The sequence below is a fragment of the Balaenoptera borealis genome (assembly GCF_965194805.1).
Source record: "Balaenoptera borealis genome assembly, chromosome: 16".
Taxonomy (NCBI): Eukaryota; Metazoa; Chordata; class Mammalia; order Artiodactyla; family Balaenopteridae; genus Balaenoptera; species Balaenoptera borealis.
Window position 1 is genome coordinate 38,392,224 of NC_138872.1, and position 72,089 is coordinate 38,464,312.

The 72,089-nt window shown below is 39.8% G+C and overlaps 1 long non-coding RNA gene across 1 annotated transcript; it reads right to left on the minus strand.

Annotated features, from left to right (window-relative positions):
• Positions 1-18,253: 18,253 nt before the first annotated feature.
• On the minus strand, positions 18,254-35,311 carry LOC309612906. Its single transcript, XR_014235396.1, has 3 exons — positions 23,681-35,311; positions 19,384-19,541; positions 18,254-18,632 (listed from the first exon to the last, which is right to left on the minus strand). It is a non-coding gene; the product is annotated as an uncharacterized lncRNA (long non-coding RNA).
• Between the last annotated feature and the right edge of the window lie 36,778 nt (positions 35,312-72,089).

Here is a 72,089-nt window from a genome sequence, read left to right on the forward strand (position 1 = left end):
TTTCTACTTTCAAACACTTACCCACTCTAATCTAAACTTTGACAGATTTATCACCAATTAAAAAAAAAAACTCTTTCACTGATTCCTTATTTTTCTGTGGATAAAGAAACCTAAAAGCCAGGACTCTTGGTAAGTTCACCTAAATGACTTTGGCAATGTTGTTTTCCAGGAGGTAAGTTCAGTGTTATTTCCGACATTTCCAGACTTATCATGGACCCAGTAAACCTGCTCCCTTCTTTGTCTGGAGAACTCCCATGGGCATTCTCACCACTTCCCTTCTCCCAAGGTGCTGTTCCTGCCTAGAACTCCATGTCCTACTTCTGTTCTTGGTCACAGTTCTTCCTTCTCCAATGTGCAGGCGTGGTCCTTCTTTCTCCATGGAGCTTCCTTTGACAATTTGCTACCACTCCATATCCTCCCGATTACTTGACTATAGCAGTATTTATCAGCGTACCCTCAAGAAGTTATAAAACCAGCCTCTGTTAACATTGAATCCTTAATATATATATATATTTTAATGAAAGCTTATTTATTTATTTATTTATTTATTTTTGGCCGTGTTGGGTCTTCGTTTCTGTGTGAGGGCTTTCTCTAGTTGCGGTGAGCAGGGGCCACTCTTCATCGCGGTGCGCGGGCCTCTCACTGTTGCAGCCTCTCTTGTTGCGGAGCACAAGCTCCAGACAGGCAGGCTCAGTAGTTGTGGCTCACGGGCCTAGTTACTCCGCAGCATTTGGGATCTTCCCAGACCAGGGCTTGAACCCGTGTCCCCTGCATTGGCAGGCAGATTCTCAACCACTGCACCACCAGGGAAGCCCTATCCTTATTTTTTTAACCTCTCAACTACACATTAGGCTCTTGAGGGAAAGCAATATGCCTTGCAAAATTTGTTTCTTTCTTACTGTTAAAACTTTTATGTTTAAATAATTTGACATTTGTAGAAAATTTGCAAAAACATTACAAAAAAATTCCCATAAGCCCTTCAGCCAAATGTATGCATATGTACATAGGTGTGTGTGTCTCCTTCTTTGCATGTGCATGTGTGACTGTATGTGGATAATGTTTTCTGAACTGTTTGAGAGTAAGTTGCACACACGATGTCTCTTTTTCTCCTAAACAGTTCACTGGGTAGCTCCTTGTTTTTACAAGGACTTTCTCTTACATAACCACAGAACAATGATCAAATCAGAATATTGAGAGTGATAAAGATCTGTTATCTAATCTGCAAACTTTATTCCAATTTCACCAATTAGCCCACTTATTTTTCTTCACAGCAAAAGAAAGAGAAATCTGGCCCAGGATCCAATCCAGGGTCACTGGATGTGTCTAGCTGCAATACCTCTCTGGTCTCCTTTAACCTGAAACAGTGCTTCACTCCTTCTTGTCTTTTACACCTTGACATTTTTAGAGAGTATAAGCCAGTCATTTTGTAGAATGCGAATCAACTTGAATTTTTCTGAGGTTTCATCGTGTTTAAATTCAAGTTATACCTTTTTTTTTTTTTGCAAGAATATCGCAGAAGTGATGATAAATCCTTCATATCAGAAGACATTTGATTTCCATTTGTCTGTTAGTGGTGGTCACTTGCCTAAGGTGGTATCTGCCAGATGTAGTAAAGATGCTACTTTTCCCTTTGTAGTTAAATATCTTATAGGGAGATACTTAGAGACTATGTAAGTATCTTTTTTTTCCCTTTGAAATAATTTCAGACTTATAGAAAAGTTGCAAAAGTCACACAGATTTCAGTATGCCCTGTACCCAGCTTCACCTTATGTTGACAACTTAACAGAAATATAGTGCAATTATCAAAATCAAGAAATTAACATTAATACGACACTCTTAACTGAACTTAGAAATTCACCATTTCCCCCCACTACTACTCTTTTCTGTTCAGGATCCAATCCAGGACCTCACATTGTTTTTATTTGTTCTGTTTTTTTAATCTCCTCCGATCTATGATTGGTCCTCAGTATTTCCTTGTCTTTCATGACCTTGACACTTTTAATAAGTGTTGATTATCTGTTTTTTAGACTCATTCTCAGGTAGAGTTTGTCTGTTATATTCTCCTGACTAGATTGGGTTATTCATTTGTGGCAAGAATGCTGCAGAACTGATGTTGTGTCCTTCTCAGTACATGATATCAGGGGAACATGGTGTTGATATGTCCTATTGAAGGTGATTTAACCTTGATCACTCAGTCAAGGTGGTGTCTTATGGATCTCTCTCTGTAAAATTACTATCTTTTCCCATTGTAACTGATCAATATCTTAAGGGAGATACTTGAAGACAATGCAAATATACTGTTCCTTCTTGAAATTCCCCATTGATTTTAGCAAGCATTGGTGGATTTTGCCTGCAACAGTTATTACTGTGGTCTTTGCCTAGAGGTGATTTTGTCTCACATATTGTTTCTCAATAAACTAGTTTTAACATCCATTGGTGATTCTTGACTGGAACAATGATTACTGTGGTGATAGTCAAATGGTGATATACAAAATCCCCAATCTTGTTTCTTAATGATGAACATGACTTTCTCAGGAACATAAACTAAAACTGGGAAATTCCTATTGCCAGCTGTGAACCTACTGATTCTACTTTGTGCTGTCCTAACACTAGACTCTAATTTCTAGATGGTCATTGAAACCAGGGCAGCTTTTGGAAGAACTGTAACCTCGGAGGAATTATTAAGAGAATTCTATGGGGCTATACCACATCTTTGTAATTTAGGAAGTGGTTTTCACCTTAATTGGGTACTTGGCATAATAGCAGTAATCAGTGACATTTGTCTAGCACCTTATAATTTTGAAAGCAGTACTTAAAACACTTTGAAATAAATTATTTGGTATGTCCACAGGCCAGATTTCACCTACTGGCACTGGCAAATATCTTTTAATAGGCATTTTTTTCTATTTTCTAGATCTTCTTCTCTTTGGGGGAGGGGTGGTCTGAGTAAGGAACACTAGCTCGCTATAACAAACATTGCCAACACCCTAATCTCCGCAGCTTAACACAATAAAAATTTAGTTTTTGTTTATAGAAAGTACAATGTAGATTTTCCTGGCCAGTATAAGGCTCATTCAGGGACACAGGCTTCCTCTCTCCTAGGGCCTCTTAGAGTCTCTGCATTTTTTTTTTTTTTTTTTTGGCTGCGTGCACATAGCACATGGGATCTTATTTCCCTGACCAGGGATCAAACCCATGTCCCCTGCAATGGAAGCACAGAGTCTTAACCACTGGACCACCAGGGAAGTCCCCATTTCTTTTGTTTAAGATTCTCTGCATTTGGATGGCAGAAGTGAGAAGAGGAAATTTGGAGAATTCCTTGGGTGGTTCTCGCGGCCAGGCTGGGAATGACATATCACACCTCTGCTTGCTTTCCACTGGCTAGAACTTGGTCATATGGTCATTTATACAGCAGGGGAGGTGGGGAAGTGTAGATTGTCTGTATGCCCGTGGAGGTACAGGAAATGATTTTGTTGAAACTAGCAGTTTCTGTCACAGTGTTGATTCTTGGAGGTTATCACATGGCATTATGAAGCCCACAGCTCAGCTCAGAGGTGATTCATCAAAATGTGTTGTGTTGAATGCATCAGTTATATGGGGACCTCTGCCTAAATGATAGAAAGAAGGCTTCCTGACTTTTTAATTCCAGTTGTCTTTGCAGCAACATTTTTATTTTCCCTAATAGCTCTGCTCCCCTTGGATACCCTGTCTCTACTAAATTTTCACTCCAATAAGCTACGGAATCAACTGTCCCTCCACGTAAGCAGTGTATACCCACACATTCAGCAAAGAGTCATTGATTACTATGGAGAACCAAGCCAGCAGAGAATAATCCAGAAGAGCTGAAGGAATCAGACACATCCCTAAGGTAGAACTGTAGAGCCAACAGAAGGAGTAGGGTGAGGGTCTTTGGGGGAGAAGCCTCTCTTTGCCCAATTTCCACCAGGAAAAAATGCCAAAGTCAAAACACTCTGAATCCCACTATCTGATAGAGACAAAGTGAATTTTTAAATGATTATTTTTAAAAGCTCATTAGCAACAGCATGAAAAATTTATCCCTTGTTAGCCAGAACAGAATGGCAATCTCTTTGAATTTGCATTTTCTTCAAGTTAAATATCCCCACCACCACCCACATAGTCCAGAAATACTGATCACCTCTATCACATATTGAAAGTGGCCAAAACTTCTCACTACTCATTAGAGAAACCGATTGAAGGGAGGCGTGACACATTTTGTATAACTCTTGATGGTTCATCATAAAGGAGTGGGGTTCTCCCTGGGAATTGCAAAAGACTTCACTCTGAGAACAGCTTAAGAAAATGAATAAATCTAGCTTTGTAAGGAGTGTTCTTTATCAGAAAAAAGTCATTCCAAATCCCGTATCCTTGGTAGAATTAGCTGTTTGTGAGTCAGAAGGATGTTAAGGTGATGTGACAGAGAAAGTGTTTTCAGCTGAACATAATTCCTTATGATTGATCCTGGCTGCAAAGTTTTCTGACAGCAGAAAGTTATGGCAAAGTTGGTACTGCCATCCCCGCTGTCTGGACAGGCAGAAACACACTGAAACACCATGCTTTTCTCTTGTGAGGCACACAGCGTCATCGTATTATTAAGAAGAAGAAAGCGGGGCCTCCCTTTTTGTCTAATCTACATCCAGTTCTGTAATTGATGTGAAGCATGAGGTTTACACTGGGGTCAACTGCCACATGACCTCCCAGCTTCTCATGCCATCAAACTGCCCTTTCTCATTATTATTATTTATTGTTCCTTGAACTCAGCAAGCAAAAGTGGCTCATACAATAACTCTGGCAGTGCCAAAGCAAATAGACGCACTCCTTCCCCGAGCTGCTTAGGGTTTGGTGACACAAATAATACTGTGCAAATGAAAAATGCAGAACAAATGGAGAATGGAAAGTATATGTTTCCCCTTTGTCCCATTTCTTATGCCATTATCTCCACTTTCTTGGACTCAATGAAGGAAAGCATACTGGAAATTTATATCTCTGTTTCTGAATAATTGTTTGAAAAACAGTGAGAAGATTTAGATAGTTCAATAAGTCTTGTGAAAAAGCATTTGAAAAAATCCACAGATTTAGAAATTTTAGTCCTTGGCAGGAAAATAATTCAACATAATTAGGGGGATAGTTCTTGAAACGAGAATATTACTGTCTACTATTGTTAAATCTACTCGTAAGTATAATCTCTTTTCCTGCCTTCCTTTTTTTTAAAAAAATTACTTGCTATGCTAGCCTCCGCTCCCATCTACTTTTAAAATATTTTATGTCCATCCCTTTGCCCATTTGGTGGGCATTTGCTATTGTTTTTCTGTCCAGTATCTCTTCTCCCTTCTGGTAACAGTATTGGTATGTTTCTTGAAGACCTTTCTTCTCCACAACCAGATCCTGTGGCTTAAGCAGAGCTGACTCCATCCCAGTATCCCAGGGTGTTCACATGACCCAGGCTCAAGGGGGGAGGGTGATGATGTGACCCACATCTATCCAATCCTAGTACATCCCAGCACTTTTGGGGGTGTGGAGAGAGGAATAGGAGCGAGGTGGTAGAGAAAGGTCTTATCTGCTGGCATTACTGAGAGGGTGAGAAAATGTTCTGGAACCATCAAGCACCATTTTGCCATCTTGGGTTGTGGTGGCAGAGTCGGTTTGGAAGGGAGTCCACCAAGAAGGGCTATGATTTCAGAATGTTCTGTGGCCATCACTTGAGTTCCTAGATGTTCTAGCTTCTGAAACCAGTCATTGCTATTGAAATTTTTATTTCTTTTAAATGCCAGTTGAGTTGGGTTTGCTGTCAGCTTTCCAGAAGGGTTTGGAAGAACTCATCACCCTCAGAAACACTCCAGCATCTTCATTTGAGAGAAGATCATAAACCAGAATCACAGTAGTGCTTCCTATATAACTTTATTTCTCCTATCATTACTAAGTTTTTAGGTATCTTTCTTGGTATTTTCATGCAAAGTAAATGCTGCATGAATGTCTCAATGCATTACTGTCCACATTCTGAGCATAGAAGAGCTTGTCAGCTATACTTTAGATTATTAACTCACCATTGTTAGGGCTACGGGTTAAACTGTGTGTGTCGGCGAAGTCTTTCCCTCATGACCGTGCTTTGGCTGAATCCCATCTCCAGAGAGAGGAAATGTTTCTGTCACTCTCCCTCTTCCTGAGGAAGCATGTCTCCAGCCTTGCAAAGTCATCACGCCTGAAAAAACCACCACCAGGCTGTGATAACACACAGATCCCTCCCATGTTGCTAATTACGTTGCCCCCCCCACCCCTTAAAACCACTCACCTCTGCAGTGTCCCCACCACTGAGTAATTGGCTTTTCCTAGAACAAACACACACAGTATGTGCTCTAAGGGCAAAACCAGGCAAACTTCAGGAAAAAAAAGAGAGGTACTGATTTATGTTCTATTATTTATAACATGAAAGCTTTTATTACTTCTTGCTTTGTTTCTCCTTGGTTTGACTCACTTTCCGAGGTGATGGGGCATGGGGGTCCTGTAGTCTTATCCTGAACCCCGGCTCCTCTGTTCATCAAGTATATAATCTTGGGCAAATAACTTAAACTTTATGCTGCCTGTTCTCCTATTTGTTAGAAGAAAAAAAAAGAGGATTAACAATATGTTCTTTGTGATAATGTTGTCAGAATTAAATGAGATAATACACACATAATATTTAGGACAGTGCCTTGTATGCAGTAGGCACTAAAATTAAGGTGAGCTTCTTTTAGTGGCTGGATAGTTTCTCTCTATCCTCCTGCCCCCAGAACTTGCTCACTGTCTCAGGCTAGACTTGTCACTTTCTTTGCTCACTAAAATAGGCAACTCCTTATAGAGTATGATTTGAGGTACCTCAGAAAGGTTTTCCTTGCATTAAAATATTTATCTTTTTGCCTCTGTTGAAATTCCCCTTATAAGCTCATTCTGTGTTGAATGTTGAAAGCCCCTATTAAAATAAAATGGATAAAGAAGATGTGGTACATATATACAATGGAACATTACTCAGCCATAAAAAGGAACGAAACTGAGGTATTAGTAGTGAGGTGGATGGACCTAGAGACTGTCATACAAAGTGAAGTAAGTCAGAAAGAGAAAAACAAATACCGTATGCTAACACATATATACGGAATCTAAAAAAAAAGGTCATGAAGAACTTAGGGGCAAGATGGGAATACAGAGGCAGACTTACTAGAGAATGGACTTGAGGATACGGGGAGGGGAAAGGGTAAGCTGGGACAAAGTGAGAGAGTGGAATGGACATATATACACTACCAAACGTAAAATAGATAGCTAGTGGGAAGCAGCCATATAGCATGGGGAGATCAGCTCGGTGCTTTGTGACCACCTAGAGGGGTGGGATAGGGAGGGTGGGAGGGAGGGAGATGCAAGAGGGAAGAGATATGGGGACATATGTATATGTATAACTGATTCACTTTGTTATAAAGCAGAAACTAACACACCATTGTAAAGCAATTATACTCCAATAAATATGTTAAAAACAAACAAACAAACAAAAAGGAACGAAATTGGGTCATTTGTAGGGATGTGGATGGACCTAGAGTCTGTCATACAGAGTGAAGTAAGTCAGAAAGAGAAGAACAAATATCCTATGTTAATGCATATATGTGGAATCTACAAAAATGGTACAGATGAATCTATTTCCAGGGCAGGAATAGAGATGCAGATGTAGAGGATGGACATGTGGACACAGAGGGGGAAGGGGAGGGTGAGACGAATTGGGAGATTAGGTTTGACATATATACACTACCATGTGTAAAATAGATAGCTAGTGGGAATCTAGTGTATAGCACAGGGAGCTCAGCTCAGTGCTCTGTGATGACCTAGATGGGTGGGATGGGGGTGGTGAGAGGAAGGGAGATCCAAGAGGGAGGGGATATATGTATACATATAGCTGATTCACTTTGTTATACAGCAGAAACTAACACAACATTGTAAAGCAATTTACTCCAATTAAAAATATATATATAACAGCTCCAGTCCTTACACACGTTTAATTTATCTACTGATTCCTAGCAGAGATCAGATTCTGGGGGCATGAGAAGCAGGATGAATTGGTGGAAGAAAGGCCAAGACAGTGCTGTGTTTTGCCTCTGATTTCAGAGCTTTGGGAGAGATAAGAACAGGGTGATAAAAGAAGGAGAGGATCCTGCCTGGCCAACCAGACTGCCAGAGTCAAGTGGTGAACAGCGGGTACAGGATGTCAAGGTGAGGGCTCCACCACCTCTTCGTGGGATGCTGTGGTGAGAATCTCACGGCTGACACCTAAGCTGGATGGCATAAAGCTACTCCAGGCAGCAGTCAGAGGTCGGTCACAACAGAAACTGGTCCACTTTGAAATCAGAGGGATTTAAAACAGGGAACTGGACACACAGTTGATGGAAGATCTGAGATGCCAAATAGAGGCTGCTGAAGAAATGGGGAGATTAGGAAAACCAGTAAGTCATTAAAACCCCTGGGGCTAGAAGTACAGGGGAGGGGGGTAATGGCCCTAAAACTGGGGGCTGAGGCCACGAGCAAAAGCTGGAACCTCTCTGGCAGGATCCAAAGCCACGGAGAAGGCCCAGAGACACTGCCTACAGAAGAGAAGGAAGGGAAATACCCTGGCCTCTCCCTTCCTTCTGCCCTCTGACCTCCTGCAGGGTCTCCCTGTGGGTGAACCTGGCTGGAAGCAAGCTGGTTACAAGAGCCTGAAAAACAAAGCCTGCAGGACTCTTTCCCATGGTATATAGGGCAGCCCGGGTGATGGGGCTAAGGATCATCTAAAAACAATCAAATAATGGGCATGGTACCGAGAGGAAGAAGGAAAACTACTTTCCTATGGTCAGACAAGAAGATGACTGAGGAATTTGAGCTGTCAAATGTCTTCTTTATGTTTGCCATGCGTGCCAGTGATTTTGGCTTGGTTTTTAGGTCTGGGCTTAGATGTAGAATATTCTACACTTTAATTTTTCTCAAAGGGGAGTCTGTGGAGTTTGCATTAGAAACAGCTGTACTTTTAATTCAACATGCTAATTCCTAGGCCTCACACCAGCTTTTTAAAATGCATTTCCCTTATTGTGAGGCCCACTGTTTTACCCACTTCTCTCTATGTTGTTTCTGAGGTTTGTGTTTGTTAAAGCTTTTGAATTTAAAATTAGGACAGCCACTCCCTGGATGAGCGTTGCTTTGCTTCTTTTTCCTCCTGGGTGATGGGCGATGCTGTCCTTAGGAAGTTCTAGTCTACAGGCCTGTTCAATATCCACCCGAAAGTTCTGCCCAGGACTTAGATCTCAGATGAGAAATGTCTCTTGTCCAAAGATTGATGGTTTAACTTGAGAGAAGGGCAAAAAATTCTCAAGCATGTTAACAAATCTCCCATCCCAGGCACAGCATTGCATAATTGAAGAAGTTAGAAATAGAAACCAGAGGAATTCCTTGGTACAAGAGGTCAGGGAGATAGACTGCCCAGAAGGACTGCAGAGCGAGCTGCTCACTGGCCCCGGGAAACCATTTCGGGCATTGGAAGCCAATTGCTTTGCATTTCCTGCAGCGTTGCTCTAAATGGTTGGTTTCCATTGCTGTAACTGGTGTTGTGTTGGTGCATGTTAATGAACATAGGCTTGAACATAGATGCTCGTGTTAAGTATTTTTTGGTACACAAGCTAAGACTTTCATCCTTTTTGACCCTGCTTTCCACCTTCAAAATGAGGATAGTTACTGTGCTTCCTTTAAGGTGTAGTTGGGAGATCACCTATAATAATTGAAGAAGGATTTATTTATTGGGTGCCTCCATGTACTAGGTCTCATGTTAGAAGTATAAAGACAGGATTCTTGCCTTTGAGGCCATCACAGCCTCTAAAAAGAGAATCTGTGTGTGAAAGCAGTCTACTTTCTGATGCTCTATTGAGTTGGAAACTATTATTTAAAGTGCTACAATAAAATCACTTGCTACAGCTGTAGTTAAGATAGGTAAGTATTAGTTTTATACTTATGGGATCTGAAGGACAGATTTGGAAAGTCACCTTCTTAAACCTCAGGACCTCCAGAGAAGAATCATCAATGCCTGGGGTGCTATTGGAAGGTCTAAGTCCTCACTAAGGGGAAGAAAAAGAAAGAGTAAGTAAGAGAAGGATGATTAAAAGACAGGAAAATCAAAAAGACTGGAATGAGATGGCAAGAGGAACAATGCATAGCTGCTAATGTCTGCCTGCAGCTACTCCTTAAGGTACCACCCTGCCAAACGATTCTGTCCTGGTTTTCTCTTTATAAAGCATTTACAACCAGGGATAATGTAAATGTGAGCAAAAAATCTGTTTTCAAGAGAAAACAGCAACTTGCCTTTCATGTTTTAAGATTCATTTCTTCTTCCTTATAAATTATCGCACACATTTTGTTTGCTTTGTTTCGTTGTATTCTACTTCTGAGGGTAATGGGAACCTTTCTTTTATCCTTTCAATTGGGGTTGATGTGCACTGTTCTTTGCTTTGAATATTTACCTCATGCTTTCTTTATTTTAACGCAGTTATTTACAAACTTTAGCTGTATCAGAATCACCTGGAGGGCTTCTTAAAACATATAATAGACGTCCGTCTGAACTGCACATCTAGAGTTTCTGATTTTGTTTCTGGTCTGTGGGGTGGAGCCCAAGAACTGCAGTTTAACATATTCCCAGGTGATGGTGATGCTGCTGGTTGGGGTGGGAGGCACCCCTTTAACATTTCAATAACGTTATTGAATATTGCCTCTCTTCTCCTGAGTTTGGTGGTCTCTCTTCTTCCTATAGAATGTGTTCATTGTAGAATATTGTAATAGAACCTGAGATGTTAAATCTATGGGCTTTTGTGCCATTCCTGTGCTGAAAGTTTATATCGCAAATATTTGGAGATCCCTCTGAATGAATGATTCTGTATGCATGTGGGCAAGGCTTTGCTTTGGTAACAAGAGAAGATACGCTTCCACGTATCCAACTTCTCAGTTCTAAAATGGAACGTGACAGCATGGCAAAGACAGGTGGACTCAATCCAGTCCCAGAAATATTGTGAAGAATCATCTCCGGTGTTCAAGAGTGACCCCAACAGTGTTGATATTATTCCCACTTTGGTTCATATGAGAAGGTCTGGCAAGAGAAGGATAATTCAATGGTTAGGTCATTGGTTGTGGGCTTTGGACCAAGTTAAGTCACTCTTGAGCTGTGCCACTGGCCAAGTCCATGGCCCTGCTTCCCCAGTGGTAAAATGGGAAAAACAACCATTTCTAGACTCATAGAGTTGCTGGGAGGCTCAAGGGCTGCCAAGTGTGGAAAGTGCTCATGGATCCATCGGCTGCTTCTCATTAGGACCCGGTTTGCTTTCTTTTCCCGCTGTGCAACTCTGGCTGAGGATGTTGCTTTCTGGTCTAAGCTTTGGAGGTGGTGACAGATTGCTGTGCCACACTGAATGGAAAATGTCCTGCCCAGGGGATCTTTGCAAGATAAGGAATCATCACATTATAAGGAAAATTTCCCCACAACCCTTGAAATAGTGTCAAAGCTGCTATTTTCATGAGTCTGGCTGACAAGCATGTTGGGTGAGCTGTCAAAATCCCCAACCTCAAGGGCAGAAATTTCTTGATTTTGATGGAGAAGCAGATTTGAGGAAAAGAAAGAAATAGAATCAGGTTTTCTCTACTGCTCTGTAGGGTCTTCAGCAGTCGTTTGCTCATCAGTGTTAGATTAGATGGACTCAGAGTTACCAAAGGGGAATTATAGTAGATTATGCTGAATTAGATGCGTCCTGGTATCGGAAAGCAATTTTTAAAAGTATAATCTTTTTATTAAAGCATAACACACATACAGAAAAATATACACAGCATGAATATACAGTTTGATGAATTTTTTAAATGAAACACACTCATGCAACCAACACTCACTTCAGGAAGCAACATCACCAGGACCCCAGACCTTCTTTATGTTCCCCTCCAGTCACAACTATCCCTCCCCTCAAAGCTAAGCACTATCCTGCCTTCTAGCACGCAGACTAATTGTGCCTGTGTTTTTTATTTGACATAAATGGAATCATAGAGGATATAGTCTTTTGTGTCTGGTTTCACTCACTTAACATGTTTGTGATGTTGTGTGTGTGGTTTGAAATTCATCCATTCTAAGTGCTCTATAGTATTCTATTGTGTAAACTAGCCACAGTTTATTGATTCAAATGTCATGGAGATTTTGTTTATTCTTAGTTTTGGTTATTATGAATAGTGATGCTATGAACATCGCCACACAAGCATGTGGTGAATATATGCAAGAGTGTTGTTGGAGTATAACTGTTGTGCTTTCAGGTGAACATGGATTCGCCTTTAGCAAACACTGACAAACAGTTTTCCAAAGTGGTTGTACCATTGACATGCTAACCAGCAGTACATGAGAGTTCCATTTCCTCCACATCCTTGCCAAAACTTAATTTAGACTGTGGTTTTATTTCAGCCATTGATGTGCATGCCAAAAAAACCAAACCAACCAAACAAAACAGAAAAACAGCAACATGAAAATCAGTACAGAACTCCTCCTGCTCCAATACTGGTATTCAGTGTTTATTAAGGAAAATATTCTTTTATGGGGGTAATCTCTACATGATGGCTAGTTTAACCTCTCAAAGGATTTGAGTCAATTTATATTAACTCCAAGGGCAGCTGCATCTGGGTGAAGATTGACTATTTCAGTACAGGAAATGTTCTAGCTTTGTCATTGCTACACATCATAAAATTCTTTTTCAGGGCAGATCAACCTGGAAATTCTTCTTTACCTACTCAGATCAGAGAGTATAAATCTCTTCAATTCCCAGAATAGAGAATGTGTGCATGAATTTTAGAGAGAGAAAGAGCCCGAGACCCACAGAGACCATAGAACAGAGTCTATAACATTGCAGTGTCAGAGGTGACATTCTCTGATATGTAGTGTTAGTGGATGGAAATTTATAATGAATATTGGAAGAATTAAAACCTTAAATTATAGCATTGACTGCATATACAAAGAGCAGTAGCAAGAACTCTGGGTATTCAATTAATGGTTGTGTGTATGTGTATGTATGTGTGTGTGTACATAAAGCATGAACTTTGAGAATTGCAGACAGCTATTTCTCTGCAATCAGTATTAAACACAAATACAAAGAACTGATCATTCTAGTGAAACAGATGTGGGAGAAACAGAATAAACAAAAAAGATGATAAAGAAAACAGTATTCAAACTGTCCCAAGACAGAGAGTTTTGTCTTAGATAGGGCTGACTAAAGATTTCAGGAATTCCCCATTGAGGTATTGGATAGTAATATCCAGGTTGTAGTTAATTTTATTTTTATCACATTATATTACAATTAATTTTCAATTTCCTTAAGCCTCATTTGCCTGTGGGAACTAAGGAAATAACAACTCAATCTCACTGTCACTGTATCAGTTATCTATTGCCACAGTAACGCTGTGTAACAATCACAAAGCCCAGTCACATGCAGCAATAAACATTTAGTTAGCTTACAAGTTTGTGGGGTTCAGATGATCTGCACTAGACTTGGCAGATTATGGCTGGACTTGTTTGTGTGTCTGTGGTCCTATTTGGCTTAGCTTAGTGACTCTGGAGATCTTGGCTGGACTTGGGCACATGTACGAGGGTTGGCACTTCTAGCTGAGATGACTGAGAGCAACTTGGCTCCACCCAAAACTCAGTGGAATACAACAAAAAGCATTTATTTAGTTCACAAAGCTGTGGGTCACCAGGGTGGTTCTTCCGCCACAAACTTAGTGGCTTAAAACAATACACACTTATTATCTCACAGCTTCTGTGGGTTATGAATCTGAGTATGGCTTAGCCAGGTTCTTTGCTTTAGGGTCTCACCAGCTGCAGTCACAGTGCTGGCTAGGCTGTGCTTTCATCTGGAGGTTTGATTGGGGAAGAGTATACTTCAAACTCATTCAGTTCATTGGCAGAATTCAGTTCCTTACAGCTGTAGCAGTGAGGCCCTCAGTTCCTCCCCCTTTTTTTTGCCTGCCACATGAACCTCTCCACATTGCACACATTTCTGCTTCCTTCTTAAAGGCCAGCAGGAGGGCAAGAGTGACTCTACTGAGATGGAGTCTTGTATGACTAATACAGTCATGTGAGTGACATTCCACCATCTCTACCATACTCTGTTGGTTAGAAACGAGTCACAAGTCCACTCACACTTAAGGGAAGGGGATTCATAAAGCTATGAACTCCAGGAATTGGGAATCACCGGTTGTCACCCTAGAGTCCATCTACCTCAGCTGGCTTTGCTCATGTGTCTTGGGATCAGTTGACTGTCAGCAGATCTAGGGTGGCACATTCACCTGGCAAAGGTAGAGATGCAAGAGTGAGAGTGGAAATGCATAAGTAATTTTTTCAGCCCTCTGCTTGCATACTGTCTGCTAACAACAAATTGCAACTAACTTGTGTCTCATTTGCCCAAGTCACAAGGCTCAGAGGGAGAGTGAGAAGACAGTACACGGTTATCTGGTAAAGGATGTGGATACAGGAAGGGTAGAGAACTGGAGTCATAGACACTGCTCTCACCTTCATCTGCATAATCCAAGAATTCAGCCCTATGGAAATCTCATCCCTCTCTTCCACAGGCCTGCATTTCAGGAAAATCCTAGTGTCTGTTCGGTGTCTCACAAAACACTCACAATCCTGGTAGTTTCTCCTGCTCTGGCAAACCCTCTAGACTCTCTGCTGCCTGCAGACTCCCACATAGACTGGAACTTACAAGACCCCCCTACTATCACCCTTCGTGAGAACACTTAACATCTCAGCAGATGTGCTTTCTCCTAAACTTCTTAAACTAAATAACCTTTCTGTTTCCTACCAGAGGAAAGGAGACTATGGTTATTACCCACTCTGTAATTCTGTTCCTTGTCTCAGAGGATCATTCATGAAATCAGTTTCTATCCACTGTCCCTGTCTTTACAGGGATGAAGCCAAACTCATGGTATCCTCCGCATGCACCCCCCACATGTTCAGATAGCTGTAGAACTAACCATCTCTGTGCTCGTCTCTGATTTAAAGGATGCTCCAGGGCTTGTTATAGGCAGGTGCTTCTCAACACTGGTTGCATATTAGAGTCACCCAAGGAGCTTTTAAAAATTCCAGTGCTTGAGACACACCCAAGAACAATCTCTGGGAGTTGGTTCCAGACATTGACATTTTTAAAGTGCCCCCAGATGATTCTGGAATGTAGCCAAGATTGAGAACTCCTATTATAGACAGATATGTAGACCAGGGTGTCTCAAGTAATAATTGCACTTAAGATTCTAGAGCTTAGAGTAGGTAGAAAAGTTTATTCCTATTTGACTGTAGTAAAATACATTATCTCTTTCAAAGAATTTTTTTCATGAGAAGTTTCTCTCTGCCTCTATATATAGATGGAATCACATTTGCTTTGAAATATCCTCTCATCTAGTGCCCTGGCACCATAGATGAGAAAAACAAAAGCCCAGAGAGATGTATTCACTTACCCAAGATCATATGACTAATTAAAGCACAGCTAGGACTGGGTCATGAATTTTCAGTCTTTTCCTCTCTTCAACATCAATCTATTTCTAAAACATGGACTTAAAAGTTTTGGGAGTGACAAGTTGGATTCTATAAGCTTCTCAATATACATAAAACTACCCATGATTTCTGTCATTGACCAAACATAGAAGCAGGTGCTTCAAAAGTTTATGGAAAATGCTAGAAAAACAAATTATATGGACCTTTCTAGAGTGAAACTCTAAAGTCCATCTAATGCCCTTGTCCCCAAAGCTGTCTTTCAGATCATTCCGAAGATTAAACATCCAGTTTTAAAGGGTACACTGGAGTGTCTCAGTGTGCTATTTATTATTGAAAACTTTGGTTATCTTTATTCTAATTTAGACACACAGCTGCTTTGGGGACACAAAGGAAGAAAGAGGGTATGATATGAAATCTTCCTGTTTATCTAATGCCTTTAAAGATAGTTTCTCCAAATAGCCTATGGATATACATTTAATATCTATACTTAAAGTTGCTAAGTTTTGAGAAAAGGAAAAATTCAGGTCTGTACTACATACTTACTGCTTCCTGTGCTGGGGGGAACACAGGAGAGTAAATCCTGCAGCTGTGGATCTTAAAGTGTAATGTGCACCAGTGTCACTCATGAGGAAGTGGGAAAAGAGAGACTCCTGGCCCAGTGCTCAAAGTTTTGGATCAGTAGGCCTACCGTTGTGTAATAACCAGCACTTGTATTTTCTGTGTTCTGATGCTTTGACCTCTGGAGTTTTGCTGACCCCGGAGGGACCTCTCTGTGCTGGCCAATTCATAGAGACAGTAAACAACGTGCCCTTGAGCATGCTTTTCAAATGCAGACCACTAAAGCCAGCACCCATGCCCCAATCACCTTATTTATCAAGCTTTCACACTCTGGGCCACCACCCACCTGCCCTAATCATCCCAGGGTCAGATACCAGACAACTGGGCACAGTTCCTATGTCCCAGAGCCTGCTGAACTTATTCAAACTAGCTAATCCTAAATCCGTATACCTGCCTCTTCTGTTCCTTCCCGCAGAAACCACAAGAAAGGATCTGTTCCCCCTCCCTATCTCCTGAATGACCCTGGTATTCCCCATGGCATGGCCTGCCTCTTCCTCTTAGTATCTGTGAGTATAACAAAGTACCTTTTTAATGCCAATGATCTCCTGATCTATTGACCTTACCCTACCTCAATAATAATCAAATCTGTATTAAAACAAGTGCGATATAAGAATTTGCATTTCTAACATGTTTTCAGGTGACACTCCTGCTGCTTGTCTTGGGGACACATGTTGAGACCCACTTTCCTGAAATATTTGAAAGCTGCCATGTTATGTCTGTTGGTGGGGAAGGGAAAGTCAGGGGCAGCAGCTGATGGAGGGGTCCTGTGGTAACAGAGAGAGAGTGAAGGTTTTTGTAAAAGCTCTTTTACCCACTTAACCGTCACACTCCTGCACTCAGTAAAGCATTTGACCCTTTAGCTGAGTCCTCATATGAGAGCCGCGTTAGTAACCCTCTATCCCAATGCTGTGATCTTTGCTGAGTTACCTGTGGGAGCATGAGAATACAGAAAGGGGGTGAAGAGCATTGGTTTTAAGTCCAGCTGTGGGTCTGATGTCGAGTTGCAGGACCTTGGAAAATTCACTTCATGTCCCTGAGCCCCAGGTCCTTCTGCTGTAACTTGGTGACAATAATACCTACCTCATAGGGGTAATATTAGCATTAAAAGAGTTAAATGCCAAGAAAGTGCTTAGTCCAGCCCATGGCATATAGTTGAATTTCATAATACAAGTTATTGTTATTGAAGTTATTTTGGGGATAAAACACAGGATGGTAATCAATTGCATTGTCTTGCCCTTTATATAATTTTATGCCTGGCATTTTGAGTTAAGAACAATGGTGTATGATCAAAGGAATCTAAAAATAAGATTCCACTACATTTGTTGTTCCACAAAGCGGAAAACCAGAATCCCCAGATGAAACTCCCTGAGATTGTTCTGTAAGTGATAAAACTACAAGTGTTGCAATCTTCTCCCAGGATTTTATGCCAGAAGAAAGTTGTGTTGTGCAGGATATGCTTCAGTTTTAGTCCTTCTTTGGCAAGCCCAGTGGTACAACGGTGCACGGTGTCATTTCTCCATATGTGGCCACGTGGTCAGAGCAGTGGCTGTGCAAGAATGGCGCCTTCCAACCCAATGCGTCTGCTGTACGCATCACTTCTGAGTCAGCCACTTCCCGTCACGGATGAGCTTTCACAAGTAAGCGCTTTGAGGTGCTTCAGTAGAAAGGCGGAAATCACTATTTCTTCTTCTATGTTCATCACCAACATACATGACAGATACACTCTGATTATAGTATCCTTTTCATTGTGAGGACCAAATTCGTAGAAAAAAAATTTAATTCCCAGATATCCAGCTGAGTCAAGATTCAATTTAGTCCTTATGCTTTTATGGTGTGTCTTTTGCAATAAAGCACAAGGCACATCTGATATTCTCTGTGAGCTATAATCACTGACAATTTGGCTCAGGACAAATATTACCTATTTTAGTAGGAAAAAAGGATGCTGAAGAATATTTTAACAAAGTTGATCAAGTGTGCTGAACAAGCAGTTTTTGGGTAACTGGATGATGTGGAGATTTCTACATTGAATGGGTTCATGGCATGAGTGTAACCGATGTTTCCCAAAATTTAAAGCAGTGGTGTTTTTTAATGTGGCTAATAACACACCTGAAGGTCATAACCAGCATTTAAAATTAAATAGAACAAAAGTATCACAGTACACCACCCTTGGTAAGGGTAAGTATGCATAGGGGTGTGTGTGTGTGTGTGTGTGTGTGTGTGTGTGTAGTTTGCAACATACAGCCCACTTCTTCATTGGATCACGGCTGAAAAATAAGTTTGAAAAACACTGCCTTCATTATTTCTTGAAATGGTTTATTTGGGATACTGACAAAACTAAATAACTTTAGATCCCATGGTAAGATTTCTTTTCAGCCTCTTTCATTTCTTCTGATTAGGTAGACAATCTCCATTTGCCGCTAACACATCCTCATCAGCTCTCTAACTTTTGTGGGTCTCCCTTTGAAAGGAGGAAAAGCAGGCCTCAGACTCAGAGTCTGGGATAGGAAGGACTTCTCTTTAGGGTATAAGTGCCACTGATTTTCTGTTAAGTTCCATTGGAGCTTCTTACATACTTCTCGTATCCCATGGAACCATGGTTTCCATTTCTACTTCCATGTTGTTCCACAAGGATTTACTGTTTGTTTATTTTCAGTGACTTGATTTAAGCAAAAAATAGTTGTGAAGAAAATATTAAGTAGTACACTATGGCAAACAATGCTGTAGGGGGTCTGGGACTAGCCAGGGTGATTAGAAACCAGCACCCTTGGTGCCTTTGGCTATGTCACCCTCTCTAGAATTCAGAGCTGTCTGGCTCCCCTGTGGCCAGCATGACTGGCACCCTCTTCATGATTGAAGCAGATTAGACTGATTGCCATTGGAGTTCCCAGACTTTCCAGGGGGTGGAGGTAATAGCTGCATTTCCTCCACAAAATAAGGAAAACACAGGCAGGTATGTCCCAGGAAGTCCTGTGTGCTGACTCCCACTGCTAGTATCCTATCATTGTACTAACATTTTCACCAGAGACAATATCTTGGGTCTTGGAACCATGTGCTTTTTCTTTGCTGGGCCACACCATCTTGATTTTATTTATTTATTTATTTTTTCTTATACCTAAGCATTGCCTCAGCAGGGAAAAAACACCAACAGGATGGGAAACTTAAATGAGTTGATGATACAGAGCCCACTGGGGATAGATAACCAAACTCACATGCCCAGGTTCAGCAGCCACTCCAAGATCTAGCTGTACCTCCTGGCTGGGCCTCTGTGGAAAATTTCCCTTTGTGTACAGGGAAACCTGAGAAAACCAAGCGTGGTCTGAGGTCTGAAGTCCAACTGGCCCCGCTCTCCTTTCTCTGATGGAAGAGCCTAAAAATAAAACAGAGGCAACAAGTGTTAACACAGGCATCATTTCTCTTCCCTGGTACAGATAACACCCCTTTTAGTGCAAGAGTAAGTAGGACAGAGGGTAAATTGAGAGTTGCCTTTGTCCTGTCCTAGACGTGCCTGTATCAACACCAGGGCTAATTTTCTCTTTCCTTCAATTAGCTTGGCACAGTCATTATCATGATTCTTCCCCTTCATGCCCCCGGAGAGCTGCTAAAATGCCATCTGCATCCTCAGTCAACTGGCCACTTCAACATGGGACCTACAGCGGTGACGCCACGCCTTCCCCCACAGGCACGAGTTGTTGCCCCTGCTGGGAAAGGAACCATGTTGACCCCTTGTGTGTCAAGATTCAAGGTCTACCCCAAACCTTCCTCTTCCCTCCTGCATCCCTCCCTGGGCAACATCATTTGGGAGGCGACGCTTTGATCCGGAAGAGAGCTTTGTGAAAGGAGGTTGCAAATTTTGAGGGAAAAGCCCATGTTTCTGCCCACATGGCTTTGGCTGTACTTGCTTGCTAGTTTGAATGCAGAGAAAATGCAGACAGAATGAAGTGCCTGGGCGATTTATGCCTTTGGCAAATTGTTCTGAGGGCTTGAGAGAAAGAGGAGAGGGGACCAAAGGGCTCTGCATTTCACTGTAAAAATAGCCAGCCTTGGGCTCCTCCTCTTCCTGCTCCTGTCTCCTCTTCTCACAGGGAGAGCTTTTCAAAGGGGTTCCCCTCCCCCATCCTGTTCCCCCTCCCCCACCCCTCCCTTCTACCATCGCATCTGTGACGCCAGTTCATTTGAATGGCAAGATTTTTCTGAGCTGGGATAAGCGAGATACAGGAAATCACTATTGAAAGACTTCTTTATGCCTGTTGTCATCATCACCTTAGTATGAGGGGACATCCAGAGGGTCCAGTGACGAAAGCAGAGGCCTGGGCCGACAAGGATGCTCGAGGACCCAGAGGTGATAAAGACAGAACTGATCATCCACAGAGGTCAAGGGCCACAGTGAGGTGGTGAACCTCACTTCCTTGGGTCACAGCAGTGGAACTTTAGATCACACCCTGAAACTTCAGATTTTTTTTTAAGAAGTTTTGTTGTCCTGCTAATGACACTCTGGGTGAGGGGGACAAACCAAAACACCAAAATACTCCCCCCAACCAAAAAATAAATTCTTGATGCTTTGTGTACCTGCATAGCCAGGATTACGTATGTGGTGACCAGATGAACTTCCTTAGACTGAATTTTAAGCAATATCTTACCTATTTTTGAATCAACTGCACTCTGCTATAGCTGAGCTCAAACTTAGGGTGATTCTGTTTATACCAAGGATTATCTACATTCAATTTTTGGTTTCCAAAATGTGTAGGTGGAGGCTCCTTTCTAACCTACCTACCTGTCAAATGTTTAGATGGATTGAGGCTCCATAGACCAGAACGGAGTTATTATAGTTTCCTGTTATTCAAGCATCTATGCTACATATACTTAGATCACTGTGGTCCCCAGACCAACAGCGTAGGTATCAACATCATCCAAGAACTTGCTAGGAATGCAATTTCTAAGGTTCCAATCCAGGACTATGGAATTAGATGTTCTGGAGGTGGGATCTGTGGTTTTACTAATCCTCCAGGAGATTCTGAAGTAGCCTCAAGATTGAGAATCTCTGATTTAGATAACTCATAAAGCCAGCACTATTTATTTCCTTATTTTACATTTGGTAGTAAAACTGCTAAGAATGAAGATATACCTTCTATCTGATGGCACAAATAATTTTTATGAAGCTCACAATTTTCATAGGATGTCTCTAAAACAGAAATTAGATGGAATCAAATATAATTATGACCAACTTCATCAAATTGATCCATTCTCAAAGAATTACCTTAAAATATGTATGTTGAATATATGTTGAATCTTTTTCTTTTCACTAATGCTCATTTTGAAATTGGAGAAATAGTTTCTGACTGGGGAAAACAATTGGTCTCAGAAGATCAGAAAGTAGCAGTACAGAATTCAGAAAAATTCTTTAAAAATCACTCTAAGAAAAAAAAAGTTTTTTTTCTGGCAACAACCTTGCAAAATGAAAAACTCTTGACATACATCAAATATAGATGCCATCACTTTGTGTTTTTTATGTTTGTTAATAAATGATAGCTAAGTTAATAGAGCACACTGGAATGAGTAAAATTCTCTTTACTCTTTTCAAGATTTCTCAGAGGAATAATATGATTTTTTTCCCCCTTGCTCAGCCACCGTTCCCCAGTATTTCATGGATGGCTCTTGGAAAACAATAGGATGATTTGAATGAAGAAAGAAGGGCAAGATTCTAAATGCAGAGGTAAATCTAAGTGAAACACATCTACTGAAACAGAAGACTTAGGATGCCTAAGCATTTTTATGATATAAATCTTAGGGCAACACAATCAACTACTTAAAAAAAAATTATGTGCATAAAGAGATCTATCAGTAACTGTTCCAGTGGAAGCAACAGCAGTCCTGCAAACTTGATGATGTGTGGTTCACCAACTTCACATTTCAAATAAAGTAGCCAGAAGTGGAAGAAATATGGAAGCCACCGAGTTGTAGACACCAAGACCCTAGAATAAAATGGATTCTAGCTTGTACATCCAATGCGGCCTCCAAGTAGGGCATCTTTCTGAAATCAGTCACATATTTGCAACTCTGACACTTGCTAAGCTTTCTAGGGAAGAATATAAGAGAATGAATGGGTTGGGTGGTCTTATAAATTCAGTTCTGCCCTCTCAGTTCTCTCATTTAGAATAATTTAATTTCAGTAGAAATATATGTTTTCATACAGTTTTCAGTCTTTGTGAAGGACAAAATTTATTTTAGAACTTCTTTGATGCATAAGTAAGGGTGATTTATATCCATTCTTTTCTGTGTTAGGAAAACAAATGCATGAAATATTTGAGTTGGCAGATTTTTTTTTTTTTTCTTGCTAGAATTACACTGTGGCTAAGACGGCTTTTGGAACCTGTTTATTTTCCATATTTCTTCATTTGCCAACTAGATTTTCTTAAGAGAAAAGGTTGCTACACTTGGGTTTCCTATGTCGAGAATTCAATAGGAGTTTAATAAATTTGCTCTCTCCTGATTTGCCAGTTCGTATCTAGAATATACCCTTTTTTTTATCTCTCATATTACTGAAGCAGATTTGCTAATGTAATCTGGAATTTGCACTTTCAGCCCTGAAAGAAAACTTAGCTCTCATGTCATGCAACGCTATGATTTTATAGATGAGGAAACTAAAGCATAGAGAGTTAAAGTTACACTGGGACTCATGAGAAAAATTCCAGTAGAATCTGGGAGCCTCCTCTCCCCCTGTCCCCCCCATCCCGCCCCCTACAAATCTCCATCTTGGTCTATTTCCATTATGGCCACAGCTATGAACAGTAATTAACAATCAAGTACCAAATAAAGCAATGTGTCATTTTAAATTTCTGGTCCATTTATTTAAGCTTCTTTCCTGCTCCTATCAATGCATAAACCACAGAAGGATGTTCTTAAGACCTGAGCACCTGAGAACATGTATTTCTTATTTTTTTGACTTTGCAGATTATGTATTTGACAGTGGCTGGCCTTGAGAAAATCCTTAGCTGTAAAAACATTTTCATGTTATTTAAGAAATAACTTTGTCTTTGGTCTGGCATTATTTCTTTTTCCTTTTTTAGAATACAATGTTATTATGTTTATTTTCAAACATACTTTCATAAGGAAAGAGTATATTCTATTGATCCAATAACCCAACCCAGATTCAACAATTACTGAGAGTTTGTGATACTTGTGTAATCTTTTCCTTTTCCTCTCTCTTTTTTTCCTGAATTATTTTAAAGCAAATTCCAGACGTCATTTCATCCCACCTCTACATTCCCCAATAAACATCTCTAAAGAGTTATGGTGATTTTGCTTCATAAATCTGATGCTATTATCACACTTAAAAATTAGAATTACAAAGTCATCCAGTATCCAGTCAGTGTTAACATTTCCTTGATTGCCTCAAAAATATTTTTAGAGTTGCCTTTTGCCATTATTTATACGTGTGGCTATAGGTTCAGGATTCTAGCAAACATTGCACACTTAAAACAAGAAAGAAAGATGAAGAAGTAAACTTACTTAGCGAGAAGGGTTTTCCCAAATTCTCACAGCTCTAATCTGGATACCATTCAGTGTGACAGGCTTCTCTCTGGGTTCCCACAGCTGGTTAGTGTTTTGAATTCCAGCCTCATGAACTCATATCAGGCTCCACGGGCTAATGCTCGGCACCCAGTCTCGCGCTCATATCTCTGATGACAGAGTAATGGAGCAGCCACGGGCATTGTCTGCCTCTTTCTAAATGCACTGTCATCTGTTTTATTCCTCCATCTCTGCAGGCAGTGAGGGACTCTAATGCCTCTGGGAAGCATTTACATGGCTGTGGAGGTAAAGGTAATGACATTCAGGCATCTTCTGTTGAAAGACCAAAAAATAACCTGCTCCATTGTGAATGAGCTTCTGGATCTTCAGGGTCACAGAGGGTTTGTTTAGATGCACACCTTTTCACATCCAGGTTTCTGCCTCTATGTTGAGCTTTGAGAAAGATACATGAAGATAAAATAGGGAGAGAGAGGAAAAAAAAACATGAAGACATAGCACAATTAGATATAGAGTAAGTAAGTTTAGGCACTGAATTTTGATTATGATTGTCCTATAAGCACATAACAGATACAATTTCTTAGAGAAAAGGCAGTCTTCTGCTTATGGTAAAGGAAATATTTCTTCCAGAAGACGCTACATCTAATCTAAAACATGACAGGCTCTTCTTTAGATCCTCAAGGGGTGCTATTTTAGGGACCCACTTGACTCTCCCCAGTATCTAAAAGACTACACAGTACTTATTAAATGAGACCTGAAATTTAAATTGTTTTTAATTTTTCATAGTGTAAATGTTTTGTCTCCTTTCCATTTGCGTTGATTTATAACTTAATGTGAATAGAGCGTTTATTCCGTCAGCTTTATGGAAGTATAATTGACAAATGAGAATAGGTTTTGAGAATGCATGGAGGAGAGGTCACACTAGACTTTTTAGAAGTGTAGGGGGCATGCGTGGAATAGTGGGCATCGCAAATCCGGGTGCCTGTTCTAATGGGGCTTTACACTCTAGGTGGGGAGAAAGGGTCATCAACTTAGAAACAAACTCATAGACAAGGTCACCTCCAATCTTGGTAAGTGGCTACATGGACAATGCTGGGCAGTGTCTGTTGGCAGATACTTAAAGGAGTGTCTCTGGTGGGAACTACTTCACAGAAAGTGTGACGTTTGAACAGGACACGAGTGAGTTGAAGGAGCCAGGCATCAGAATTTTCTAGGCAAAGTCCTCAAAGAGAGATTAAACCAGGCCTCAAAGAGGTAGGAATAAAGTGGATTCATGACTGGAGTGTGTGGTTTGCGGCAGATCGTGAGGGCCTTGGAGATCATGGCAGACTGTGGGTCCGGGGCCGGCCTGGCCTCTATACAGCAGGTATGTGAGAATCCTTTGATGGCAGCGATTCTCAGACTTTAGTGGAATTAGAAGCCCCTGAAGCATTTGTTCCAACTCAGATTGCTGGCCCTACCCCAAGTGTTTCTGATGGGGCCTGAAGTTCTGCATTTCTAACAAGTTCCCAGGGGATGCCCAGGCTGCTGGTCCAGCGTCACACCTGGAGAAACACTGCTTCAAAGAGCAGTTCCAGGTGGGCATCATCTTTGTCCATCTTCTGCAGTTACCCCAGAGAAGAGATCTCCAAGCAGAGATGGCAGCTGTTGTGACCTGATTAACACCCTCTTTCCCAGAACACTTTGCTTCTTCTCTTCTTTAGAATCAACATGAACCTGTTTAATATCCACCTGACCCCTCCCCAAAATGGAAAGAGAATTTCCAAGTGCCATCGAATCACCTTATCGAGTCGCTCCCCACAGGTTCCCAGGTGTCCTTGGGGGCAGTGGACTGTGGCAGCCATGGCCCAGGTTTGCAGGCAGGGGCTTCTCTCAACAGTCCCTGTATCCCCATCCTCCTCTCATTGTGGGGTTCCCTGAAAATACACTCCACCTCCCCAGACGTTTATACAAGAGTAACAGTTAACAGAGGCCAGCGGAATCGCTGAGATCTCCAAGCAGGAAGTGTTCAGACCGTCAGGAAACACGGGCGAGCAAATGTTTACCGACCGTGTAATTAATATGATGCTTTACCCTGTCTATCGGCCCTTAGCACCATATTTCCTGTTCAGGGCAGTGGAAAGCTAAAATATTAGTTGTTGTTTGACCAAAGGAACAAGTGTCTTCCAAATGAACCCATGATCTATTAGCAGTCCTGCAGAGTCTTCCCATGGGAACAGGCATTTTACTTTGTTTTACAGCTAATTTCTTTCTTACAGCAGGTTCCCAGACACATCAAATGCCTTGCATGTGAGTCTGAAGTTAAGATTTATAGTCCAGGCCCATGTAATTCAATGTCAAACAACTCTGATAACATAAGGGCTGGAAGTCAACCATTTTCTCATGAGTTCTCATAAAAAAGTCATTTTAGCCAAATTGGGTTTGAATAGCGGGTGTGTCTCTGTGATTTGATGGATGCTTCGTACCCAGGAGTCCCTGGGAAGAAGCTGGCTACTTTTGTTTGCTACTGTAGCAACAGAATCTGTAAACAGACAAAGGGATTCCTGGTTGATATTGTTGGAATTTGGATTTTGTTGCTTTTATTCTCTATTGATTTCAAAGGAAAAAGAGAAATACAATGCTTTCTCCTCTGCTGGTGCATTGTATCTGCCTTTTCTGTCTTTGATTTCTTTTCCTCTGTCCTATTATTTGCCTGACATCTCTCTGTGGCCCACACATCATGAGGGTCTATTTCCCTAGAATAAAACCACCACTTGTGCCAAGAGTAAGTTGGAAAGGAGGGTGTTTTCTTTGGTTCTTGTCTGTAGGCTCATGGGTTCACAGACGCTTGGAGAAGGAAGGACCTTGGGGAGCACTTAAAATAGTCCCTAATTTACAACTGAAGGGGAAGGGAAGTTGAGTGTCTTTCCCAAAAGTTACAGCTAGCTAGGAGCAAGATCAAAGGTCTAGTGACTCGTCTCTTCCACCCCCCATATAATACCTTGAGTTTTTAACTGGTTGTGGGGTATGAAAGGAGAGGCAAGGTCTTGTTTCCTGTAGCCCAGTGCTTTACAGGTTATGATGTGATCGACTGCTTGTCATATGGAAGCTTGTCACACACAAACTTCCCTGAACAGAGCAGGTGTCCTACCAAGAACAATTCAAAACTCTTGGGGAGAGACCTATACTTTGTTGACTCTGAGCATCTATGGAGGAAAACTGCTTTGGACTTTCTGAAGGGGAGTGGAAAACAGGAGAGGTGTTGAGAGTTGCTTCAGGACTCCATGGGGTCCTTCATCTGCAACACAGTGTAGTGAGTTTGTTCTCTTCTTTAAATACCCAGATTAGGAAAAAAAGCAAAACAAAATTAATAAACTACAAAGCAATTCTAAGGGATGACTTTAGTTCCTACAGATCTGGATTTTTTTATAACCTTTGGCATTTATGCAAAGTAAACCAATATGCAACAAGCATGCACATCACCATGTGGAGAAATTTGGACCCTTGGAGGTCTTGCAATTCACAGAAGAGCAAGGACAGGCAGAGCTCAGGTGCTCAGGAATCCTCACGGCCAATAATCTCATGGTGACAGACGGAATGGGTGACAGTGACACTAACGATGATAAAGACAGAGAGCCCTGATGATCACGACAGAGTGTGGAGGTAGGGGTGGGGAGGCCAGCTGGTCTCTCAAATGGCCACGTGGACCCAGCCCCAGGTAGTAGCTGTAAATATTAGTGACAAAGACAGAGGAATCAATTCTCAAACAAAGCAGTTGTGGGCGTCTCTTCCACATTGTCTATCTGGGCATAAAGCAAAACTACTCCATGTGTGGTCCAAGGACCAACGGCATCAGTATCACCTGCAGGGCTTGTTAGGAATGCAAATTCTCAGGCTCCCTTCAAACCTATTGAATCATAATCACTTGTGGTGGGGTCCAGAAATCTGTTCTAACAAGCTCTCCAGTTGATTCTTGCTCACCCTAAAATTTGAAAAGCACTGGCGAAAACTTGTATTATGAACATATAAATGCAACTTAATGAAGTTGATGGTGTGTTTGTTGGGACTATATCGGAGGATTTGCTGCTTGAGTGTTCAAGTGTGTTTTTTTTCCTTAGCTACTTGGTTATGGATGGAGATAACTGGGATACTAAAAGGGACTTTACTTTTCCTTCTTCGTTCAACTTGGAATTAATTGTAGGAATTATCAATTAACTCTAGGTAATTGAATTAAGCCCCGAAGTCAGATGGCTGTTTCTTAGCATAAAAGGGGACTGAAATTTGGGGTTTTGTACTATCTTTGGACCCAGAAAGTCAGTGGAGAGAAGAAATTTAAACTTATTCTCCTTTGGAATTTCCAGTCTCTACCTATAGATTTAACATGGTCTCCTGTAGAGAAAAGGGCACCTGCTTTAGAATCAGATCCTGGTTTCAAAATTTGCCTCTGCAACTTAAAAATTGTGTTTCCCTGGACAAGCTACCAATCTCCTTTCAGCCTCTGCTTCTTCATCTGTAAAAGTGGAAGAATAATGCCTCCTTCATAGAGTTCTTATGAGGATTAAAAAGACCAAATGAGATGGTGTAAGCAAAATGGGTAGAAGCGAGATTAGCCCATGGCAAAGTCTCACATAAGGGCATATAATTATGGTGATGATGGCTATGATGATAATGATATTGATTCCTGTTATACAAATGTGATTGGGGTCAAAGGGTAGCAGTCTTTCCTCGGTAATTTCTTTCAGAGGTTTTCATGTAAATCTTATTGAAGTACACCATTTGGCAAAGGATACAGATCATAAGTGGGCACCTCCATGACTTTTGCAAAGTGATTACAAACCAGCACTTAAATCAAGAAACAGGACATGGCCACCCCTTGAAGTCTCCATGCCCCCAACCACTGCTATTCTGATTTTAGCACCAAAGACTAGTTTTTCCTGTGTATGAAACTTTACATAAATTAATCATTTGAGTATATGTTTTTCAGTGTCTGGCTTCCTGTGCTCAAATTTTTTTTCTTGTGAGATTGATCCATGTCACAGCATGTTATTGTAGATTGTTCATTCTCATTGCTAAAGAGGATCTCATTGTTTAAATACATCATAATTTGTGGATTCTATTCCTGGTAGATATTTGGTAGATATAATTGTCACTTTTGGCTATTATGACTAGTGCTCTATGAATATTTGTGACTTTGTTCCTGGTGAACAAATGTATATATACCCACTGGGTATATACCTCGGAGTAGAATAGTGGGTCATAGGATATACATGTGTTTGGTTGTAATCATACTGCCAGATGGTTTTCTAACATGTTTGCACAGATTTATACTCTCATTATCAGAGGATGAGCATTCTAGTTGCTCTAATTTGCCACCAACACTTGATATAGTCTGTTCATTCTGGTAGTGTTTATGGAATCTCACTGGGGTTTTAATTTTCATTTCCCTGATGAATGGCAAAATGGAGCACCTTTTGACCTGGCCACCTAGATATCCTCTTTTGAGAAATGTACATTCCAATCTTTTTCCCATTAAAAAAATTATGTTGTCTTTTTCTTATTGATTTGGAGGCATTCTTTATATCTTTATATCTTTATATGTTCTGTCTGTCTGTCCTTTGCCAGATACATTGACTTCAAATTCCTTCTCTTACTCTATAACTTGCCTATTTTCATCCCTGGTAAAATTGTAATTTAATGACTTTTAATTTTTTTAAAATTATTTATTTATTTATATGGTTGCGTGGGTCTTGGTTGCGGCTTGGGCTCCTTAGCTGGTGCACGTGAACTCTCGGTTGCGACATGCATGTGACATCTAGTTCCCTGACCAGGGATCAAATCCGGGCCTCCTGCATTGGGAGCATGAAGTCCCATACACTGCGCCACCAGGGAAGTCCCAAGGACTTTTAATTTTTTGAAATTAAAAAATACAGGCCTGCTAGTTACATTTGCATTTGCAATAAACAACAAATAATTGTCTGATACAAGTATGCCTCCAGTACTTTTAGAGACATCCTTATAGTAAAATTTATTCATTGTTTAACTGAAATTCAAATTTTACTGGTTGTCCTATACTTTTATTTGTCAAATCTGGCAACTCAGAAGGGTTTTTTTTCCCCCTTTTGAGGGCTCAAGTGTTTTTAGAGGTGGCAACATACAGCGCTGAGGAAGGAAGGGGGCACTTTTAACCAATTAGAGCCTCTTGGTTGGTCTTGGAGCCCCATCCAACATACATCAAAGGATTTTTAAATCCTGCCTTTTCTTTTTCAACTTGAGTTCTTTGTATCTTCCAACTAAAGTATTCCCGAATAGTTTTTGGACATGTAACCTATTCTTATAGGTGGGGGTCTGTTCAGTTTTCACTTTTCCTCTCTGATTCTGAACCATGCATGTCAGTATCCAGTGGCCAGTGTTAGTGTAGGTCCAAATGGAAAGTGATTTAATGCCTGCGCTCTTGCTTCTGTTTACTTTCCTCAGACATCTTAACTACTCTTCTCCAAGTCAAGTTATTTTTTTCCCTCCCTTCCACTCACCACTTCATGTTTACTGAGGGGGCTTGGAGGGAAAGTACAGGCAAAACAGCAGCTCCTGCGGCCGGTGCAAAAAAGAGAAGATGTATTAGGAGGAAAAGGTAGGAAGAATTTGGAGGTTAGATGCTAGACACAGAAACAGCAGAGTTAATTCTGAGAAGACAATGACGGCCTAGAGTAAGAAGGACTAAGGAGGCTAAAACAGAAGAACTTATAAAAGAAAAAGGAACTAAGAGAAGAGGGTTCAATTCAACAAATGTTATTTGAGCAACATGTTTCAGCCCTCTGCCAAGATTCAAAAAAAGTCAGAGGGTAAAATGAAAGTTAGCTTTGAAATAGGTTAAGAAAATGGAATTGTCAGTTAGAAATTGAAAAGGGTGCTGCAGGTCATACGGTGCAGAAGAGAATATGGAAGTCATGCAAAAGGAGAAGAAAAGACTGAGAATCCGACTGAAAGCAGCATCCGCATCAGAGTGCTCTGGGAAGGAAACCCAGAGACTGGGGTCTGGTCTTGATTTCTACATAATTGTTAAGATGTTGGGCAATTTACTTTGCACCATGCCCACCCATTTTCCCCAGGCCTCATTTTTCCCCACTGTGAAACAAAGGCATTTGTCCTTGCTTCTCAAAGTTGCTTCCTGGACCATCAGCATCTCCAGCATCTGGGAGCTTGTCAGAAATGCAGAATCTGGGCCTCCCCCCAGATCTGCTGAATCAGAATCTCTAGGCATAGGGTCCATAAATCTGTTTTTTAACCAGTGCTCTAGGTGATTGTGTAACATTCTAGTGTTTGAGAAGTACAGGTCTACTCCAGTGTTTTTCAAACTTCAATATTCATCAGAGTCAGAGCGTTTGTTAAAATCCAGATTTGGTTCCATAGGTCTGGGGTAGATCTAACACATTCTTAGGTGAAGCTGATATTACTGGTCAGAAGACCACACTTTGAGTAGCAAGGGTCTGGAATAATCTCTAAGCTCCCTTTGACTTAAAAAAAAGAGAGAAAATATATTAATTAAAGAGAAAAATAAGAGATGAAAGGTAAAAATAAGTCTGTATCCTATACACATTCATGTGGATCACAGTATTTATGAGGTTGTTTTTCATAGCAGTTGTTGTATTGACCCGAGAGGGGCGACAGACAGGTAAAACTTCCATTCTGTATCCACTCTATTAGAGGTTGTGTTTATGATTTTAAGATAAGGCTTTTCTGGGAAAATCTGCTTAGGGAATGACTTCCTGATTATCATTACCCTCATAGCAGAATGTGTGTAATAGCCTTTCCCCAAATCATGACCTTTTGTGAGTTTGTACTTGTGCAAGACCCACCCACCCTTAAGTATTTGTATACAGACACACACAGTTTCTTGGTGGCAGCAAAACAGGACAGATTCCTGAGCCAGTGTAGGCCACAACTGTCTTGGCCCCAGCATAGATTCCAGGCCTGAGGAATCCCAGCCTTTACCACATTTTAACAAGGCAAACCCCAGACTCTTAGAGTTCAGGCTACGGGAAGTGGCAGGAAGCTCCTGGCAGGCAGCCCCCAGTCCTGAAGATTGACTTGGGAATTTAAGTGCAGAAATGTCTCTGTCCGGAAATTTGTCAGGATAGAAGATTGACCTGTCTTCTGCTGATGTGGGAGGGGTTCAGGGCAAGAAAAAAGGGTAAACTGGTTGTTGGGTGAGAAAGATCTGTGTTCCAGGACCTTGTAATACAGGGAAGGATGTGAATAGGGAAAAAAGGATGGATTAGAAGTTCATTTTGTCAATATTGATGATGATGATGATGATGATGATGATGATGATGGTTGTGGTGATGATGATATATTTTAAGCACTTTAAGTGTCAATCTCTTTTTCAAAGCTTCATGTCTATTATTTGGTGCTTACAATAGCCTTGTGGGAAGGGCTCTATTAGTAACTCCATTTTATAAATGAGGAAACAGAGGTCATAGATTGGTTAAGAAATTTGCAAAAAGTCATACAGCAATGAAATGCTGAAAGCTTGTAATAAGTCGGAGAGTATAACTCAAAAGCCACCATGCTCAATGTTTCTTGAAACATATTAGGTCACGGGTTAGAGCTTATGTAACTTAGTGTGAGGTAGCAGAAAGAGTCTGGAAATTTGAAATAGGAATGTTTGCTCCTAATATTACTGCTGATTACATGGATGTGGTAGATTGACTGCAAAAATGGCCCCATGTCTTCCCTTTTCTGTAACTCCTTCTTCTCAATGAAACTTTGCAGCAACCCCTTTCAAGAGGTGGCTTCTATTTTTCTGCCCTGGCCTTAGACTTACTTTAGCCAATCAAAGGTGGCAAAAGTAAAGCCTGAGCCTCAAGAATCTTTGCATGCCTCTGCTCACTCTCTTGGAGCACTGCTAACACCATGAGACCTAGTCAAGACCAACTTGCTGGAGGATGGGAGACATGTGACCTAATCACCTCTGTTGCCCCAACCGATAACCATCCAACCATCAGACATAGACTGATGCTGTTCAGGCCATCCAGCCTCCATGACTTGCTGAATGAACCCAGCCAAAATCAACTGAGCAAGACTACCTAGATGACCCATAGCCTTATAAGTAATAATTTAGGTTGCTGTTTTAGGGCACTGAGTGTGGGGTTGTTTGCTAGGCAGCAATAGATAACTGATACGTTGCATGATCCAAGGGAAGCCATTTAAACCCTATAGAATTTTGACAGAATGACACAGGTGAAACCATCCTCCAAACATTTCATAAGTCCCTCATCCTTGTCTTGGTAGGATATGCTCTCCCATTCACCTTTGTCAGGAACTTGGAGCCCACTTTCCTCTCCAAGTTACAGCTCTTTGTTCTGTGGATGCAAGGACTAATTCTCCAGATCCTCCCTAATCTGGGATCCACCACATGAACATATGGGCAGCTCACCATGATTGATCTTGTCTCTACCCCTCACCTTGGCCTCTCATTCACAGTGGGGCTCCTTCTCCTCCTGCCTTCCAGGGAATGCTCAGCAATCTACCAAGATCTATATGTGGTTTGCCTCTTTGAAGCTTTAATTAGTGGCGTCTTGGATCTTGATTGCTTCAGGGGTGGCCACTGAGTCTGACTTCCCAAAATGGATACCCAGAGGGTGGGAAACATGCTCACTCATTAGATTTAAGAAAAGCAGAGAGGTCTTTATGATGAATAACCAGGAAGATAGTCTATTTTATTTTGAAACTATCACTTTGGTAGGCAGATAAATGATTGGTTGATGGGAGCTAGTTTGCTTTCTATTGAGGATAAGCTTTCTCCACCTATTTAATAATGTTAATTTAAATTGTGGGTAGAAGACAATCTAATCTGTTAACTATGATGAGTTTCCATTAACTGCTGTGTGAAGGGATAATGTTTACTCTGTTTTCTAGAAAGGGAAGAAAAAGGATCTCAGTTTTGTTGGTAACTGCCTCACTGGAGCTCTCTGTGCCACATGTGTGTGGTTTAGCTGGCGACCGTGGTGTCTGTATGTATGTGGTCATAGATTTGTTACAGCCTCTTGTCTGCCAAGGCAAGACCACCAGTTCCATTTTAATTCTAAGGTGACCTCAGGCTGGAGCCCATCCATGCTGCTTGAACATAAACGCTGATACTCAATCCACTCATCCTCTTGGCCTCACAACTTGTTTTTCTTTTTCTTTTTCTTTTTTCCTAAGAAAGTTTGAACATTTGTTAGCAATCCAAAACCGACACTTCGTATACAAGACATGGTGATGACATAATCCTTTATAGGTTCTTATACTTTCACTATACTGCAAACTTTGCCGTGGTTTCAGAAAAATGTCTCAAATTGAAGAGCAATTTCTAAATGACATCTTTGGAGCTAGGACATCAAGTTTTACTGTGGTGATAATTGCAATTCTTTTGAGAAATACAGAATCAACACCTTAAGTAGAGGGCTCTCTTTTTAAAGAATGGCTTTGGACAGGCTTCTGTTCACTGTGTCTTTTGAAATGGAAAAGATAGAAACTCACAGTATTACATGGACCCCTGTATTTCCACAGTCTGGCAGTGCAAGGAAAACTGAATTACCTTCTTTTTCCTCCTGATTTTAATTTCTAATCAAAGGAAAAGAAGAGAGGAGACTGTTAGGCGAATTTTCAAAACTGATAGTCCATGAGTATCATGCCTAAGACAAGATTTTCATCCCTAATTCCTAACTCTGAATTTAAATCTCTTGATTCTTAGGCAATCTAAACACTTGTGAGCCTGACAAAGAGTTGGAACTTTTTTTCCCCTAATAATGTTTGGTGGCAAGCTTACATGGTGGCCTATGTCCATTGGTCCAATTACAAAATTTACTTGATTTAAGTATATTTCTATATTTGGAGTTATACTTGTTCTCTGAGACAGCCTGTCCTCTTTCCAGAAACCTCACTCAGTGACTTGTTTGCAGAAGTAACCAGTTAGACACTTTGTGAAATTGCCAAGGGTTTCTCTCTTAGTTACTAACCAAGTTTCACAAACATCACATTATCATGAGTTAAAAATAATTCCTATTGGGCTGATGGGAGAGGAATGCCATAGTTAACTGCTAAAAACGTTGGGAGTGTTATGGGTGACACTAAAAGGGTGCTAATGTTTCAGCCAGTCACATCCAAGTTCCTACTTGTGGAGAGATGAATTCCACCCTTGCAGGATTGCTCTGGGGTGGAAGGTGGGATGTCAAGGGCAGAGTGGAAGAAATCCTAGCTTCGAACCCATCAGATGATCTGGGTAAGAGCTCCAACTCCATCAACTCACTTCCAGTGCACCAATGATTAAGCTTTTTTTTTTTTTTTTAATTTCTTAACGGTGTGACATCGCTTTTTTTTTTTTTTAAGATTGATTGATTGATTGATTGATTGATTGCTATGTTGGGTCTTCGTTTCTGTGCTAGGGCCCTCTGTGGTTGCGGCAAGCGGGGGCCACTCTTCATCGCGGTGCACGGGCCTCTCACCATTGTGGCCTCTCTTGTTGCGGAGCACAGGCTCCAGACGCGCAGGCTCAGTAGTTGTGGCTCACGGGCCTAGTCGCTCCGCGGCATGTGGGATCTCCCCAGACCAGGACGCGAACCCGTGTCCCCTGAATTAGCAGGCAGACTCCCAACCACTGCGCCACCAGGGAAGCCCCTGATTAAGCATTTAAAAAAAAAAGTATTTATTTATTTATTTATTTAATTTTGGCTGCGTTGGGTCTTCGTTGTTGCACGCGGGCTTTCTCTAGTTGCGGTGTGCGGGGGCTACTCTTCGCTGTGGTGTGGGGGCTTCTCATTGAGGTGGCTGCTTCTCTTGTTGCGGAGCACAGGCTCTAGGCATTCGTGTCTCAGTAGTTATAGTGCGAGGCCTCTAGGGTGCAGGCTCAGTAGTTGTGGCGCACAGGCTTAGTTGCTCCATGGCATATGTGATCTTCCCGGACCAGGGCTCGAACGGGTGTCCCCTGCACTGGCAGGCAGATTCTTAACCACTGCACCACCAGGGAAGTCCCGATCAAGCATCCTATTCAACCCTATCCAAGCCTCAGTTTTATCATCTGTAAAATGGGGGTAAGAAGTATTTCAGCAGGACTGTGATGAGGATTATATTGGACATTCTATGCCCAGTAGTTGACATGACCTCCTTGTTTGCTACCTGCTTCTCATGCTCCATTAACAGACTATAGTCCAAACTTCCCAACATGGCCTGCTAGACCTTCCACAGTCTTCCATTAGCCTATCTTTCCAGCTGAATCTCTCTCCAACCCCTCAACCTCACAGGCATCTAACTCTGGCCATGCTCTACCCTCCATGCCTCGTGGCTCATGCATTCCCTTTGGTGGAAATGCCCCTGCCTCTCCATTCACACAGCAATCCCCCACCCTTCCTTTAAGACTCAGCTCAAACATCATTATCTCCCAGATGCTTTTTCTCAACTGACCCATCTCTCCTCTGGTCTCTTCTATCCTTTCTTTAAACTGCTAGCATAGTGTCCCTAGTTTTGGCTCACCTGCTGAATCTGAGCTTGATGGCCACCATTGCTACCATTGTTCATCTCCTACTAATTCACCCCTGTATCTTCCTACTTCCCTGGCTGCATGATTCCCAGGTCCATTTTAGGTTCTTTTTTCCGGTCAAAATTTTAAAAAATGAATCCACTTGGGTACTCACTTTCAAGTTGTACTGACAAGATGTGTGCACATAGAAATCTTTGAACTTTGCTGATAAGAGGAAGCCTAGAATTTCAAGTCCATTCCTTCATTTAACAGATGAGGAAAATAAAACCAAGAGAGAATGACAGGCTTGTCAAAGTCAACAGCTTGCTAACACAGAGAAAGAGAGACCCAGATGGTCTGACTTCCAGCTCAGTGGCTTTCCATGAGCGCAGTAGACTGGGTGAGGAATAGTTGATTCCGAAATCAGCATCCATTTCCTTCCTTTGGCTAACAGACCTTTGATTTTCCTTTGAGGAGCTGTATTTCCTCAACTATCCATCCTTCTGGTCCAGCTGGGAAGGATACTTCCCCAGCCCTAAGGTGGACAGGTGACCCTGGCAGGATAAATTAGCATGTTCTGTGCCCTCGGCTGCATGATTCGTGTGTGATGGGCATGGGATTCAGTTAAGCTTAGTGAGGATCCGGTCCAGAACTTTTGCTTGAATTGTGGAGGAGAAGTCTCTGTTCTGTGGGATTTTTCGCCATGAAGATGGCATCAGCCTTGATCTGTTGTGGGGGGTCACGTGGTGGAGGGCTTAATTGAGAATGAGGTGAACGCAAAGAGAGGAGCGCCCAAGAGTGAGGGAAGTGGAAGACGAGCGGGAGGAAGAGAGTGAATGAGAGAGAATGAGGGAGACCGTGGAATCCAGAATAAATACATCATTTGAACCCCTGGATGCAGCTGTAGTTGAAGGAGGATACCTTGGAATTTTTAGACTCATAAGCCAGTAATTCTCTTCTTTGCTTAAGCCAATTTGATTAAGACTTCTGTTACTTGTGATTGAAAGAGTCTTGAATTGTACATCATCTAACTCTCTTCCTTACTGATCATTTCTAGAGAGATTTTTAATACCTCAGGATTTTCTGGCTCAGTTACTCAAATGTTACTACATTTCTGAGCCTCAGTTTTCTCATATATTAGCTGGGAACAGTAACACCTACTTCATATCTGGAAAAATAAAATAATATACACTCAAAGCATCAGCACAGATTAGATGATCAATTAATGGTATTTATTATGATGGTTATTGATCTGATGTATCACACTTTGAGATTTGGACCATAGTGATTCTTGGTGTGTGTGTGTGTGTATGCATGTGTGTGTGGTTTATTTTAAATTTTCAAATGTAGAACTAAAAATTTAAGTTCAATTTGCAGGAGTGTTATCAGTATGCCGCCATTAAAAACATAACGTATGAACATATTTAAGTTATGTAGGGCCTCCTACCTGCCAAGCCCTCTTCCAAGAATTTTACAAACATTAGCTCATTTAATCCTTATAACAAATTGAGAAGGTAGGTTCTGGGACTATCTCTGTTCTACAGATGGAGAAACTGAGGCACTTAGGGGGGTAAACATTTTTCCCATTGTCACATAATTAGTAGCATCTGGAAGACTGAACATCTTTTCCAATGCCACATAGTTAATGAGTAACAGAGCTGGGACTTGAACCAGGCAGTCTTATGCTATGGGCCATACTTTTTGTCACTGCCTTTTGCTACCTCTCGACAGAAGCCTATGGACCGTGGTCCCTTGACCAACAGCATTAGCATCGATTGGGAACTTGTTAGAAATGCAGATTCTCAGGTCCATCCCAGAACTACTGAATCAGAAACTCCCGGGGCTGAAGCACAGCCAACAGTGTGTTGACAAGCCCTGTAGGTGATTCTGATTTGGGCTAAAGTTTGAGAGCTCCTGTCCTAGATAATTACATTTAAGCCATAAATCACAGACTGGCTACTCATAGTTCATTAAAGTAATGTGTTCAACCAGTGACTTTTGAATGCCTACTATGTGCTGTCATTGTACCTGTAGGTTTCACCAAACAAAGCAATAACGGACGTGTTCCCTGGCAAACAAACAGTCAAATAAAGACATAAATAAATACAAGATCCCAACTGTCATCTCTGATCATGTCTGGGAAGTAAAGAAGTGTGATACGAGATATGACAAGGGATGGGAGATGGTGGGGGTATCATAAAGTCTTTCCTCAGTAAGTGATGTGTAGGGGGGGCCTGCGAAAATGATGATTCTCAACTTGCTGCACGTTGCGATCACCTGGAGAGCCTGAAAAATGCCACTTCTCAGGCTGCATCCCAGACCAATCAAATCAGAAAGTCGGGGAGGGGAGAAGGTACTGGTTACTTTTCAGCTCCCTGGGCGATCCCAACTTGCAGCCTAGGTTTGGAGCCACTACATTATAGGCTCCATAGAAAGTATTTAGGCATTATGGAAGAGTGGGGAGAGTGAAGGCAGTGCCAAAACAAAGAGGCTTTGATAGAGAAAAAAATAGGAAGGCATAAGATTTGTCCATGAATAATGCACTCAAATAATGCATCGAATACATTGACAGAACAGATTAGCTTCTAACTACCGGCTACTTATTAATACATATATTTAGAAGAGAAGACAGGTTAGGAAGACACAAGTGGAAAACAGAATATGAAGAGATAGATGAATTCAGGTAGAGGAGTCTGAACTTATTTCAGATAAAAATTTTCAATAAGCATTTCTGGAGTGTCTACTAAGTGCTCTCTACTAGAAGCTCTAAAGATAAACCTGAATTTGCAAAGCTTTTTCACCCCCAACAATCTCACGGTCTTCTGATGTAATCCTTCTAGGAAAAGCAGTTTTTATTTTAATACACAATTGTAACCTGCTTATGTTTATGTACCAGCTCAGGTGGAAAATAATCAGAAAATACACTAACTGTAGTTCTGCGTGGCATCTTACTTCCAAGGCTATTTAACTAACTGGATATAATTAGTTGAAAAAAGCATACTGTCTGAGACTGTACTTTCAAATGTGAAATATTGATTATATTTTGGCGCCAATTAATAACTCCCCTGTGTCCACACTCTGAGCAATGAGACTTCTCAGCTTCTGCCATCAAGAGATGGTTTCAAAACTATAATTCGAAAAGACACATGCACCCAGCCCTATGTTCATAGCAGCACCGTTTACAATAGCTAAGACATGGAAACAACCTAAATGTCCATTGATAGATGAATGGATAAAGAAGATGTGGTACATGTATACAATGGCATACTACTCAGCCATTAAAAGGATGAAATAATGCAATTTGCATGAATGAACCTAGAGATTATCATACTAAGTGAAATAAATCAAAGACAAATATATGGTACCACTTATTTGTGGAATCTAAAAATAATGATACAAATGACCATATTTACAAAACGGAAATAGACTCACAGACATAGAAAACAAACTTATGGTTACCAAAGGGAAAAGGGGATGGGGAGGAGGGACAGATTAGGAGTTTGAGATTAACAGATACACAGATACTACTATATATAAAATAAATAATGAGGACCTACTGTATAGCACAGGGAACTGTATTCAATATCCTGTAATAACCCACAATGTGGAAGAATATGAAAAAGAATATATATATATATATATATATATATATATATATATATATATATATATATATAACTGAATCACTTTGCTGTATACCAGAAACTAACACAATATTCTATATCAACTGTACTTCAATTTAAAAAATTAAATAAAAAAAAAGATGGTCTCTTTTCAACCTCTTGGCTGGATTTTTGAATTGCTTTGACCATTAGAAAGCAGAGGAGTTGATGACAAGCCACAAGTCTTGGTCTCAAGAAGTCTCGTGTGATTTTGTTCTCTTGCTCAGCTAGCCCAATGGAGAATGAGAGACACCCATGGCTCAAAGGTCCCCGCTGGCTCAGCCAACAGCCAGTCAACATTCCCAGACTCAGAGTTATATAAGTGACCCGTGGGGATCACAGACACATGATGGGGCCCAGCAAAGACAAGAAGAAGCATCCAGCTGAACCCAGCCTCAATTGCTGAGCTGCAGAATCATAAGCTAAATAAATGGTTATACTTTTAAGTCATTAAATTTTGGCGTGGTTTGTTAGACAGCAATAGCTAACTGATAATATAAGCTTTAGGAAACTTTACAATAATTTCCCATAATACATTTTGTGCAGTGAGTCAGGAGTCTCCTGAACAATGATCCTTGTGAGAGCAATATTAACTAAAAATAAAAGTTAGGAATGTTAACTATACTTTCTCTATTGCAGCTGTCAGCCTTTGCTGTTTTACTGTAATATAACTATCAAATTAATTTGGTTCCAACCAAAGACAGGGAGGTTCCTAAGTAGCAATGATTTGTCTATTTTGGTAGAAATGAGAACATTAAAGGAACACGTTGAGTTTGTAATTGTGTTACATGTTACTTATTAGCAGGAGTGACTTTGGAGCAAGAGGTTCCAAGATGGCTTTTTGTTCTATTAAAAAAAATAATTCCAGAACCCTGCTTCCCAATTCAAGGGCACAAATAATTTAATTGAAGTCTATAAAACAGGACACATGAACAAGTCACTCTATTTTCCTCACTCTACAATGTGTGTGTGTGTGTGTGTGTGCGTATGTGTGTTTGTGTCTCACACTGCATTTGCTTTATTATCAGTCTTGATAAACTCCGAGGGAGAAAGCCACTTGATTTTGTCATGAAATGTCTCCAACACATCTTCCAGAGTGTGGGATCTTCTTTCAGACATCCATGTCTGAGTGCCATTTGCTAATGGGCCTTTCCCCCTGAGTGAGGAAGTTGGATCACTTGTTGGACGTGTGTCAGGGGGAGATAAGAGAGTGTGAGAAACATAGGGGGTCCTGTTGCATGGTTATATATTCTGGGTTATGCCCTTTTAATGATCTCTGTATAAGTTTTCTATCTTTGAATATACTTGTATATATATACAACATCAGAATCCCAAAGTTGGGAAATAGGAATTTTAAAAAATATATTAAAGTCTGTTTGGATTTTAAAACACCAGTTATTTGCTCAGTTCCTGAAATATCCATTTTCAGTACATAAAGAGGTCTGTGCTTCTGAGAAGTGCATGGGTTTCCTGGCTGGGGTGTAGTGGTTCTCCCCTTGTCTACTTCTGCCAGCATCATTCTCCATTTCCCTGGAATGGAGTCTGAGGGGACCACCTGCCATGGACCCATGGAAATAGTTCAGAGGCTCATGGGCAAGACAGTGTCCTACAGTTGATTTGAGACCGATTTGGAAGCTGGCAGATTTGGCTATAATTCTCGCCTGCCACTCTTTACTGAGTGATCTTGGGTGAGTCATTCAGCCACCAACTAGTTCTCATTTCATTTAAAAAACAAGAAATTGGAGTTGACAATCTCTGGAGTTCCTTTATGGCTATTTCTTGTTACAATAACTGGGCAATGCTGGAAGACAGTGCTCACTGATACGGCCACTGGATAGTATATTTGATTTTCATTTGTTCTGCTTGAGCTAAAATATTAGACCAAAGAACTTTAAGGTCTTCCCCCCACCGCCCTTCCCCATCTGACTCTAACAGCCATGTTTTGAACTCAAAAAAGTCCTTAATGCTTTCGTGCCCTTATCCAGGTAATATTTGTAATTGAATATTGATTATGAAGTAATTTAGAGGTATTTCCATTTAATATGTCTAAAGTGAAAATTTGGTTGCTTAAAAGGGTATGTTACAATTTTTTTGGAGTTTTTACTCATATAAACTTGAAATAATGCATGTGATTCCCTGGTTCTGGAACTCCTTATCAGAGGAGTCATAGATCTTTTAGCAATTCCATTAAGCTATCTCTACAGAAACATATTCCAATGCAAAGGTTTAGTTAAGAGTTATACTGTTAACCAGAGGATGCTGCCCTTTTAAGAGAAGAAAGCTTTCCTTTTTGGGAAAAATATTTGATCAACTTTGGCTAAGTCTTAAGCAATGATTTATAGGTTTCAGTTGACCCATTTGTCATGGGTCTAGGCAAAATGAGTTTTCTATTGATAAGATGTCTCCTGTGATTACACGTTATCTTTGGAATGGGATCTAAGGATGGAAGAAAGAGAGATGATGAGAAATGTATCTTCTTTTCCCTGGGAAAGCTTTGGAGAAAGGCATCCTTTACCACACAGTTCCTCCCCCATTTCATGTGTGGTAAACTCTGATGCATCACATCCTGAAGTTTGTATGATCAGATGCACCTTTGCTGGTGTAAGACACTTATAAGGACAATAATGCAGGGGACTAACCCTTTATGCGACATGATATTTTTCTCTATTATACTGATATGACAGTTGGGGCAGGCTAGTTGATATGGCAAATTCTTACAGAATTTCTTATTTGCACTGCTCACTACATTTGCATTCTATGGTTTATAAATCTTGACGGTGACAACCTAGTAGGTGTTTTGGTTGGTTGGTTGTTTTGTTTTGTTTTTTATTTTGTTTTGATTTGTGTGTGTGTGTGTGTGTGTGTGTGTATGTAGTGTGTTAGCTTTTTACTGAAGTGTGATCCACATGCAGAAAAGTGAACATATCACAAGCAGACAGTTTGATGCATTTAAAAACTGAATAGATGTGTAACCAACACCCAGATCAAGAAAAAGCCCTTTTCCAGCTCCCCGGGGCTCTCCCTCCCAACCTCTCCCCGACCCAGTGTAACCTCCCTCCTGATTTCTAACAGCATGATTTAGTTTTGCTTATTTTAGTCTTTATATACAATGAACTATACAGTATTAGTCTTTAGGGTCTGACTTCTTTTGCTCAACATTTTGTTTGTGGGATTCTTGCATACCCTTGTCATTGCTGTTTTGTAGTCCCTTGTATGAATACACACAACTCATTTATTCAATCCACTGTTGAGGTGCATTTGGGCAATTTCCACTTTGGGGCCGTTAGCAATAATGCTGCTCTGAACACTCTAATGCATATCTTCCAGGGAACATATGTACACATTTCTCTTAGGAATATGCCTACATGTGGAATTTATGGGTCAGAGGTATACATTTTTTCCGAAGTATAATATTAGAGTTGAATATGCAGAATTGACTAAGTTATGAAATCAAACATTCATTTGTTTGAAGCCTGAAGTAAGTGCTGTTGGGGAAAAGAGAAGAATGTGAAGGAACATAACATTTTTTTTCACGGGAGTACATTCCGGGGCTTCCGAGCTAAGGTTGTCCTTCTAGACAACGGCAGGATTTGGAAAGTGTGCTGACACAGCCCCTTCTGTGGGGCTGCTCCTGGCCCAGCATTCTTGCCACATCAACTCTTCTAGCCCAGACCTTGTCAGTGTTACGGGAAGTGGCCTTGGCTCCTTTGTGCTCAGTTCCGGCCCCAGGTTGCTCATCGTTCCCTGTGCCCATTTGAGGTAACACGCTGACAGCTGTCAAGATGAATCATGGCTCTTCCTCAGACACACAGAGAGACCGAGTTTGTGACTAATAGACAAATCCTCTGGACACAGGCCGAGCCACCGAGAGCCACCCTTGTCCAGGCAAGTTGAGGCCTGAGGTGCAACTTCTGACAGCCAGCGGGGAAAGCAAACATCGGCAGAACAGTTGTGTTTATTTGCTTCTCTGATTTTGAAGACACTTAGCTTTCTCTCAACCCTCCTCATTTCCTCCAAAAAGTTGTATTAGCTTATTTGTGGCCCCTGATGTGTGTCTGCCTGTTTATGCATGTGCTCAGAATCCAGGGAGTGTGGCATGAATAATAAATGCCTCAAGGGAGATGTGGTCTCAATGCTGATGCCAGTGGGCGTTGAGCACTACCTTCCTCCTGCCCATCTTTTACTCTCTCTGACTCTCTCTCTGCACATATAGATTAAAATAATGAAGAACTTGAAAGTTTTGAGGAGAAATGAGATATGAGGAAGTACAATGGGGATCTTTGGGTGGGAGATACTGATTATCTGCATAGATGTTTCAGGTCTCCTTAGATTTTCTTGGAAACCATTTGGCTTTCAAGTTGGCTTTCTCAGACGTTACTTAAAAGTTGTGTGTTCATGTGTGTTGGGAAGATGTCACCACCGGGTTTTGCAATCACCTGTGTGCTGCCGGTTCTGCAGTACCTTCATGGAACCAGCCCATTGCAAAAGAGTGTGCGATATTGTTGGCTACAAGTAGGTATTTCCTTGCATATGAGTTGGGTGACATTTTGAATCCCCTGGAATTGGCCTCCTCGCTTTGCAACATCCTTCTGTCATCCTTCAAGAGAACTTGCTCGAAGGACAGAAGAGGTGGGGTTTAACTTAATTTCAAGAGACTGGACAATTTCATTCTCACCTGCTGAAAGCACCATGTTTATTGAAAAGGAACTTTCAGAGTGGGCTCAATTAAGCCCAGACAGTTTAATTTAACGTGTTCTTAATTGTAAGGGGTTATTTTTTCTGGCATAGAGCCACCCAGAATTTTATCTGCAAGTTCCCCAGATAATCTCCATCTTCTTGCACAATTTTCTCAGTGATGTTCAGAATTCCACTGCAGTGGGACATTCCAGGTTTTTTCTTTACTTTCTTTCTTCCTTTTTTTTTTTTTTTTTGAGTTTGTTTTACATCATTTGAGGGTGTATAAATGGGTGGATGTTGGCAGGTTTCCTCTTCACAAATCTACAACCTGTCTCCAGAGGTCAAGGCTGTTTCCTGTAGAACTGGAGGTGTCTAACAATGGCAGGCCCATCCTTATATTCAGTGATTCACTCTCTGTCTCAAACTTCCCATTGTTATTGCCTGGTCATTGTTACAAAGTAGGGCCTGTTGCCATCTCTGATGTGAAAAGAGTAAAGGTAGAGATATGGATGGAGGAGTTAGCATTAGGGAAAGAGGTATCATTAGCCTCCACCCCAGTGCTTTTCAAAGTATGGTCTCTGGACCTGCAGCATCAGCATCACTTGAAAACGTATTATAAAAGCAAACCTACTGAATCAGAAATTCTGGGGCTGAGCCCAGCAGTCTGTGTTTTAACAGATAATTCGGAAACTGCTAAAGTTTGGGATCAATTTCTCTCATAAAAGATTACCTTTGCCAGTCTTAAATATTAAGACATTGTAAGCTTTGGGAACAGTGTCACTGTTTAGGTTTCTTTTGGTTTTGTTTGTTTGTTTTTTGCCATTTGCTTTTGGTTTTCAGTGGTGGTAATTCATACTGTGAGTAAGATGAGAGATATAATGTAAACACACATAAAATATTAGGTACAATTTCCTTAAGCCTGGGCTCTCTTCTCCAAGGGAAGGATGATAGGAGAACTGCTGGGAAGTATATTGAATATCCATCTCTTCACCTTGTATATATGAAAAAAATGGAATTACAGCTCTCATCTTAGGCTTGTAACCTGAATGCCTTCTAGACCAGACTCTCCCTCTTGATTTTTTGAATAGGTTTCTAACAGTCTTTTTTTTTTTTATGTTTTCTTTTGCATGGTTGCTTTGAAACAGTGTTTTGGCTTTCTGGGTTTTTTCTTCTATTTCTTTCTGGAAATTTCTCTTAGGGCATCCTTAATTATGGGCTTCTCTTGAGTATATATGACAACAGAAAACTCTGAGTTACAACTGGAAAGAATAGAATTCAGAAGAAGGCTGTCTTACTACTGCTATAGTTGTCAAGTCATAATAGTTGTTCCACAGTGTGTCATAATAGTTGTTCCACAGTGTGTCATAATAGTTGTTCCACAGTGTGTCTATTGTGGGATAAATAAAGGATTGGTGGATTCACTTCCCAAAACTTCAAATTGATGTGTGACTTTGTGTGATTGGGGAGGAGAAATCATGGAGCAACAAATCATCGTGTGTTAATTTCCATGTCAAATTGATGGAAAGCTTTGACAACTGACTGTTTAGTTATTGGATGATCAACTCCATGTGTCTAGTTAAAGTACAATGGTCTGCCTCTACCTGAAGTATGTGCAAGTGCTTTTGAAATGCACAGTCTACTTCTCAAGTAGGTTATATCATTGGCTGGTAACATTTAGAACTTCTTTTCTCCTTAAAGCAAGCAGAGAGTAGAAATTTAACATCCCCTATCCCCCACACACAAAAAAAACGTTAGATGAAAAGAATAGTTGATTCCATTGGAGAACTAGACATTAGGAAAGTACCCAAAATATAATCAAATGGATTGAAACTTTAGGAATCCAGTGAGCTATTTTAAAGGGATAACGAACTAATATAGAGACCTCTAATTGGTTATAAAACAATTTGTCAAGTATTTCGGGACAAAGATGAAGGTGGTAAATTGATCTGAAGTAGGTTAACTCCACTGCAATAACAAATGTAAACATCTAAACGTATGCCTCAGACTAACATTTTCTTTGAAAGAGGAAACCATGGGAGACCTTGCAAATGCTTCAGGAAAACAAGGCGATGCAATTATATACTGCAGAGCATAGGCTCTGTATGAAAACTGTTTTTCTTTTTGGAACTTGAAAGCTCCGCTCCCCTCTGCTGTCTTCAAAGGCATTCCACACTAGGGAAAGTGGCTTAATGACAGCTCTGCTGGCTAGGGCTGGGCGGCGAGGTCTGGAGCTGGAACCTCAAGTCCCTGCCCGGCCTCAGTCACTCTGCTCCCCCGATCCTTGCTTCACCCACCACATCCAGCTGTCTTTCAGGGGCCCATCTGGGAGCCAGGTTAGCCCCAGAATGCCCTAGAGCCCTGAGATGCCTCCATCCCATTTGTTTGTTTACTCTCTCCCTGCCAGTCACATCTAGCTGTTCATTAGGATGAAGGCTAGGATTCTTGAATCAAATCCAACTGATAGAATCTGAGCGCTCTGCTTTCAAACTCATTTAACTAATATTAGTGTTAGTGCTTTCAGAAAGGTACTTTAAAAAATCATTGTTGAGGTATAATTTATGTAAAATAAAATGTCAGATAGGAAATGTGGAGTTTGATGAGTTAGGCTAATGTATACAACTACACTGCCAATTAAGAAATTTAGCATTTTAATCAGTCCAGAAAGATCCCTGTTGTCTCTTAGCAGTCACCTCCAGCCCTACCCCAGGCAACCGCTGATCTGATTTCTATCACCATAGATTAACCTTGCCTGTCCTAGAACTTCACACAAATGGAGTCATACAGTATATACACTTTTATGTCTGGCTTCTTTCACTCAACATAATGTAAACATCCAAATTTACACTCCAGCCTAACATTTTCTTTGAAAGAGGAAACCATGGAAGACTTTGAGAAACGTTCAGGAAAAGAAGCCAATTCACCTGTTTTGTTGCACAGAACATTTTGCTCCTTTATATCACTGCATAGTATCCTATTCTATGAATATATCCAATCCCCTATTAATGGATATTTGGGTTGTTATATATTAAGATTCAATAGACATTTGTGTACAAGTCTTTTAGTGGACATATGTTTTGATTTCTCTTGAGTAAATACCTGGGAAGTGGAATTGTCTGGTCATGTTTAACTTTGTAAGCAAAGGCCAAATTATTTTTGAGTGGCTGGTCATAGACAATCTATGAGGGTTTCTGTTGTGCCGCATACTTGTCAACACTTGATATTGTCAGTCTTTTTAATTTTAGCCATTCTAGTAGGTTTAAATGGCATCTCATTGTGGGATGGTCAGGTTTGTTTTTTTTTAAAATCTCTGATCCCCTTTTCGGTTTCCTTGCTGGTAATTCTAACAAGGGACCAATCAATTTAGAAGATACTGTAGAAAAGTAAAAACCTGCCCAGAATGAAATGGACAGATATCACTAGCTCATTTCACAGCTCATTAACTACTGGCTTGTGATTGAACTGCAAACTTTAGGGCATTGTATCTATTTTCCCCCTTTCTTGGAAACTTAATCTATCTGAATACTTTATCTTTCAACATTAAAATTTTTTTAAAGAAGGCAAAAACTGAAGGAACTGATGTTATTAGTTTCCTAAGGCTGCCATAAAAAATTACCACAAACTTGGTGGCCTAAAACAACAAAAATTTATTCTCTCACAGTTCTGGAGACCAGAGGTCTAAAATCAGCTCCCCTGGGCCCAAATCAAGGTGTCCACAGGGCCATGCTCCCTCTACAGACTCCAGGGGAGAATCCGTTCCCTGCCTCTTCCAGCTTCTGGTGGCTGCTGGCATTTCTTGGCTTGTGGTCACGTTACTCCAATCTCTTCTGCTGTCTTCACATTGATACCTCCTCTGTGTATGTCTTCCTCTCTCTTATAAGAACACTTGTGATTGTGTTAGAGCCCAACTGGATAATCCAGTATACTACCCCCATCTCAAAATCCTTAACTTAACCACATCTGCAGAGGTCCTTGTTCCAAATAAGGTAATATTTAGAGATATTAATATTTACAGATATTTTGGTAGGGATTTAAGGGGTAGATTTTTCAGCTTAGCACAGACATTCAGCCTTAAATGTAGTTGTGTCTAAAGGTGAGGTTCCTTACCTCTTTTGAGGAAGAAGGGTAAAGGATGCCTGGTAGAATAAGAAAAATACATGAATATACAGACTCTATGAAATTCCTGTAGGTTCCTATGACCCTCTGGAACTCATCCATGAATATCAGGAATAAAACACCATTATGAGGATAAATGGAGCCCAAACCCAGGTGCACTAGACTGTATTATTGTTCATAATTCTTCCTTCCTTCCAGCCCTTCTCATGTATTCCTTGTAGGCAGACTCTTCTTTCCCTCCCCACTACTGAGTGTGAGTTTCACTACATGACTTGGCCAGTGAGATGTAAGCAGAAGTGATACTCTGTAGTTCCAAATTGGGCCTTTAGGAGGTTTGGCAACCTTCCATCACCTCTTCTGGAACTCTGATCTCCACCATGAAAATATCTTGCCTCAGGTGGTCATTGCTTCTTCCTTCTGGGTCCTGGCAAAAAGACTTGTGGAGTAAACCTGTACCTGACCCAAAGTGGCATCCAGCCTGGTCCAGAGAAGCCCAGTGAACTCTTGCTGGACCACAGCTTGCCTGAAGTTCTGTAAGCATGAATTAAATGTTTGTTGTAAGTCACTGAGATTTTTGAGCTGTTAGGTAGCATTGACACACAAAAGCTGATTGATGCACCATACTTAAATCTCCATCTACTTTTCTACTCTGGCAAGCGGTCTTGGACAGCTTGAGAAACAAAACTTTGGAGTATTCATTGCCTTCCTCTCTCTAAAATCCTAGAGCACCAGTTAAACAGCCAACTCTTCATTTCCCCTTTCCTGCTGCCCTTAGGAAATGAGTCAAAAGAGCTCCCTAAACCAAAGGCACTCTAGTCCCCAAAGAAAATGCCAAATCATGATACATTAAATGGTTCTCAACGTCAAATGGCTCATAACTCCAAAAAGGAAAATGAGCAGAATAAACAGTTCTCTTCCCTTAGAATGGGAGAAAATATTTGCAAACGAATCAATGGACAAAGGATTAATCTCCAAAATATATAAACAGCTCATGCAGCCCAATATTAAAAGAAAAAACAACCTAATCAAAAAATGGGCAGAAGACCTAAATAGACATATCTCTGAAGAAGATATGCAGATGGCCAAGAGGCACAATATCATTAATTATTAAAGAAATGTAAATCAAAACTACAATGTAGAATGGGCATCATTAGAAAATCTACAAACAACAAATGCTGGAGAGGGTGTGGAGAAAAGGGAACCCTCTTACACTGCTGGTGGGAATGTAAATTGATACAGCTACTATGGAGAACAGTATGGAGGTTCCTTAAAAAACTAAAAATAGAATTACCATATGACCCAGCCATCCCACTACTGGGCATATACCCAGAGAAAACCATAATTCAAAAAGACACATGCACCCCAATGTTCATTGCAGCACTATTTACAATAGCCAGGTCATGGAAGCAACCTAAATGCCCAACAGACGAATGGATAAAGAAGATGTGATACATATATGCAATGGAATATTACTCAGCCATAAAAAGGAACATAATTGGGTCATTTGTAGAGATGTGGATGGACCTAGAGACTGTCATACAGAGTGAAGTAAGTGAGAAAGAGAAAAACAAATATCGTATATTAACACATATATGTGGAATCTAGAAAAATGGTACAGATGAACTGGTTTGCAAGGCAGAAATAGAGACACAGATGTAGAGAAGAAACGTATGGACAACAAGGGGGGAAAGTGGCGGGGGTGGGTGTTGGTGTGATGAATTGGGAGATTGGGATTGACATATATACACTAATATGTATAAAATAGATAACTAATAAGAACCTGCTATATACAAAAATAAATTAAATTAAAAAAATAAACAGTTCTCTTCTCTCACTTAAAAATGAACCCCAATTTCACAATATCTAGAGTCAAAGGAGGGGGGAGGAAGCTGCCATCTTTTTCCTAGAGTCTGGGAAAATATTTGTCTTTCCTAAGTTTTTTGATACTTGCTGATTTCAGGGACCTAACAAAAGGAGATGGAGCTGGGGGCGGGAGGAGTTGAGGGCTCCAACCCTGGACTTGGACATCTGTAAAACAGGCAATTACCATGCTTCCCTCATGAATCCCACAACATTGAATGCGCTTTGGTTTCATTCTTAGGCAAAATTTCATTGTGTACAATGCTAGTATTTGTAAAACCTGTGCAGGTTTGAGGTTACTTTTGGTAAAACAAACAACAAACAATAGTATCCCCTCCCCCAAATTTCACCTAATTGTCTTCACTTCATTCATACCAGTGTTCTGTATACACTCTTCTTATAGGGACATTGGTAGCAAGTTATAGCCAAGCTTTTTTTTTTTTTTTATAGCCAAGCTTTTAATCGAGAGAAATGCTTATTAACCCTAAAACTCCATCGTCTAAGAATTTTCATTTAAATGAATTTTTTTGTTGTTGTTCAATATTAGAAAGCAAAGATAATGGAAATTTATAGTTGTCTTAAATGAATTCCTTCCCTGAGTTCAGTGCTAGGGCTTCCCCCACCTAAAATTAGCAAATGATGCTTGGGGAAAAATATAAAGAATTGCTGATATAAAAGCAGCTCTAAAATTCAATAGTGCTGATAGCATTATAGATAGAAGAGTATGAGAGTAGGGAGAATAGTGTGTCTTAGAGATGGCAGTTTGTATGTTACCCTTTATGAGGTGGCTGGAGGAATAGGAAGTTTATCATGTCAAGCTACCCTCACCTGTAATAGTGAGGTCTGAACTTTGTTCAGCTGGATATACTTAAAGTCATTAAAATGTAACAGATACAAAAGTGGTTCTGTCCCCTCCATTTGAGGTTTCCAACATAAATTATTACCTTGCATGATACACTTAAAGTCAGGTCTGTTTTGTATCAATGCTAAATTAAAATGGAAAAATAAAGCCAGAGAAGATGCTAAAGTTCACCGATGTAGTAAAAAGTGAAAAGAAAGCAAAATGACGTTCCATTTTCCAAGAGGCTACCAGTTCTGCCTTTGATGTTGAGATTGTTCAGTTACCATGGAAAGTGAAAGATGTTCCATAATCATTAAATTGTCATTTTCCCCCATCCTGAGCATTGTAGTGCATTTCCTGTCTCAGTGAAGCAAGATAAATTAGGTTCAGGAAGCTCCATGGAAAAGGCCACTTTTCATTCTGTGTAGTGCTGACCTTTTTTTTCCTTTCTAATAAATACAATCTTGAAATCCTCTTTACCTACTGATGCAGTCCTGTCTCAGAATGGCATTCAGGTTCTTATGCCATTGTACAGTTTTATTCTCTTCTGAGGCGTCATCACCTTTGTAGTATTTAAGTAGTTGGATATTACTTTATGCTGCATTTAAGGTCTTTCAGCATGTTTGTGCTTGTTTGAGAGGTAATAGTTGTCACTGGCATTCTAACAGAAAGTAACACAAAAAAAAATTGAGTTATTTTAAAACATCCACTTTGTTGGATGTATGACATCTAGTCAACAGAGAAATAGATTTGGTAATGACTATTTGTTGGGTCTCAGATTCTTCTTGCTTGTTTAACACATATGCCGAAGGCAAGCCTTGTTTAAAACATTCTTAAAATATCCGTGTGTATACTGTTAAAAGAGGCAGATGAGGCTTAGCAAGGTGACCTGATCTGGAGAACAGAGCTCTGTGGTGGGAAGCCCACCTTCTAATTCTGGTTCCATCTGTTTTCATTAACCTCTCAGAGTTTATATTCTTTGGTTACAACAGAGTCAGGGTCAAATTTGTTCAGTTATTTCCCACTGATGTGGTGAACGTAATCATCTACTTGATTCTCTGGCTTGATTTTTTTTTTCCTCTTTGGATAGAATCTCCTGCACTCCATCTTCAGGTTAGGTTCCACCGAAGAGCCAGAACCGATCTTGTTCTTAGGGGTTCAGTATCCTGGAAGATGAAGTATTCATGCAACCATATTACCTATTTCTAGAAAGTGGGTTTCTCTCCTGTTTCCATCCTACACACTCCCCTTCCAATGTGAAGTTGGCATGCCTCCATCAAGGGGTACGGTTTCTGTTCCCTCCCCTTGAAACTGGATGGATCTTTTTAACTGCCTTGATCAACAGAATGCAGACTTGAGGCTCCCTGAATTCAGAGGTGAGGCCATGAAAGGCAATGTGGTATGCTCTCTCTCTCTCTCACACACACACACACACTTGCTATGGGAAGTCACGTGCCACACTCAAACTTGCCCACCATATGAGTAAGCCATGGTGGAGCTGCATCATCTAGACTCAATTGACTGAAGTCCCCCCAACCCCGAACTCCCCACAACAGATAACTGCAACCATATGAGAGACCTTAAAGAAGCCCTTTCCAAATTCTTGACCAATAGAACTGTGAAAGCAAACACAGATTGTTATTTTAAGCTACTACCTGCTGTGATAGAGAACCAAACAGAGGGTTTACTAAAGGAGCTATTAAAGAATCTAAGGGCAGGCTGAGGATAATGACAAAGGCAGTACCGTGTCCTGGAGCTTCTAACAACCAAGTTGTTACTACTCCCAGGCCTTGGAAGCACAGAGCTGTGGAGAGAGGTCCCCCTGGAGAGAAGCAGGGGCCTTTGGTCCAGGGATACATCCTGCCAGCACAATGTCTCGGGAAGATAACTGGGAGGAATAACACCTCAGCCTCATTCTTTCTCTTTTAAGTCTCTGGCTGAGGGGCTCCACATGGGCCATTGGCCAAATCCAAGCATCAGAGGATGAATTGGCCTTTAATAAACAAAGATACTGGGAGAGTTGAGATGTTTGATTAGCAGGAAATACACAAAGGAAGAAGCAAGCTTTTAACCAAGATTGAGAATATGTTTTTCATTCTGGGTAACCTGATAATGGGGAAGATGATGTTAAATCATGTGCGAGGTTGGTCAAATTTTGGCCTCATAGGAACCTACTTTCTCTTTAAATGAGAATCATGAATTTTTTACTCACCAGATAATTAATGGGCATTTATTATGCCAACAGTGTTATGTTAGATGATGCCAGGAGGAGATGAGCAGTCATAATTAGTGTCCTTAAGAGAGAAAAATGTTTGATCAAGGGCCAAATTTCTCCCTTACTTTAAGGGTTACTTTTCTCTCCTCATAATGAATCTCATTTAGAAAATACCTTATAGATTATTAATAATGTTGGCCAAAGAGAACCCTGTTTGTATATCTGCAATAGATGTCAAAATGTTTACGGACAGCGGTCCCCAACTTTTTTGGCACCAGGGACTGGTTTCTTGGAAGACAATTTTTCCGCAGACATGGTTTCGAGATGATTCAAGCGCATTACATTTATTGTGCATTTTATTTCTATTATTATTGCATTTTAATATATAATGAAATAGTTATACAACGCACCATAATGCAGAATCAGTGGGAGCCCTGAGCTTGTTTTCCTGCAACTAGATGGTCCCATCTGGGAGTGATGGGAGACAGTGAGACACGAAGTGTGTTGCTTATGTTCAGTCTACTCCGTAATCTTGTTTTGGTTGCTGTCACCGGAGAAAACCCTGCCTCACAAAGATAGGATGTTGGAAATGGAAGCAGGCTTTTCAGTGCTTTTGTGGTAATCTCAGGATTGCCTTGACTTTAATCCAGAACGTATGGAGATTTGAAGTTGTCTCAAACATACTTTTAAGGCCACCGTTATTTGCAATCTCAAGCAGTTGATCCTCTTTTAGCACGGACAAAGTCGATTCACCTGGCTTATTCACAAATGCGTCGCAGATCCATTCCTTCCCAGTTTTGGGGGGGGGGGTCTTTTGTGGCTGGGAAGTAATGCTCAAACTCTTTTGAAAGCTGAGATAGGTGATCATGCAATGGCTGGGAGAAAGAAGGTCCTGGCTCAGTCTCTTTCAAAATCTCTGCTAATGTGTGAAACATGTCAAAAATCCCAATGTTCACTCGTTGCCCCCATAATTCCAGTTTGGCTTTGAATGCAGCCACTTTATCTGCCGACTTGAACATAGTTGTCGTTCTCCCCTGAAGTGACAGATTGAGTTCGTTGAGCAGGTTACAGGTCAGACAAGTAAGCAAATTTTGCGACCCATTCTGTGTCACTGAAATGTGCTGCCAGTGGTGACTCTTTTTCTAAAAGAAATCTCTGGAGTGGATCTCATAACTCAAAAACTCTGGCCAGTGATCTACCTTTAGAAAGCCTTCTCACTTCTGTGTATAAGAGAAGACATGTGTGCTCTGTGTCCATCTCCTCACAGAGCTGTGTAAACAGACTAAGTTAAGGGCATATACTTTAATGTGGTTGATAATTTTAATCACATCCTGCAAAACGTTGTTAACTTCAGGTGACATTTTTCGGCTAGCCAGCACTTCTCTATGGATGGCACAGTGCGTAGACTCACATTCAGAGGCAACCTCTTTGACCCGAGTAGTGAAACCAGAAAGCCGTCCGGTCATGGCAGCCACTTCGTCCACGCATATACCAACACAAAATGACCAATTCAGTCTTCCTGATATGTAATCATTCAAAGACTTGAATAGTTCTGCAGTTGTGGTGTTGGTTGGCACAAAAGTGCACATAACATATCCTCATGCACATCCTCCTGAAAAATACATCACACAAAAACCAGCATTGTTGCCTTGTTGTCAACATTGGTAGATGGATTGCATACCACAGTGACTCATTAATCCTCCCTAACAATTGTGCCTCAATATCCTCTGCTATTTCATCAATTCATCTAATTATGGTGTAAGCCGAAAGAGGAACACGTGCCACCTTTTGAACTGCAGCCTTTCCTAAAAGTTCATGACAAATGTCCTTAGCAGCAGGCAGGATCAACTCTTCACCAATAGTAAAGGGCTTCTTAGCTTTAGCAACGTGGTTAGCCACTAAGAATGATGCTCTCAGTGTAGACATATTTGATGAGGTGGTGGCCTTCAATACTTGCTTCTGTTCTTCGTGTTTATGTTTTTTCTGTTGAAAAACTCCAAAGGCTTGTCTTTTAATGCAGGGTGCTTGGTCTCCATGTGGCAAAGCAGTTTTGAAGGTTTCATGGCTTCGTTGGATAGCCGGTCGCCACATATTATACAAAGCGGGCTTGGAGAATGTGAATCACCTGTTGCAATGAACCCATAATTCAAATAGGACTCTTGGTATTTTCTTTTAAATGCAGTTTTCTTTTTGTTGACAGTCTTAGAGTCTTCTGCTGCCTCATCATTGGGTCTTTCCCCCTTTTCAAAAAAGCTCTCCAGCGACATTTGTTTTTTACTCATTTTGTCTAGGGTTAGCTTGTGGGCTTACCAAAACCGTGATTGAGACAAGTGTGCAGTAAAGGAAAGCGACACGGATGGAAGTGGTAAATAAAATAATGGGTGGGCCACACACGGACTAAAATAAGTGTCAGATTCTGACTTAAAGCCTGCCGCCAGATGCAGCTGTACAATTGAAGTACATCAACTCACTTGCCACTATAAAGCTACCACCAGATGTGGCTTACTTGTCACTTGCCACTCACTTGATAGGGTTTTGATATGAGTCTGCAAGCAATTGATTTATTATGGTCTCTGTGCAGTCAAACCTCTTTGCTAATAATAATCTGTATTTGCAGCCACTCCCCAGTGCTAGCATCACTGCCTCAGCTCCACCTCAGATCATCAGGCATTAGATTATCATAAGGAGCACGCAACCTAGATCCCTCGCATGTGCAGTTCACAGTAGGGTTCACGCTCCTATGAGGATATAATGCTCCCTCTGATCTGACAGGAGGCGGAGCTCAGGTGGTAATTCGAGTGATGGGGAGCGGCTGTAAATACAGATGAAGCTTCACTCGCTTGCCTGCCGCTCACCTCCTATTGTGCAGCCCAGTTCCTAACAGGTCAAGGACCATTACCAGTCCATGGCCCAGGGGTTGGAGACCCCTGTTTATGGACACTCATCTGGATTTATGACACAGGGAGAAGACTGTGGTTGAAAGGTATAGAGTCATAGAGGCTTAATTAAAGTGGTACAGCTAATTGGTGACAGAGATGAAATAATTTTCATATATCTCCAGGATTTCCAGTTTAATATTCTTTCACATTAGACTGAGTTCCCTTGCTCTAAAAAGTGTGTGGTTTTCCAGATCCATAAAGCCAACAAGTATTTTGATGAACCTTAATATGCTTAAAGGAGAAATCATTTTCCTAAAGTGGATACAGAGTTTGGCATGCAATAGGTATTCAGTAATTATTTGCTGAATGAACCAATGACAGGAACCTTCAGACAAACCCAGTCAAATTCTGTTTCCTTTCTCTTCCAGTCTGCATTGTGCAATGTTATCCTTAATTCAACCCTAAATCTATTTTCCCAGAAGCAGTGAGTGGTTTTCTACAAGTATGCTATTTCTGGGATCTTGTTTGGCTCCAGCATTTTTTTTTAAAGAGCCTTGACTTTCCAGATTTGAGTAGCAGCTGCTTTTTTGAATGATATACAGGACTACACATGCTTTTTCTGCCTGTTTCTTTCCTCCTGAAACCCAGAGGGAGTGACATCAAGGATTGTGATTAATGGTGCTTGAGTGTTTCCCTTGCCCTCCTCCACACTTTTATACTAGGAGAATCTTTTTTTAGAAGCATCCATCTCCATCTCTGTCTTGGTTTCTCATGTGTTTTTCTTTGTGATGAGAATCTACTTAGCAAGCTCCTTTCCCAATCCTTTGCCCCATTTCCTGTTATTTTATCATCTACTATGATTCCCTTTTCCATCCATTTTAACACATTGATTATTATTCTTTCCTCTTTATGGAAAGAAGTTAAATTTATGGATAGTCTCCTTTGGGCCAAGCAGTGTTCTAGGTTTATCCATATATCATCTCCATTAATCCATATAGTCTTATAAGGTAGGTAATATGATTTCTGTTTTTCAGATGGGAAAACAGATGTACAGTGTTGTCAAGTAATTTGCACATATTTACACAGTGTAGTTGGATCACCCACACCTTGGGTTGCTCCCACATGTGTGTCTAGTGATCTAGAAGGTGTGCAATGTCTTCTTGGTCATTTTGGTAATGACAGTACCATTGTTGTTTTCATTCATTTAGTCAGGAAGGGGGTAAGTGAGAAGTTATAATTGAAAAGGCTGATATGGGAAGGACAAATAGAAAAGAGAAACAAAGGCTGAATCTCTAATTTTTCCTCCAACCTCAGCAGAGCCCTCAAGACTACTCTGGATTGTGTTAGATTCTCTCTCAATGTCCTCTGAGTAAATTCCACAATTTTGGTACTCCTTTCAAAACCTCTACCCAACCCAACCCTTCTCCCAGGAGGTGATCTTGCATCATATTCCTGTCAAAATAGAGAAATATTAGGCATCTACCTGACTCTTAGCCAAAGTACATGCCTATATTTACTCTTTCCTGGGCAGATAAAGCCCCCACCCCATTGATCTGGCCACACTGACCATCATTCTCTTTTCCTTTCTAGCCAAGCTACTTGCCAAAGTGCCTCAATTACTTCTTCACCACCTTGTGGGCACTTCTCATCCCTCCTCTCCACACTAAGGAAGGTCTGAATTGGCTTTGTCTGTCCAGTGCTACTGACCTGCCATGATAAAGGTTGTCATTTCTGTATGGTCCCGTTCATCCCTCTGTGACATTTTACATTACTGACCATGAACATTTCATCTTTGTAACTCTTCCAATTCTCTGGCATTTGTACCAACTGGTTCTTCTCTCAGTTATTTTTTTAATGGACTTATCATCTGTTGCCCAGGCCTTAACATTTGCTGCCTCTCAAAATTCTGGTCTTAGCCCTCTTTTCCTAATGGAACTCATTCTCATGGCTCACCACCACCTCAAAATTATAGCGAACTCCTCTTTTGAGCTTTAGATTTATATATGCTAATAATTGCTTGATAGTCCATTCTGAACGTTCAACAGATCCTTCAACTTCCTCCCCACCCGCAACCTCTACTAAACCTGCCTTTCCTTCTGTAATCCTTCTGTCAGTTAATGGTATTACTATTTGTCTGGTTACATTGAACCAGAAAGCTAGAAGTTACTCATAAATCTTTCTCTTTCCCATCAAATCAATTCCAGTTCATCCCATAAAATCAAACAATCCCCAAGTCATGATCATTTTATCTTCAAATACTACTTGAACCTGTCCCTCTGTTCATTCCTTCTATCATTCCCACACCATTTCTCACCAGTGTTTTAATAGAAGCCATCAAAATGATCTCTCTGACTCCATTTCCCCTTTCTAAAACATTCATTCTTGCCAGAGTGAACTATGTAAAAGATTAAATAAAAGTAGGCATGCCTCTCCTGCTTATCATTCTTCAGTGGCATCATTTCATAAACATGTAAAATAATTGATGTATAGCACATCATAAAAGAGCTCTCCTAGCCTGACCCCTGACCACCTCTCCAGTTGCATCAATCATCTTTCATCTGAAGCCTTTTCACCCCTACCTTGCCCATACTTCAAGCCCTTGTTTAAGCTCTCTTTTGCTTGGAATGCTCTCTTTCCCTTTCCCTCCCTCCACTTGCCTAAGTCTGCCCTATCTTTCAAGCACCAGCTTGGGATTTCCTCCATGAAATCTTTCCCAAATCCCCAGTCAAGCCTAGAAGTATCTATCACAATACCCTGAGTAGGAGCTTAATAAATATGTGGTGAACTCTCTTCAGACTTCTGACCACACTCATACCTTTTGATTTTATCTCCTAATTTAAAGGTAATAACTGTAAGACAAGAATTCCTTCATCTTCCTGGCTTCAAATAGTCAATTCTTCCTTTGTCTACCTACACCAAATCCTTCTTCTCTCCTGTTACTGTAGAGTCTCCTCTGAAAATGGAACTAAATAAGACAACAATAGTATCAACCATATACATATCAAACATTAGGAGGAGAGAGAGGGAGAGGAGACATTGTAAATGATCCAAGTTCTCATTATTTATGTCAGTGATATTTAACTGATGACATAGAGAAGTAGTGGCATAAACATATTTTTTAGACAGTTATGTGGGGAATCTTTAGAATGGTCAGAATTAGAAAGGATGATGTTGCCTCTGGGGAGTAGTAGCAGGTGTGAAAAAGTGGGGAATGGATGATTTCTCTAATGATATATTTATTTCCATTATAAGCATTACTTAGCTGTCAAGAGTGTGTGATCTAAGATAGGCAACTTAACAAAAAGATTAATAAAACATATCTCTCAGGGATGTTATATTGAAAGAGTTAATAAATATCAAGGAGCTTTGTAATTTTTAGACAGTTGTTCAACCATAACGTGAGCTGTTTTCCCAGCTACTGTCTACTTTGGAATCGATTTCTCTTTCTAATGATTGTCAATATCTACATTGCCATGACAAATTCATTTTACTAAATCCATACAACACGGTATTAACAAAGAAGAATCTACTAAAAGTAATGTCATCAATTACATTCACCATTGGTGCAGAAAAGAGAGTTTAGAAGTTATTAGCAGATTTTTTTTACAAGGTTTCTACTTTTTATAAGGGACTGTAGAAGTTATGAGAAATGCCTAAAGGATAGAGAAGGTTTCTACTATTGAGGAGCTCACAATATATTGACAATTCATTGCATTTGGGAAAAGCATTTGAAATGAATCCAAAGATGCAACTGCTAAATTTTAGTACCTCAGTGTTTCTTTACATAACATGGCCTGCATGTTGAGTCAGGAGATACTGATATAAACAGTATTAAGTGTTGTAGGATTTTTTTATTTTAATTTTTGATTGACTTTTATAAGCATGAATAGTGTCTCCAGAAAAGAGAAGTAACTATATTAAGGCCTCAAAACATTTTAGCTAGTGTCGTTGTATATAAGTTTCTCTTTTTTCCCTAAGTATAGTTAGGGTTTCTAAGAGTTTTTCAAAAACATCAGATAAGTAGGTACAGCAGGTCTCTCTCCTGACCACAGAGGAATGTTTGATGATAGTTTTAATGAACCACTTCCTTATTTGGTAATGGCTATATTCTTATCATACAAGTAAAATTACATGTCTTTTTAAGCATATGTCTTAATGTTTGATGACCCAGTCTTGTTTTCTGAGGCTATCACTTTCATATCTGTTACACATAGCACTTAAACAATGCCTTCTCTTTCTGTTTCTGTAAGTATGACAAATTCTGCACCAGCAATGCTGTTTAATCTTCTAATAAAATAAACCAATTATAGAAAAGGACTTTGGCTTTTTGCTTCTTAATTACTCTAATTTGGGCCCCAGCTGGGGCTCATCTCTGACAATCTTCACTCCATCAGATAAAGGGGAAATTGTTTAAAACTGTTCTGGATTTGTTATAAGCAATGGACCAACTTCTAAAAGGTTTATCTCAAAGTTGATATCTGATAAAAGGCAAATATTAAGGCTGAATCAAAATGAAGGATGTTTTGAGACTTCTCCCTGTTCAAACGGTCCCAGTTCATTATCATGATGAACCTGAAGGCATCTTTTATTTAATTGCTTCATTTAGCTATTAAGAAAGCTTTAAAAATTTTTTCCCAGATTCCTTTTATTTTGAAAATTTACTGAGTGACTAAAATCAAGAATTTTTTATTGAAGTGGAGTTGATTTACAATGTTGTGTTAGTTTCAGGTGTAGAGCAAAGTGATTGTTATACATGTATATAATATACATACATAATATATATATTCTTTTTCAGATTCTTTTCCATTATGAGATACTGAATATAGTTCCCTGTGCTATAGAGTAGGTCCTTGTTGTATATTTTATATATAGTAGTGTGTATCTGTGTATCTGTTAATCTTAAACTTCTAATTTGCTTAGAAGTTTCCTCCCTTTCCTCTTTGGTAACCGTAAGTTTGTTTTCTATGTCTGTGAGTCTATTTCTGTTTTGTAATAACGTCATTTATGTTATTTTTTTTTTAAGATTCCACAAATAAGTAATGTCATGTGATATTTGTCTTTCTCTTTCTGACTTACTTCACTTAGTGTGATAATTTCTGAGTCCATCCATGTTGCTGTGAATGTCATGATTTCATTCTTTTTAATGGCTGAGTAATATTCCATTGTATATATACCACATCTTCTTTATCCATTCCTCTGTTAATGGACACTTAAGTTGCTTCCATGTCTTGGTTGTTGTAAATTGTGCTGCTATGAACATTGTGGTGCACATATCTTTTTGAATTAAGAGTTTTCATCTTTTTTGGAAATATGCCCCAGAGTGGGATTGCTGGATCATATGGTAGCTCTATTTTTAGTTATTTAAGGAACCTCCATACTGTTCTCCATATTGACTGCACCAATTTACATTCCCACCAAATAGTGTAGGAGAGTTCCCTTTCCTCCACACCCTCTCCAGCATTTATTATTTGTAGACTTTTTGATGATGGCCATTTTGACCAGTGTGGGGTGATACCTCATTGTACTTTAGATTTGCATTTCTCTAATAATTAGTGATGTTTGAGCATCTTTTCATGTGCCTGTTGGCCATCTGTATGTCTTCTTCAGAGAAATGTCTATTTAGGTCTTCTGTCCATTAAAGTCAGGAATTTTTGAAACAGTACAGGAGATAGCATTAAGGAGTTGATTTCAATAAAACAGTGAAATAGAGGAAGGTGAAGACAGTGATGAAGATACAGATAAAGAAGGAAAAATCATAGTGGGGAAAAAATAAGATATGGGGCATAAGTAAAGATATACCAGTGGATTTTGTGTCCAGGATCCTTCTCATCTCTATTTCCATATAATTACATGTAAGTATTCTGCTCAAAAATGCTATTCAGACATAGAAGTTACTAGAACTCATTTAGGTCACAAACACACACACACACACACACGTATACACATACTCATAAACATAAAGCAATGCCTTCTCATTACAGAAAATCTAGAAAATTGAGAAAGAAGGAAAGAAACATAGAGCCCTAGTACTCTCCACTCCAAGCAGAAATTCCGTTAATATTTTCTATCTGTGGATATGTTAACTTTTTGATTTAGTTCTTTTAAATCTTTTAATTCTATACTTCTATTTTATTTCTTACTTTTTAATTTTTTTTGGCCATGCCACACAGCTTTCGGGATCTTAGTTCCCTGACCAGGGATTGAACCTGGGACCCCTGCAGTGGAAGCCCAGAGTCCTAACCACTGGACAGCCAGGGAATTCCCTCTATTTTATTTCTTATTTTTACACTTTAAAAATTATAATACACTTTAAGGCTTTATTAAAACAATTATTTCACTACAGTATAATATATATACAGAAAAGTGCATACATCACAAGTATACAGCTTGATGAATTTCCATAAATTCATGCCCAGTCATGACATCAACAATTTTACTTTTTAAAAAGAATCAGATGCTACCTGCTATAGGACTTTTCCCTTAGTCTTGCAGTAGGGATAATTTCCCCCTAATTGTGACAAAATTAGCTAGGCTCATTAACGGGGTCTGAAGATGAAAAGAAGGGGGGGTCTTAGTCACAGAGCCAGAATGGTAACCAGCCCTGATGTAGGAACACATGGCTGTGAAGGATAGTGTTGAGGCAAATAAAATAATCATAATCATTTAAGACCCCTATGGGAGATGAGGACTCAGAGAGCAAACAGCAGTAGGAGGTGAGCACTGGTAGCTCCACAAGGCAGTGGTGATGACAGTCCAGGGCAAGGGACAGCCCTGGCAGGGCTTTGGGCAGAAGCAGTGGCCTGAGCTTCCAGTATCCGGATGTACTCAGAGCCCTGGCTATAGAGGATGGGAGAAGCTGGTGACAAGAGCAGGATAAACTGGCAGGAACCTCGGCTGAGGTGAGAGTGGAAATGTGACAAGCCTGGGGAAGGACTGAGGTACTAGAGGCAATGAGAACCTCAGTAGGATAAGGGATGGGGGGCATTTAGGGAAATCAAAAGGGAACTGAATCACAACAACAGGAATCCCAAATACTGGCAGGAGAACAGGAGGAGACACGAGTTATTGTAAATAAACCAAAATCTCCTTATTTAGATTTGAGCATCAGTGTCTGGTATGGACAGCTAATACATAAATAAATAGAAATGATATAGAATGCAAATAGAAATAGGAATAGAGAAGAGAAATAGGCAGTAAAATAGAAACAGAAATGTAGAATGGAATGTTGATACATAAAGACATGACAAAATGAAAAAAACACAGAGTAGGAGAAGAAATAGAGAACAAAAATAGAAATAAATAGAAGAAAATAATATAGAAATGAAATAGATGTAATCAAAGGTATACATAATTATCTTGCGTTATGTGAGGAATAATTAGAAATGATAGAATAACAATTAAAAGTTCCATTTTGGTCACATATTCTTCTGTCATTCAATTTAAATCATGTTTAATTTCAGTTCTGATTTCCTCTTTAATTAGGTTGATTTTAAAATTAATTTTAAAGTGATTTCCTTGAAAAACTTATGTTTATTATGAATATATAATTTACTGCAATGTGACCAAATAATGTGTCCTATATAAATTTTAACTTTGGAGACTCACTGATTTTTTTTTTTGGAATATAAAAATGTTATTTTTTGGAACTTTACTTTTGCATCATAACTTAGCTGAATATAAAGTTCTGATTGAAAGTAATTTTTTAAAAAAGAAAATAATTTTCCCTGAGTAATATAATGATAAAGCTCCACTATTTTCTAAGCAGCTCTTGGAGCTCTTGAGAAGCTGCTATTAGTGTCTTTGTCAGTCTTTTTAAGGTAATTTATAGTTTCTCCAGCAGCTTTAAACATTATTACTATTATTGTTGTGCAATCTTGCCAAGCTATTTTCATATATAGATTTATTCTTTAATCCTGTTCCACACTCAGCATACTGCTTTAAGTCAGAGTCTCACATAATCCTTCAATCTCGAAAGATCTCAACTGTTTGATTATTGATGCTCTGGGTTTTTTTTCTCTACATCCTCCTTCTGAAACTCCTATTAGAAACTGGTAAATCTACTCAATCTATCCTATATGTATCTTTACTATTATATAATTCACATATCATAAAACAAACCCTATTAAAGTCTACAATTCAGTGTTTTTCACTCTATTTCCATGGTTCTGTAGCCATCACCACTGTCTAATTCCAGGACATTTCCATCACCCCTGAAAGAAACCATGAACTCCTTAGCAGTCTCTCCCCATTCCTCACTCCCTCAACCACTGAAAACTACTAATTTACTTTCTGTTTCTATAGATTTGCTTATTCCAAACAATTCATATAGATAGAATCACACAGTATGTGGCCTTATTTTGGTGTGGCTTCTTTTACTTAGTGTAATATGTTCAAGGTTCATCCATATTGTAGCATAAATCAGTACTTCATTACTTTTCATGGGTGAATAATATTTTATTACATGGATAATACCATATTTTGCTTATCCATTCATCAATTTATGGACATTTGAGTTGTTTGGGCTATTATGAATAATACCACTATGAACATTTGTGTACAAATCTTTGTGTGAATAAATATTTTCAATTCTCTTGGGTATACACCTAGGGATAGAATTGCTGGGTCATATGGTAACTTAATGTTTAACTTTTTGAGAAACTGCCAAACTGTTTTCCACAGTGGCTGCACTAGATTACATTCCTACCAGCAATGCATGAGGGTTCCAATTTCTCCACATCCTAGATAACAGTTGTTATTGTTTGTCTTGTTGATTATAGCCATCCTAGTGGATATGAAGACGTATCACATTGTGGTTTTGATTTGCATTTCCCTAATGATTATGATGTTGAATACCTTTTTATGTACCTATGATCATTTGTGTACCTTTGGAGAAATGTCTATTCAAGTCTTCCACTCATTTTTAACTTGGGTTCTTCTTTTATTGTTGAATTATAAGAGTTCTTTGTTCTTCACTCTGGACACTCGACCCTTATCAGATATGTGACTTGCAAATATTTTCTGCCATTCTGTGAGTTGTCTTTTCACTTTCTTGATGATGGTCTTTGAAGTACAAAAGTTTTAAATTTTCATGAAGTTCAACTTGTCTAATATTTTTGGTTGCATATGCTTTTTGGGTCATGTCTAAGAAATCACTGTCTAATACAAGGTCATGAAGATTTACACCAATGTTTCCTTCTAAGAGTTTTATAGTTTTAGATCTTACATTTAGATCTTTGATTCATTTTGAGTAAATTTTTACTTACAGCATGAGGTAGGAATCTAATTTTATTTTTGCTCATTGGATATTCATTTGATCCAGCATCATTTGTTAGAAAGTCTATTCTTTTCGCCCATTGAATGCCTTGGCACTCTCTTTGGAATCAATTGACCATAAATATATGGGTGGTGATGGCTGCTTTTCTCAGCCAATGTTCACTCTCCAGGAGCCCTACAGCAGCCCCCTCACACAGTGACCTTGGCTCTGGTTTCTGGGTGTTCACAGGCCATATTTCCCTGCAGGGGCTGAATTCAGGCCACCAGCACCTTTGTCCAGACCAGAGCTCAAAAGCTGGCACTGTCAGTCTTTACTCTGTCCTCTCTGTTTACACTTACTTTTTCTTTTGATCTTAATGCATAATTCATTAGCTGGTATTTGTTTCCCTTGATTAAAAACATTGTCTATCTATCTATCTAGCTATCTAGCTATCTATCTATCTAATTTTATGAGTGTATGAGGGGTGTTGTCCTTTGTGTGCTTCTTTTTGCATTTTGACCAGAAACACATAATATTTATAAATATTCCATAGGTTCTGTGTCAGGTATTTCTTGTCAAAATAATGCCATGAAATATCTACAAGTCCTCAGTTGTGTATAATAGTAGCATGTACCACTCAGAGTCCAGGGATGGTTGGCTAGAAAGTTCTGCTGATTTTGGCTAGGCTTATTTGATGATCTAGAAGTTGGCTGGCTGTTGGCTAATTTAGGCTAGCCTCAGCTAGGATAACTGGGACTTTCAACCTCCAGTCAGCTAGCTCAGGCATTTTCTCTTGGGGATGGCGGAAACAAAGAGAGAAGGCAGAAACACTATTTCAATCCTCTGCTGTTTCTGCTAAAATAACTTTGGCTAAACTAAGTTGCATGTCTGTGTCTGTGCTGCCCATGTTGGGAGGGCACTGAACAGTAACATGGAAAAGGGCAAGGATATGGATGGCTACACGAAGAACTGGGGCCATATTTTGCAATAAATCTACCACAGGAGTTTAAAAAGTGTGTATTCTATGACTCCATGAAATAAAAGAGGAAGAGAGAGTGAATGGGATAGGAGAAGTCAGAGTGAGAAATAGAAATGCAGCTGGCACAATATTAACCTGTCAAAGCTGCTTGATGGACACATTGCAGTTTACTGCACTGCTCTCTATATTTTTATGTATATTTGGAAATTTTCCATAATAAAAAATTAAAATATGTCTATTCTATATTTCTAGGTATAAAGATCTTTGTCTAGGTCCACTAGGTCAAAGCTGTTGTTTTATTCAAATTTTATATATTCCTAGCTGTTTCCCAGTTTGTTCTATTACTGTAACTGTGGGCTCATCATTGGCAGAAATATTTCTGGAGCATGTTCGAGAAGCCTAGAGGTAAGTAACCTACAGCTCCCTCCATGCCCCTTGTCCCAAACCCCTCTCCTAGAAGGGTATATGTTGAACAGGTTTGTCCTGAAATTTGTGGATGTATCTGGGAACTGCATATTATTAGTCATTTTTGTTTGGAGATTTCTAAGACAAGAAGCTTGTCCAAGTTCCCTGAATGATGATTAAGGGTTCATGGTGGGATTAGAAATGAGATCCCCATGTCCATTTCTATGACTTTCAGCATTTGGAAGAGGATTGTTAGTTCCTGTGCCCTTAGGTATCTTGATATTGGGGTAGCCACTGGGCTGTCTTGGTGATAATTGGCTAAACAGTTACATACATTCCCAGAGGGAGTAGGACATTTGTGACTCACATGGGTCATAGGAAAAGTGGCTGCCTCTCCGTGAGTCCTTTGCGCCCAGGAGCAAAAAGGGATCTAACTCATGTCCTAGGTAGATATTTGTCTCTTTCTTTTTACTTATTTTCTATATACAATTAAAAAATTATTGACATTTTTCATTTATTTATAATAATATATATGCACTGAAAACTGTAATAATTTTTCCTTTGATGCAGTCCTGTGACAAGGATCTCAGGTCAGGTGATAACATGCCAAGTTATCAGAATATTTTGAAAATATCATACTCATTACCATTACTGATGAAGTAGAAGCTATAATATAGCAGAGGTAGGAGACAACTACCTGTTGCCAAGCTCTGAAACTGGCCATTCCTCTTCATTATTGCCACTTTTTGATACACCACTTACTTAACAGGTTGACCTCTGGCTCTTGAAGAGCCCTTTGTTTTCCCTCCTAATATCATGTTGGAATTTGAAAGAACAGTGGTTCTTTTGGTTCACTGCATTCCACTGGGACCCTTCCAACTCCAGCTCATTAGAAACACCCCCGAGTCTGAGGACTAACTATTATGTCATATGTCATAGCAATGAAGTAATGGTGGCAGGCCAAGGCAAAGACCAATTTTATTTTTGCTGCTTTGAGAAATTTCTCGTATTGTTGAAAATGTAACTCCCACCTTTCAAGCAAAAATTATGACACGTAGATTCTCAGGGTCAAAAGAACAAGTGAAAACTTGTTAGATGGGGTTAACCCGGATTGAGTTGAGGAGACTTTTGAATAGATGACCATCCTCTCTTGGTTAGGCTCCATCTTTCTGACCCTTTCAGGTGTGTCTCATATTAAACATCTTATTCTGGAAGGATGTGAGTGAGAAGACTGCAAGGAATTCCACCAGAAGCTCTATCGTCTTCTTTTTAGTTTAAAAAGACAAGCCTTTATATCTTTTATACTGACTACAGCTGTCCCCTTTTAGAGATAGTCTTGGAGAGAAAATTGCTAATTTGGAATAGGTATACTTCTGTAAGTTTATATCAAATAAAAATTTTCCATTAAATATTTCTCTGTATTCCAATTTTTGAGGAAAGCAACTCAATTTTTTACTCTCAAGTTTCCTTTATCCTCCAAAGTACTTTTCAGTGAATAGATTGAAAATTAATGAGTGCAATTATCTACAAATTACTAAGTTTAGATGCAATCTTTTTTATATATCAACTCCCTCTCCCAAACAATGCTCTTGGCCAGTCCTTTTCAAATTGCAATGAAGACACGTTTTATAGCTCTGTTCTGAATCAGGAGACCCACTCTTCCCTGATCACAATCTAAATGTCTATAGTCAGATAACATAGAGGTAAAGAAAGTTCCAACATCCAGTAGGGAGAATATCAACAAAAGCCTTTTATCTCCTTTTAATTTTATTTTATTTATTTAATTTGTTTTTGAATTTTATTTAATTTATTTTTTTATACAGCAGGTTCCTATTAGTTACCATTATCTCCTTTTTAATGCTCTTCTCGGTTTAGGGTTTGTGAGAAGATGGTTTGTGGAATGTTGTTTGCTGGGGTTTTTTTCCAAGAAAGCATCCATAGTTTTCATTAACTTCTTACCAAGGTATGTAATCCACAAAAAGTTTGGAACTCTTCCAAGAGCATAATGTTATTTACTATTACAAATGCATTAATTTTTTTTAAATACTATACATCAGGAATAAAGGAAAAGAAAGAAAGATATATTTACTTAGTACTTGAGTACATTATAGAAGTGACACATTCTCAGTCACCTGGTTTCTAAATTTCAGGGTAAACTGATTCTCCTTTTTTCTTACGCTCAACAATTATTAATTCCTTCAGAGAAGCAGTGTATTAGTCAGATTTTGCTGCAGTAATACCACATAACAAACAGCCCCAGATTCTCATGGGCTTACACTGACAAACATATATTTCTTGCTCATAGATCTGGGGTGGATTTGATATATGAACAAAAATTAAATAAAAAACCAAAATTGGCCTTTCATTCTAAAGTTGATGATTCTGAAGAAGAAATGCAAAATCATGCCACCAGATAAAATCAGACCAAACCCACGTGGTGCACCATCTTAACCATCTCTCTGGAGTTGCTCTGTCAATTCTTCTCAAAAACTATTTTCTTTATCCTCTTGTTTGTCAAATACTAGGCTTATATCCTGGAACAGAAATCACATCTAAAATAAAACTCAGCATCTTCACCATTGTTTACCTCTCTAACACCCGCATATCTACCAAATATGTTGTTCATGTTAACCATATTAATATATTTACATCACAACCCAAATTTCAAAGTTATCTTCAGGTCCTTCTTGTTTTCCATTCCTCTAACTCAACAATATATAGAATTACCTTCACCATCTTTCACACATGGTTGATTCCTTCTCCTGACCCTTTTTAAAAAATATCAACACTCAGTTTTCCTCCACTGCCCAGTTCAGCACAGTTCAGGTCATTTTTACCTCTTTTCTCATTTACCTCTCATTTTGGTCTCTTTCCTAGACTAATGAAATTGTTTCCTAACTGGTCCCTTTGTTTCCAGTCTTCCCTAATGTTCAGTCTATTATACTCATGATACAAGAGTTCCCACAGGAATCAAATTCCTTGGTTTTAATTTCAAGGTTCTTAAAACTCTGGTTCCACTTGAAGTTCAGAACCATTTAATGACCAATTGGACACCAAATTAAAAGTGGTCTCTGTCATACACTGGGTCACAATCTAAATGAGAATTCAGCCATATGAAAAAAAAACAAGTCTGAGAGAAGTAGAATGCTTATCATGTTCTGGTGAATATACTGCATGGACTTGGATGGATGAACAACTTTTTGTTTTAATGTGTATATATTCATTTTAATAGTTATAAATTATTTTTAATATGTTCTAAAAATGTGACTAGTCTATTAAAGTTATGGTTGCTTAGGTAGTGTTAGTCAGAAAGAAGCTTAAGTAAGAACAATGTTAGGTATAAATCAACTTACAGAAAAATAATTAATAATAATAAGGGTAAACAAATATGGAAAAATTGGGAAAGTGACAAGTTTTGCAACTGGTCTAGTAGTGATGGTGTGGGAGACAGATGGGAAAAATAGAAGATAAACCTTGAAAGACAAATTGGGACACACTAGGGGTATTGTACTTTTATATCAGACTGATTTTAGTCTGTTTCCCCCACAGTGGAGGAGCTCAAAACGGGTAAGTGTACCAGGTTTTACTGATTAATACAGTCCAAAAAAGTTAGTGTCTTAAAACAACAATCAATTATTATTTAGCTCCTGATTCTTAGGGTCAGTAGTTTGGGCTTGGTCTCTGCTGGGTGGTTCTTCTGGCCTTGGCTGAGCTTGTTCATCTACCTGTGACCAGTGGCCGGGCTGGCTGAGGGAAGGGTGGTCTAGGAGGGCATCCACTGGGGAAGCTTATCTCTATTCTCCTGGTCTCATCTTCCTGCAGAGCAGTGATACACACACACACACACACACACACGCGTATTATCGTCTTTATCTACTCATCCTAATATATGCTTAGGTTGTTTCCATATCTTGGCTATTGTGAATAATGCGGCAATGAACATGGGAATGCAGTTCATTTCCTTCAGTTATATATCCAGAAGTGAGATTGCTGAATCCCATGGTAGTTGTATTTTTAATTTTTAAAGAACCTCCATATTGTTTTCCATAGTGTCTGTGCCAGTTTACAGTCCCAACAGCAGTGTAGAAGGGTTATCTTTTCTCTACATCCTCACCATCACCATCCTCACCATCACTTGTTATTTTTTGTTTTTTTTGATAAAAGCCATCTTAATAGGTGTGACTTGTGGTTTTGACTCGCATTTCCTTAAGGATTAGCGATGTTGAGCACATTTTCACGTACCTGTTGGATATTTGTATGTCTTCTTTGGAAAAATGTCTATTCTATTAATCAAAAAAACAATTTTTTTGGCTATTGAGTTATGTGAGTTCCTTATATATTTTGTGTATTAACCCCTTATCAAGTATATGATTTACAAATATTTTCTCCCATTCTGTAGGTTGGGTTTTCATTTTGTTGACTGTTTCCTTGCTGTGCAGAGCTTTTTAGTTTAATGTAGTCTCACCTGCTTATTTTTGCTAAATTTTCCTTCTTGATGGAGGAGCTGCAAAGTCACATTTTAAAGGGTGTGGATATAAGGAAGAGTGAAAAGTTGTGTTCAAACAGAACATGTATATTTTAGGATGATTCATTCATCACAAACCATTAAATGCAAAAATACTATAGAATTAATGGCCATCAAGAGGGATCCAAGGCATTCTCACCAATGAGAAGATTAATATAATGATAGGTCAGGGAAAAATAATGTAAGACTGAGTTGGGGCAGTGGGGGTGTAAAGGATGTTTGAGGTATTGTAAAAGGAGAATCCCAGAATTTGTCAGGGTGGTGTGATTAAGGGGAATATGGTGTGGTGGAGGGTGAGGATAGAAGTTGTGCTCCTGAACAACCATTGGAGGATGATGCCATTAGTCCAGATAATAGATGGGAGCAAAGGAGGCTTGGTTAGGGTCTATGGTAGGTGGAAGAGTTGAGATGCTCATGTGTTATCTATGTAGCTGTGTCCAGAAAGAAGTCTGAAAGTTGGATCTGGAGTGCAGGACTGAAATCAAGAATAAAGATGTTAAATTTAGGAGT